The sequence below is a fragment of the Ipomoea nil genome, unplaced genomic scaffold (assembly GCF_001879475.1).
Source record: "Ipomoea nil cultivar Tokyo-kokei standard unplaced genomic scaffold, Asagao_1.1 scaffold1558, whole genome shotgun sequence".
Classification (NCBI taxonomy): domain Eukaryota; kingdom Viridiplantae; phylum Streptophyta; class Magnoliopsida; order Solanales; family Convolvulaceae; genus Ipomoea; species Ipomoea nil.
This window is the reverse complement of record NW_017617986.1, coordinates 901139-972590: the sequence shown is the minus strand read 5'-3', so window position 1 is coordinate 972590 and position 71452 is coordinate 901139. Positions and strand designations below refer to the sequence as shown.

Below are 71452 nucleotides of genomic sequence, written 5' to 3'. Positions count from 1 at the left end.
GACTTGGTAGTTTGGGCATAGGTCCTCCTGAACATGGGATTGTTCGATGCCATTTGATGCGCAGGTAGAGATATAGTAGTAGAGAGATGAGAGGCAGAGACGTCCCACTGGGCGTGCCAAAATATGTAAACGCGAAAAACTTGAATTGTATATATTCAAAATTCAAAGTATCGGTTACAATGAAGTATGTATCAATCAAGAAGGGGTACAATCTCTGAATATGAGAAGTCCTCTGATTCTCTACTAGAAGTATGCCTATTAGAACTGTGCTGAATCCGGAATATGTCGAATTGGAAGTGTGCCGAGTTCAGAGTATGCCAAACTTGAAGTATGCCGAGTTCGGGGGTATAGCCGAACTGGAAGTATGTCGAGTTCCTTGTTGGAAGTGTGCTGAGTTCAGAGTATGCTAAACTGGAAGTATGCCAAGTTCGGGAGTATGCCGAACTGGAAGTAGTTCCTTGCTGAAGGGCCTCCGGAGTTATGTAGCTTGTTCTTCAATGAAGGGCTAATATGCAGCTTGATCTTCAAAGAAGGGCTTCCGGTGTTCAAGTGGCGTGTTCCTCAGCGCGGTATACGCAGTACAACTGCGGGCGTGTTCCAGACGATATCCTGGAGAGATTTCGGCAGAGCTTCAATATGTAGATTTCCAGAGCTTCATTCTTTGAAAATGAACCCAATATTTATAGTGGTGAGGGTGAGGGAAAATCTCCAACCAACTCTCAATTCCTTATTTAATTTAATTATTTTAATTAAATTAAGGAACGTATCGGGACACCATTGCGTCCAGGTTCATCATTTCATTAAATTTCAAATAATATCAAATAATCCAATTTCCTCAAAATTATGTAATCCACATATAATTTTGATGGGCCAAGACCAAGTCAAACCCGCTAATTAGGCAACCCAATTCATCCAAGCAGTCTGGTTCGACTCAATTAAATATTTCACCAACTTGGGCCCAATAATCCAACATCCAATTACATTTAATTAAGTAATTAAACTAATTAATTATTCAATGGGCCATTTAATTAACCCAATTAAATAAATATTAGTCCAATTAGCTCAATTAAAGTAATTAATTTAGCAATCAATTACCCACCACGGTCCAAGAATATTATTTAAATTTTTCAATGCCTACAATGTGAACCATAAATAAAATTTATATTTTTAATATACTAAAGGTACATTATTTATGTAAACATAAAATACATTTTTGAATTCCACACAAATGTACAATATATTGAAAGTACATTTTTCAATACAAAAATAATGTACCTTCAGTACAATAATAATGTACCCTTAATATATTAAAAATGTACATAATATTCATGGTCCACACAATTGTGTGGACCATGGTCCATGCAATAATTTGCCAAGTGCAATAAAAGGCCTTATATCATATTTAGAAATTAACAAATTTTTATAACCAAATTTTAAATTCAATATATGAGTACAAAAATATTAATGTCAACTAAATTGAAATATATTTTAACATTTTTCAACAATTTATAAATACAAAACTAATCATTAAAGAAAGCTTATGTGCTTTCCTAGATGCAAATCAAAATCATCAATGACTTCTTACGTGGCTCTAGTAACTGCTCAATTTGTTTTTTTTTTCTTTATTTTTTTTCACTTCCTAATAAATGTTTTTTTAGACAACATTATATACAAAATTATTATAAAATTGATTTAAAAAGAATAAAAGAACAAAAGCACTTGTGAAGTACTTGCACAATCGCACTAAAGTATCGATCAAAGATCCGTACTCCGCCTAGCTAATAGGTAATCAGGAGCCTTAAATCCCTTTGTAAATAAACAATAAATACATATACATAAATTAAAAAATAAAATCAATTTTTATTAAAAGGAAGGGAATACCCTACATATACACACTATTTGCCTCAAATGAGGTTCGAACCTTACTCCGCTTGAACCTTAAAATCAATCTTCTTCATATAATAAACCTAATAAACTAATTATTAAACATTCTCTCTCTAGGGTTTGCTAGAGCTTTTTCTCTTTCCTTCTAGGGTTTTGCCTAGTATCTACGTATCTACATACGGTTTCCGGCACCAATCAGCATCAACGAGTCTTGAGGGAAGCAGTTTGGTAGTAGATGGATCGACGACAGACTACGGATGCTGAGGATGAGCTTGTTGAGGGTTACGCGGGGAATCTCGCTACATGACGAGGATGATCTGCTGGTTCCGGTTGGCGACACTATTGCGGCAGGGCCAGAAGGTCAACGGAAAACTTGGGTCTTGGTTGGGCGGTTTTTAACACGCCGGATGGTGAAGATTGAATTCATGCAGCAGGTTATGGCCGAGGTGTGGTAGCCGGTGAGCGGTGTGCAGGTTTCGGAACTACAACCTAATCTTTTTATGTTTGTGTTTTACCATCAGACAGATTTGCAGTGTGTAACTGATGAAAGGCCATGGTCATTTGACAACCATACGCTGGTTTGCCGGCCGGTGGCGAAAGGGGTGTTGCCGGTGGATGTGGTACTTGATAGTGTTGACATGTAGGTTCAGGTTCACGGCCACCCAATGGGTTATACGTCAGTGGTGATTCATGAACAGGTGGGAAACTTTCTGGGCAAGTTTGTGAAGGCGGATGAGAGGTTTGATGATCGGCCGTGGAAGGCTTTCTATCGGATCCGTGTTAGTATTCCGATAGCCAAGCCGTTGCGACGGCGGATGAGGTTTGCGAAGCGAGATAACACGTGGTGTTGGGTAAGTTTTGAGTACGAGAGGCTACACACTTTCTGTTTCTTTTGTGGCTTATTGGGTCACTCGTACAAATTTTGCCTGCAAGCAAGAAACTCAACACTTACAGTGGATCAATATCCGTACGGGGCTGAGATGAAGGCGGGAATGCGGCGTAGGCCGAGGCCGGTTGGCCATTCTTGGCTTATTCCGGTTGGGGGGAAGAGGGAGGAGGGGGTGGTTGGTGGTAGTACAGGTGCTGTACCGTAGGGCCGCCGGTGGTGGAGGAGGGGTTGACGGTGGGGCCCAAGTGGCGGAGGGAGGAGGGGCGGGAAGGTGAGGGTGGTGGGGTGAGTGGGGGTGATGATTTGACAATGACAGACATTTCAAAAAACTTGTTGATAGCGGGTTCTGGTTCCCAGACCCGCCCATCATTATTAGTACGTTGAGCAGGAACTATCGTGGCTTGGGTTATCCACGAACAGTTTGGGAACTGCAGGTTCTGGTATCCAAGAAGAAACCCGATTTTATTTTTTTAATGGAAACGAAGGTTGGTAGAAAGCATGCTGAGCGATTGTGTGTGAGTCTGGGGTTTGATGGCTTGTTCTATGTGGACATGAGGGGTTTGAGTGGAGGTTTGGCCCTGCCTTGGAGAACGAACAAGACAGTTAATCTTTTAAGTTACTCCAGGAATCACGTGGATGTTGTGGTACGGATGGATGGTTTCGCGCCTTGGAGGATGACGGGCTTCTATGGTTTCCCGGATTGTGGTAGTAGGGAGGCGTAGTGGAATCTGTTAAGGGACTTAAGGCCTCGTTCTATGTTGCCTTGGGTAGTCTTGCGGGATTTCACCGATTTGCTGTTTCAGTATGAGAAACGGGGCCGGCATAGACACCCGGAACCTCTATTGCGGGGTTTTGGGGAAGCCTTGGAGGATTGTGGTTTGATGCAGATCCCATTGATTGGCTATCAGTTTACTTGGGAGAAGTGGAAGGGAACGAAGGATTGGGTTGAGGAGAAGCTGGACAGGGTTGTGGCGAATGAGGATTGGCGTGCTGTGGTAGAGGGGGCAAGGGTCTATAATATACAAACGAGGAGGTCGGACCATTCGGCCCTTTTTCTGGATGTTCGACCAGGTATGGGGACTCGGGTTGGTCATAGGAGCTTCCGTTTTGAGATGGCCTGGTTGTTGGATGGGGGATGTAGGGAGGTGGTGAAAGATGCGTGGGGTCGTGGTGTTGAGGAGTTGCAGGCCCGCTTGCAGAGGTGTGGTATGAAGCTTCAACGATGCGGCGGTGATCGTTTCCATATGTTTGGGGAACGGATCGCTGGTCTCAAGAAGCAACAGATGAATTGTAGGGGGCGCATGGATCTACAGGCTTTAGCTGAGTTCCGCCGTCTTGAAACTGAGCTAGTAAGGCTTGAGAAGAAAGATGATGTTTTTTGGAAGCAGAGAGCCAAGTAGCACTGGCCTTGGAGGGCGGATGCGAATACACGCTTCTTCCACAGGTATGCTTCTGCTCGTAAACGTAAGAATACTATTTTATGCCTGAAAGATGACTTGGGTAGGTGGGTAGATGGTGATGCTATGAAACCTGATGTGATGAGTTATTTTAATGATATTTTTACTGCTAATCCGGCTGTCAGTGATGTGGCGGATTTCTTTACCTCTATCCCTACCCGGGTAACCCAGTCTCATAATGAATGGTTGGATCGGCCCTATGATCCGAGGGAGGTAAGGGATGCTTTCTTTGCTATGTTTTCGGATAAGGCCCCGGGGCCCGATGGAATGAACCTAGGTTTTTATCAGCAGTTTTGGGATATTGTTGGGGCGGATGTCACTGATTTTGTTCTGGAATGTTTAAATTCGGGATCTTTGCCTGCTGGTCTCAATGAGTCAAATGTAGTTTTAATCCCTAAGAAACAGTCCCCTGAGATGGTAACTGACCTGCGCCCGATTGCATTAAGTACTGTGGTGTATAAGATAATTGCCAAGGTTATTGCTAATCGTCTGAAGCCTTTGTTGGGTGATATTATTTATGTATCGCAAAGTGCTTTTATCCTAGGCAGATTGATAACGGACAATATTTTGGTGGCTGCTGAGGTGGGACACTTTTTGAACAGGAAGCAGTTGGGCAGAGTTGGGAGGGGGGCCCTGAAATTGGATATGGTTAAGGCTTATGATAGGAGGGAATGGACTTTTCTGAGAAAAATGCTAATAGCCTTGGGGTTTCAGGATAGGTGGGTCAACTTGATTATGGAATGTGTTACAACGGTATCCTACAATATTATGATTAATGGTGTGTCTGGGGGGTTAGATAACCCCCTCACGCGGCTTCCGCCAGGGGGATCCCTTGTCCCCATATTTGTTCATTATTTGTGCGGAGGGGTTGTCATTGTTGTTGCAGCAGGCCAAGGATAGGGGTGTTGTTCACGGATTTAGTGTGGCGAGGGGGGCGCTTGCGCTCTCACACCTTTTTTTCGCGGATGATAGCCTTCTGTTCTTTAAAGCTAATATTCTGGTCAAACCATTAACTATCATAAATCTAATGTTTGCTTTAGTAGGAACACTCAGCTTATGGAGAGGAACTCGGTGGCTGTGGTGTTTGGGGTGCAGCAAGCGGTGAATTTTGGAAAGTATCTGGGTTTGCCGGCTTTTGTAGGAAGAAATAAACGTTCTGTTTTGCATATGTGGAGGATAAGGTCAGGCAAAGGATTGGAAGCTGGAAAAAGAAACTACTGTCACGTGCTGGGAAGGAAATTTTGCTGAAATCTATGGCACAGGCCATGCCTACATTTACTATGAGGTGTTCTTACTACCTAACTCGTTGTGTACGAGTCTTGAGCGTATTATGAACAGGTTTTGGTGGCGCAATGGGAAGGATGGAGGTGGGATTCATTGGCTGGCGTGGGACAAGCTGTGTAAGCCGAAGAAGTTTGGAGGGTTGGGTTTCAAGGACTTAAGGGCTTTCAATGTGGCAATATTGGGCAAGCAGGGGTGGAGGTTCCTCACAAATCCCCAGTCTCTGGTTGCCAGGGTTTACAAGGCCAGGTATTACCCAAATTCTGATTTTTTGGGTGCCACCGTTGGAAATAATCCAAGTTTTTTGTTGGAGGAGTATTATGGCCGCTCAGGACCTGATTTGTCGCAATATAAGGCGTTGAATTGGGAACGATGTTTCTACTTTAGTGTGGGGTGATCCGTGGTTGATGGGGGATTCTACTCCAAGGATTTTATCACATAAGCCGCAACATTTGGGTGAGGTGAGAGTTTTTGGATTAATAGACCCAACATCCTCATCATGGGATGTCCCTTTGCTAAATGAGCTTTTCTCGCCCGGTGAAGTTGAGTGTATAACTAAGATACCGATTACCCCAGCCTATGATGATTTGTGGTATTGGCATGGGGACCCAAAGGGGGTTTACCTAGTCAAGGGCGCTTACCGTGATTTGATGGGAACCATAACTATACCCCCAAATGGCTTCTCATCCTGGAACAGAATATGGAGTCTAAAGGCACCCCCGAAGTAGAAAACTTTTTTGTGGAGAGCGGTGAGGGAAGTGCTTCCCACCACCACGAACTTATATAGTAGGAGGGTAGATGTACCTTTAACATGTCCTTTGTGTGGTCTACATCCTGAAAATATTTTACATTCTTTGGTTCAATGTGATTATTCTAAATGTTTGTGGAATATTTCGGGCTTAATGGTGCAGTGTACGATGGGAGATGGTTTTGGTGCATGGTTTGAGTCGCTTTTACGCAGTGTTGATGAGAATCATTTTACTGCTATGGTGGCTATCATGTACCATATTTGGTTGCAACGTAATTCAGCGGTATGGGATTATAAGGTGGGACTCCCCTGGCATGTGCATGCGACAGCCGTGGCATCGTTCGATGCGTGGCGTAAGGCAGTGGGAACAGAACCTCGGCAGCATGAGGCGTCCGCGCCAACAGTGGCAGTTGGTCAGTCCACAGGCCAGCTGTTCTGCTACTTTGACGCTGCCTATGTTGCGCCGGATGGTGAGGGTGCGTATGGCCTTGTTCTCCAACATGCGGGTGGCGAGTTTTTTGCGGCAAAGAATGGACTACTACCACCATGTCACGGACCTTTTATGGCGGAGTCTTATGCGTGCAAGGAATCCCTATCTTGGCTACGGGAACGTGGAGTTATGGAGGTTGTGCTTCGGACGGATTGTTTGAACCTACGTCACACCCTTTCTTCTTCAGCAGCGGAGTTTCACTCTTATGATGGTGTAGCTGTTTCAGCATGTCGGGATTTAATGAGTCTTTTACATTCTTGTTCTATTATTTGCATTCCTCGTTCGTCTAATGTTTTAGCACATTCGTTAGCTCAGGCAGCCTTATCTCAGGCAAACTCCATGGCGTGGGAGGATGTTCCTCCTGCGTTTATTTCGACTTTGGTTGATTAATTATAACATCATTTACCTTTCAAAAAAAAAACCTAATAAACTTACAATTTCATTGTAAATAGGAATATTAAATAGAATAAAAACACAATTAAAAATCCTAATTCATAACTCTTAAACAACAATATAGTTAACATTTAAATAGAATTAAAATTACAGTTTAGCCTGATTAATGGAATTAAAATATATAAAACCCTAATTTTCTCATTGTTCATAAGTCTCTTCTCATCCATCATTGACTCAAGAATTAGGGTTCAAGGGTAATCAAGTTTAGGTGGTTGATTTTGAAATTCAGGTAAGATTTATGTCTACTCAAAATTATTTTAACCTCATAAGAAATAAAAAAAAAAATTATATGTGCCTATATGAAAATCTTTTTCCTCAAATAAAAATCTAGCTATTTCGTTATTTTTGAGTAATTGTTATGTGATCCATGATCTTCGTGAATATTGTGTATTATGTGAAAATTGTTTGATGAAGATTGTTGATTATCATGTGAGTTTGATCCGTGTATTTATCAATATATATAATTTAAGACCATAATGCTTATATACATTTTCGTAATATGTATGTAAAGGTGTATGTGCATAATCTGCGTATTTATAGAATTGGCAATTGGAAGTTGGTTTTGTGTCATGTGTTATATATCAGCATATGATGATTAACGTGTTACATATGTATACTTAGTATGTTCTGGACAATCCCGTATAACACCTCTTGTATTTATAGTACAAGAATTAAGTATAAAATATTTGTTTATGGAAATTTGTGAAATATTTCGTATGTGCTAAATTTTAGTATTTAATATTTATGCAAATACTTGATTATGTGATTACCCATTATTGTAAAATTATATTTGTGGTGTGCAATATGAAGATTTTGATTCTATTGTCTTCCCAAAATTTATTCACCACATAAGAAGCAACAACCTTTTTCCTAATTGCTTACGTGAAAATCTTTTCCTTAAAAATAGATTTTTGTTATTTTGAGTAATTGTTATATGATTTATGATCTTCCTGAATACATATGACAATTGTTGGTTATGCCGCGATGTTGAGTACGTGAATTTATTTGTTGAATATGCACTAGTTTAACATGTTGAACAATACGCATATGTGATTCCATATGACTAGTTATTATTTAAGACTTGAAATATGTTCACGTGTCTTAATGCTCTAGGCCTATAGACTTAAAGAGTTGTATATTTAGCATAAGTTCGGCAGTATATATATATATATATATATATATATATATATATATATATATATATATATATATATATATATATATATATATATATATATATATATATATATATATAGGTGTGCCAATTTGCAGGTTTCACATATAACATGATAGTTAATTATGAAATATTATCATATATGATAGGCTTGTTATTATGTAATTGTGAGTATTTGGTGTATTATGTCTTAGTACAATGATTAGGTATAAATCTTGTATATATGGTATTTGGCTCATGACATGCAAAATTTTACATTAAATGTTTATATCCAATCGTGAATATGGTTCACCTGTGTTGATATATGTGTATATATGTTTTATAATGATTGTATGGATATTCGAATTTGCACACGCGTGGTATTAATCTCTTATTTAGGTATATAAATAATTATATTTAATTGCATGTTCGGTGCAACTTATGATCCTATATGTTTAAATCATTATAAATTATTTAAATAATGAATATGCCGTGAGTAAGATGTCTATGCTGTGTTTATATTCATATAATGTGAATTGCATGTTGTAGCCTTATCATTCGGTATATTTTGTTAGTACAATAGTTAGGTATAAACCCGATATCTATGGTATTTGGTGATATATTCCCTTTGGGCATGATAATTAGTACAAAGGTTATAGACATATGGGTGTAAGGATTTTTAAGTTTGAATGTGCAACGAGCCGAATTCCCTTCCTTTCTTTGTCAAATCGAATACCGTTTCGTTGAGAAATTCTTTCTACCACTTCAAACTTCGTTCTTGATCCCTCATTCCAAACAATTCCGGGCCAGATGGCAACCTTACTTCCTAAGTTACAACTTTGATGACTTTGATCATATCCATATTTAACGTTGCCCTCAAGTTTGAAACCCAAAACTTCCAATCCTCTTTCCCCTTTTTGGAACCTAATATTTCCCAAAACCTAGTATATATATATATATATATATATATATATATATATATATATATATATATATATATATATATATTCGCGTAAAATATTTTCCCTATATATTATCGTACTAATTCTGACTCTTTATCCCTAAAATTATTTCTAAGCTTCAAGGACGAAGCTTCTTGTAAGGGGGGTAGAGTGTAACACCCCATATTTTCTTAAATATTTATATTAAATATAAATATTTTCCAAATAGAACTAGTTACTTATAATTAAATATTTTGCTATATATATATATATATATATATATATATATATATATATGTGTGTGTGTGTGTGTGTGTGTGTGTCACTACGGGCTTTGGTTAAATTATTTTATAAAATATGATTTTAAATGCCCAAATCTTGTGCCTAATATATATATATATATATATATATATATATATATATATATATATATATATATATATATATATATATATGTATGTATGTATGTATATATATATTCTCTATGCCCAATAAATATTACTTAGCCCAAACTATTTGACCCAAATCCCTTTATTTATTGATAGGGTCCATTATGGACCATGAACCCTTGTCTAAAATAAAGCCCGTTAGCCTTTTAAATAAAATAAGGAGGGCCCTCTTCGTATTAAGAATCCTAAACCTCTTACCTTTTCAGATGCGTATTAGGAATCCGATACCTCTTACCTTTTCAGATTCTAATTGGGAATCCTAAACCTATTTAAATGGAATTAGAAAGCATTGAGAGCCTTCTTCACCCATCCCTATTCCCTCACTCGAAAATCTCTCCCCAAAACATAGTCAAAGAATTCTCATCACCAAGCTTAGGAAATATCGATTGGAAAAAGGATCTTGAGGGAGGATCTTAGGAGTCGTGAGGAGTTTAATTAAGTTAAAATGTAACTCATGTCTTACAAAACCTATTTTCTTTGATATATATTGTGATTTCTTGATTATTGATGTTCTTGATAATCTTGTGTGGTTGTTTGCATATTTTTGTGTTTATGCGTATTTAAAGCTTGTGTTTAGGGTTTATATTGTGAATCTTGTTGTTCTTGATATTCATGGATGGGTATATGCATGTTCTTGTGTTATTCAAGGTTTAGAGCTTGTATTTAGGGTCCAATATGTTATTCTTCGGGTTATTCTTTATGTTCGGGTCCCTATTATTGTTGATGTGATTTGGGTGTGATTGGACTCGGGATTGGGTGTAGTTGGTGAATTCCCGAGGTAGGAAAATTGCCAAGGGTGGGTATTCCAGCGGGTTGTCGGTGGGGAACGAACCCCCACCTGACCACCCACTGGAACGACGGCATTGTTCCAGCGGGCGGCTGGCGGGTGGTTGTCCACCCGCCGTACCGCCCATTGGTACGGACAGTGAGATGGTCCGTCGGCCTCCTTTTGGTCTAACCCCGTAGCCCGAGGTGTGTTCTTTGATGTTTGTGGGTCTAGAATGATGTCCTAAGTGCCGTGTTGAGGTTTGTGAGTCATGATTTATGCATGTGGTCTAAACTTGTGTTCTGTGGTTCAAAGTATGTTCTATAATGTTCCCCCCATGAGTCTTATGGTTGTCTTGGTGTCACTTGTCGTTGATAGTCGGTACGTATGATGTTCCCTTTCCCTGATTATCCATTGATGGAGTTGTTGAGTCTTGAATGTTTGTGTTGAAGTCCATGGGTGATGAAAAGATATGAGATTGGCGGTATAAAATCAATTGGTGGAATAAAGCGATGCGGTGCATTTATCTTGTGTTATGGTGCTGCGGTACCTTTGGCACTGAGTGTGCTTTGGATCGACGGAACAGATTGGCAGATGGATAGGCGGGGAGCATTGCTCCGGAGGGATAAGGCTGATGGTGTACAGGGTGGCGTGGAGGTACAAGTTGGAACTGATATAAGGATGGAGAGAAGTAAAGGTTGGAACTTGGTATAAGGTTGGAACATGGACATGTCTTGTGGTCTTATTGTTGTCTGTTATTGTTGTCGTGTCTTGTGGTCGTGGTTTGCTATTGTGTCTCTTATTGTTGTCTTGTCTTGTGGTCATGGTTTGCATGCTTGTACTGTAATGTTGTCGTGTCGTGTCAATGTTAATGGTATGTCGTGAGTCTTTATCCTGATTTGAAAGCTAGAGTTGTTTAGGACTATAATTATGTATTCTCAAGTCTCAAAATGGTTTTCTTATATCTATATAATGTACTCAACGCATGGGAGTGAGTTACTTAGCATTATTCGTTAACGGTTGCTACACCGCATGTTTTTTCAGGTACAGATTAGTTGGCTCATGAGCGAGCTAGACGGAGCTGCGGTTCCTAGCTTAGTTAGTAGCTAGCTTTAGTTTGACGGCCTGTGAGCCATTTTGTATTCGAATGACATTTATGGATTGTGATTAGTTAGTCGGTAGCCTGTGCATCTAGGTTCTCTAGCTTAGATGTGGCATAATACCCTAAACTATTATGCTTAGCTTCCGCTTATTTGGGTATTAATGATATACTTATTCCTATTTCGTAAGCTTTAATTGTTTTAAAATATGCTGAAAATCAGGGGTGTCACATAAACTGATACCAAATGATAACTGATAGAGTTGTTTCACATTCGGTACATACAAATGTACATATGAGAGAGAGAGAGGGAGAGAGAGAGAGAGAGAGAGAGAGAGAGAGAGTCTCAAAGAGACTGGAATAGAAAATCATAGTCTAACTCAAATACACAGAGTCCTAATAATTTTAAACATAATAAAACATTTACATATATTAAAGAGGTAATACTTAAACGTCTTACCATTAAATATAAGTCACGATTTGACATATATGCGAAAACGGATGAATTACACATGATTATTATTGGTTGTTTTATCGAGACCGTACCGGATTCACCATACACTAGGTATAAATGTACATAATGTGGGTAGGAAAATAGTAGTTTAATTGCTCAGGACACAAGGCCCAAAGAGTATATATACAAAGCTCGAGATATTAACCCAAAAAGACGGCCTAAATAATAAATAAATAATACAATGTATAGCCCAAATAGTGGACTAGAAATAATAAAGTTGCTGCTATGAATTGATCCTAGGTGAATAGGTTGATATTACAGACAAGAGACCACTAGACCAGAAAGCTTGTAATGCTCACACCAGGATGTCCCAAAGGAGGCAAGACACCCTCGTTTTATAGTGTTCAAGAAACCCCATGTCTTGCCAAGTGTATGGACCTGCTTCATCCTTCGTGCCTAACGTCCACGTAACCCCATGTCCCGTGTCATGGACCCACGTGTCTTGCCAAGGCAAGACACCCCCGTTTTATAGATTTTTTTTTAATTGATTACTTTTCGCAACCATCTCTTACATAAAGGACCACAGAACTCGATGCATTTTTTTTTTAAGAAAACGCATCGCTTTTGTTTAAAATGAGTAACAGTTTCTTATTAATTTTGTTTACAATTTTTTCACCGTACATTTATTTAACCAAACACCACCTTTATTTAAAAAGGGTGGTGAAAAGTTCATTTATATGCTTTTTTGTAGATTTCAATGATTTGCTCTTCCAGTATGAGAAGAGGGGCCGTTTTCGACATCCAGAACCTTTATTAAGGGGTTTTGGGGAAGCACCGGAGGATTGTGGTTTGGTGTAGATCCCTATGATTGGCTATCAGTTTACCTGGGAGAAGGGGAAGGGCACAGAGGGCTTGGGTGGAGGAGAAATTAGACAGGGTTGTGGCAAGTGATGAGTGGCGGGTTGTGGTGGAGGGTGCAAGGGTCTATAATATTCTGACGAGAAGGTCGGACCATTCGGCTCTATTCCTAGACATACGGGCAGGGGTGGGGCACCGAGTTGGGCCTCGGCGTTTTCGGTTTGAGATGGCCTGGTTGCTGGATGGGGGATGTAGGGACGTGGTTGAGGAGGCGTGGGGACGTGGAGTGGAGGTTTGCAGTCCCGTTTGTAGAGGTGTGGTATGAAGTTACAGAGTTGGGGTGGTGATCGTTTCCATAAATTTGGGGAACGGATCGCTAGTCTCAAGAAACAACAGTTGAATTATCGGGGTCGCATGGATCCACAGGCGTTAGCTGACTTCCGCCGTCTGAAAGCTGAATTGGTAAAGTTGGAGAAACAGGAGGATGTTTTTTGGAGGCAGAGAGCCAAGCAGCACTGGCTCCGTGGGGCGGATGCAAATACACGATTTTATCACAGGTATGCTTCTGCCCGTAAACGTAAGAATACTATTTTACGCCTTAAAGATGATTTGGGTAGGTGGGTAGATGGTGATGCTATGAAGCCAGTTGTGATGAGTTATTTTAATGAAATTTTCACTGCTAACCCGGGTGTGAATGATGGGGCGGAGTTCTTTGCCTCTGTTCCCACTCGTGTAACTCAAACTCATAATGATTGGTTGAATCGGCCTTATGATCCGGGGGAGGTAAGAGATGCGTTGTTTGCCATGTTTCCAAATAAGGCCCTGGGGCCAGATGGAATGAATCCGGGCTTTTATTAGAAATTCTGGGATATTGTTGGGGCAGATGTCACTGATTTTGTGCTGGAGTGTTTGAATACGGGGTCCTTGCCAGTTGGCCTTAATGAGTCTAATGTTGTGCTTATTCCAAAAACGCAGTCCCCTGAGGTGGTAACTGATTTGCGCCCGATTGCCCTGAGTAATGTTGTGTATAAGGTAATTGCAAATGTTATTGCTAATCGCATGAAGCCTTTGTTGGGAGATGTTATTTTTGTTTCGCAGAGCGCTTTTATTCCTGGCAGGTTGATAACAGATAATATATTGGTTGCTGCTGAGGTGGGCCATTTTTTGAACAGAAAACAGTTAGGTAGGGTGGGTTGGGGGGGCCTTGAAGCTAGATATATCGAAGGCTTATGATAGGATGGAGTGACCGTTTTTGAGAAAAAATGATGTTGGCTTTGGGTTTTCAGGTGAGGTGGGTGAACCCGATTATGGAATGTGGTACTACTGTATCGTATAATATTATGATTAATGGTGTGTCTGGAGGGCAGATAATCCCGTCACGTGGACTCCGTCAGGGGATCCTTTATCCCCATATTTGTTTATTATTTGTGCAGAGGGTTATCATTGTTGTTACAGCAGGCTCAGGATAGGGGTGTTGTTCATGGATTAAGGGTGGCGAGAGGGGCTCCTGCATTCTCACATCTCTTTTTTGCAGATGATAGCCTCCTATTTTTTAATGCAAATGTTAATGAGGCGCAGGCGATCAAACGGTGTCTTACTTTTTATGAAGATCTCTCTGGTCAGACCATTAACTATCATAAATCTAATATTTGCTTTAGCAGGAACACTCAGCTAACAGATAGAGATTTGGTGGCTGCGGTTTTTGGGGTCCAGCAAGCAGTGAATTTTGGAAAGTACCTAGGCTTGCCGGCCTATGTAGAGAGGAATAAACATGCGGTGTTTGCGTATGTGGAGGATAAGGTCAGGCAAAGGATTGGCTCCTGGAATAAGAAACTTTTGTCACGGGCAGGAAAAGAGATTTTACTGAAATCTGTGGCTCAGGCAATGCCAACTTTTACTATGAGTGTGTTCCTGTTACCTGATTCATTATGTAAGAACCTGGAACGCGTTATGAATAGGTTCTGGTGGCGCAATGGGAAGGATGGGGGAGGAATTCATTGGCTTGCTTGGGATAAGTTGAGTATACCCGAAGAAATATGGTGGGATGGGTTTCAAGGATTTGAGGGCGTTCAATGTGGGAATGCTAGGCAAGCAGGGGTGGAGGCTTCTGACTAGTCCCCAATCTTTGGTTGCAAGGGTATATAAAGCCAGGTATTACCCTAATTCTGATTTTTTGAGTGCCTCTGTTGGAAATAATCCTAGTTTTTGTTGGAGTATTATGGCTGCTCAGGGCCTAATCACTCGCAACATAAGGCGTAGGATTGGGAATGGAGAATCCATGTTGGTATGGGTTGATCCGTGGTTAATGGGGGATTCAAATCCTAGAGTTGTGTCAGATAAGCCCCCTCGTTGGGGAAAGTTAAAGTTTCTGGATAAATAGATCCAACATCCTCTACCTGGGACGTCCCTTTGCTTAATGAGTTATTTTCATCTGGGGATGTGGAACGGATTACTACAATACACATTCGTCCTGCCTATGATGACATGTGGTATTGGCATGGAGACCGGAAGGGAGTTTATACAGTTAAAGGTGCTTATCGTGATATAATGGGGACCGTTGTTGCGCCCCCCAATGGCTTCATATCTTGGAATAAAATTTGGAATCTAAAGGCCCCCCCAAAGTGGAAGGTTTTCTTGTGGAGAGCTGTGAGGGAAGTGTTTCCCACCACTACAAATTTATATAATAAGAAGGTAGAAGTTCCCTTAACATGCCCTTTGTGTGGCCTATGTCCTGAAAATATTTTACATTCGTTGGTACAATGTGATTATTCTAAATGTGTATGGAATGTTTTGGGTTTAATGGTGCAGTGTACGATGGGAGATGGTTTTGGTGCATGGCTTGAGGAATTGTTGCGAAGAGTTGATGAGAATCATTTTACTACTATGGTGGCCATTATGTACCATATTTGGTTGCAACGGAACTCGGCGGTATGGGAGTATAAGGCGGGAAGGCCCCGGCAAGTGCATGTGATGGCTATTGCTACCTTCGACGCATGGCGTGCGGCCGTGGTTACTCCGACTCGGCAGCAGTCCTCGGAGGCGACAAATTCCGCTGCTGGGCAGACCGCAAGTGTGCTGCTGCGATGCTCCTTTGATGCAGCCTACACGGCTACGTCCAGGAGTGGGGCTTATGGCTTGTTTTTACAAGATGCAGGTGGCGGTTTCATTGCAGCCACGAACGGCCCTCTACCGTTATGTCAGGGACCCTTTATGGCAGAGGCTTATGCGTGTAAGGAGGCCCTATCCTGGCTTAGGGATCTTGGGGCTACGGAAGTCGTGCTTCGGTCAGACTGTTCGAACCTGTGTCACGCTCTTGATAGTTCAGCGACAGAGATTCACTCTTATGATGGTGCAGCTGTTTCAGCATGTCGAGACTTGATGAGTTTATGTGTTTCTTGTTATGTTATTTACATTCCCCGTACTTTAAATGTTATAGCTCATTCGTCAGCTCAGGCAGCCTCTGCGCAGGCAAACTCTATGGTATGGGAGGATGTTCCTCCTGCTTTTGTTTCGACCTTGGTTGATTAATATATGCAGCAGTTTACTTTCAAAAATATGCTTTTTTTGTAGTTGTGTGTTTAGATTAACAGTTTGTATTAGTGATTTATAGAAAGTATTTAATAAAATTAAAAATAGGTATTTATGTTAACATTTAACATGTACAAAATTTAAAATAATAATAATAATAATAATAATAATAATAACAATAATAACAATAATAACAACAATAATAATAATAATAATAATAATAACAATAACAATAACAATAACAATAACAATAACAATAACAATAACAATAACAATAACAATAATAATAATAATAATAATAATAATAATAATAATAATAATAATAATAATAATAATAATAATAATAATAATAATAATAATAATAATAATAATAAGAAGAAGAAGAAGGAATAAGGTTCAAATTGGCCACTGAACGTAACCTGAAAATGTAATTAGGCCACTGAACGAACAAAAAGTGCAATTAGGCCATTGAACTCTCCAAACGTATGCAATTTCACCGGATAGCAGGTTACCATCAATTTTAGCAGGTTATCTGCTTACGTGGCAGCTGAGTTGGCATTTTTAATAATTTTTAAATAATTTTTAATAATTAATTTTAATAATAAATTTTATAAAAAATTTGAAAAAATTAAATAAAAAATAAAATAAAGTCGTTTTTATTTTTTTAAAATTTTTTTAAATAAAAATTTATGATTAAAATTTATTAAAAATAATTTAAAATTTATTAAAAATGCCAACTCAGCTGCCACGTAAGCAGATAACCTGCTAAAATTGAGGGTAACCTGCTCTCAGGTGAAATTGCACATTTTTGGAGTGTTCAGTGGCCTAATTGCACTTTTTTTTTTCGTTCAGTGGCCTAATTGCATTTTCAGGTTACGTTCAGTGGCCAATTTGAACCTTATTCCTAATAATAATAAATAAATAATTTTTATTTATTTATAAACATGATATATGAGGAGTCTTGATAGCCGCATTCTGGCAAATTGCTCTGTGAGCACGTGCTCACTATGCCCATGGTGCATACGAATCTATATCCATAATTTCTATACTGTATATTCATAATTTCTATACTATAGATCCATAAATTTCTAAGACTCTCGGTGAGCTAAAATTATGAATCTAAAGTATAAATTTTAGCTCACCGAGAGTCTCGAAATTATGGATATACAATATATAAATTATGAATATAGACTCATGGTTAGAAATTATGAATCTAAAGTATAAAGTATAAATTTTAGCTCACCGAGAGTATAGAAATTATGAATATACAATATAGAAATTATGAATCTACAGTATATAAATTATGAATATAGATTTGTACGCACAATACAAGGTGAGCACGTGCTCACAGCATAACGATTGCCACATTCCACATTATTGGATGGGAAAGCAATACGAGTCTTTAAGTGTTAAAACTCCTCAGTATTCAAAAATAAATAAATAAAGAATTAAATAATTAAATAATTAAAACTCCACTTTCAAAAAAAAAAAATAATTAAAACTCCTCTATAAAAGGACGTTTTTGGAGATGATTTTATTTTATTTTTTCGAAATCGTCCACCTAAAACACTCGAATACTCCGTATAATTTTAGCATTTGGAGGTCCCGTTAACCAAACAATGCAATTGCAGGTTTTCATTTTTGTTCCATTTATGCTATATTATATTGTCATCACAATTGCAGTGGGTGTGACCACACTCAATTCCACAGCACGAGATAATAAAACAAATCATAAAGCCAAGTGGCCATAACGTCTGTACAAGTGTATTAGCACATGCAAATGCGACGTAATGATCAATCAACTGCAGAACTCAATGAACTAAAATAAGTAGTGACCACATTCCAAATTTCAATGTAAAGAGGACTGATGAGAAACTTATAGGATGCTTTGAACTGGTTTCCAATATACAATCACATTGCATCGTAAGTAGTGGACTACGTTCCACATTTCAATGTAAGACAGCATAGAGGAGTGATGAGAAACTTGGAATGGGTTGAGCGGAGGCCGGTAAATGTCAAATTTACATTCGGTGGCTAGGAGATTGTTGGGTGAATACCAGTTTAGCATCCAACGATTCGAAAATGTATGACGGTATAAAGAAATAAAATTGTGCCTTCGCAAGCTATAACTCTTGATGTAAATAGTAAGCGCTTGATCCCAACAGAATGCAATCCCGAAGGGGCAATGTGGAGCATTTGATCATGTTTGTTAAGTCATTGAGTTACCAAGCTATTTTTACATCATTTCACATACTATATAGGGCTCCGGTTTTGGAGGCCTTTGGGGTTGTGGATTCAACCTTTTAGGAGGTGAGAAACTTGGAATGATTTGAACTGGTTTCCATATATACAATCACATTACATCCATCTGACCATCTCGATCTATCTTTTAAGTGTTACAGTGGAATTGAAGCCACCATGAATTTGAACCATGAAAATGGAGGGACATATGATAGGAAAAGTGAGCTGAAAGCCTTCGATAAAACCAAAGCTGGTGTTAAGGGTCTTGTGGATGCAGGCATAACCAAAGTCCCAGGAATATTCATTCATCCAAAAACAACCCAAAACTACTCATCAATTTCCACTGCCAACAAACCCAAGATCCCAATCATAGACCTTCAAGGCATTCATGGGAACGAGATGAAGCGCAGACAGGTTGTTGAGGCAGTCGGAGAAGCATCTGAAACATGGGGATTCTTCCAAGTGGTGAATCATGGGATCCCAGGTAATGTTTTGGAGGAAATCCAGAGAGGGATACGAGGATTCCACGAACAAGATACAGAGGTGAAGAAGGAATGGTATACACGAGGTCTAACAAGGATGGTATCGTACAACAGCAACTTTGACCTGTATACTGCACCATCCGCAAATTGGAGGGACACTCTCTTCTGTGTCATGGCTCCTAATCCCCCTCACCCTCAACAACTTCCTCCTGTTTGCAGGTTTAATTTCTCTGTGTTTGCTATATACATTATTAATAGCATTTATATAATTTAATACTTACGGATCGGATCGGAGTAACATTTAATTTGTTGCATGCAGTGATATTCTTATCAAATACTCAAAAGAAGTGGAAAAACTGGGTGGTTTTTTGTTTGAACTATTATCAGAGGCTTTAGGCCTCCATCCAAACTATCTCAAAGACATCGAGTGCAATCAGGGGCGAGCTATTTTGGGGCATTACTACCCAGCCTGTCCAGAACCAGACCTGACTTTTGGCACCAGCAAGCATGCGGATAACAATTTTCTCACAATTTTGCTTCAAGATGATGATATAGGTGGCCTTCAAGTTCTTCACCAGAACCAGTGGTTTGATGTTCACGCTTACCCAGGAGCTCTAGTTGTCAACATCGGAGATCTTCTCCAGGCAAGCATTACAAGTTATATTTAATTAGTATTGTTTCAACTTGACTTGTTTATTTAAATCTGTGTGTTCAAGATTAAATTTTGAAATACACAAGTTAATTAATTACTCTCTCTCTCTATCTATGTATACATATTTGGGAGCAGCTTGTATCAAATGATAGGTTCAAGAGCTCGGAACACAGAGTGTTGGCTAACCAAGATGGTCCGAGAGTATCAGTGGCTTGTTTCTTTAATACATACGCAGTGCCATCGTCGCGGGTTTATGGGCCAATTAAGGAACTATTGTCAGAGGAAAATCCACCAAAGTATAGGGAAACAACTCTTAAGGAATATGAAGATCATTTTCATGCAAAGGGTCTTGATGGAACCTCTGCCTTGTTGCATTTCAGGCTCTGAATTAGTTTCTTCTGTAGCAATCCATGGATCAGGGTTCACGGTGATCCTTATATCACGGACCAGACTTCAAAGTGTACTTTTTTTTTTTTTTTGAATGTTACTGGCCCTATTACATTGTAGTATCTGTTCATATACTTTCTCAACCTACTGAAACACAAAGAACCAATAACGCTTCCACTGAGGCTTGAACTCACAACCTTCCAAATGGAAGTGTACTTAGACCTGGTGCATGTGTATGTGTCTTATGTTATGAAATAATGTATTTTAAGAATATTAATTCTATATTTAAAACAAAATTAGTAATTGTGTCTTATGTTATAAATTTTTGTGTTTTGTGTTGTGAAAAGATAAATGAATATAAATTAGGGACAATTGCATCTTAGTCCCTAAGTTCCGACTCAGTCCCTGAGTTATGACCGTATCCATTTTTAGTCTCTCACTTATTAACGAAGTGCTGCATTTGGTTCCCAACCGTTAAAATTGACGAAAAAATTAAAAAACATTTAAAATTTTAGGGGTAAAGTAAGAAATTCACATTTTATTCTTCTTCTTATATCAAAACCACTTACACAACATTATTTTTCACTTCTTAGCCTCTTATTTCAATATTGTTCAATTCTAAATGCATTTCAATAAATTTAGTATGACTTGTTCGGATCTGGCTCTCGTATAACAAACATAAGACTTGGCATTAACAAAGAAACACTTGATCATTGTTTTCAGACGTGTGAAACACATTATCCTATCAATTTTTAGTTTTCTTAACTAAGCATCAAAGGTAATCAAACCAAAACTTTTGAGATATACAAAATGATGTAAAATTTTTCAGGTTGCTTTTATGAGAAATTCACCAACGGAAAAATTTGAGATATTTAGTATGTAAAATTTTTTCATATGTTGTAGTTTAGTCAATAATCGTTTTTAGAAGTTACGACGTACAACAAAGGAGGTGATGAATATATATATATATATATATATATATATATATATATATATATATATATATATATATAATATAATTTTCATATATTGTCAAGATATACGATTCTTGATTAAGTTAGTGTAGAGCTTACGAATGAATTTTACGTACTAAAAATCACAAGTTACTCCCTTGGTGAATTTGTCATAAAAATAACTTGAGAAATTTGATATCTTCTTGTATTTCAAAATTTATGGTTTGATTACCATTATGTTTAGTAACGAAATCAAAAACTTTTAAGATGGTGAGTTATACATGCTTGCATGAGGACAATGATCAAGTGTTCTCTTATTTGTACTGAGTCATAGGTTCTTTATACGAGATTCAAGTTACTAACAAGTCATACGAAAATTATTGAATTACTTTTGGAATTAAAGAACCTTGAAATAGAATGTTAGGAAGTTGAAAATAATGTTACAAAGATGTTTCAATATAAGAAACTGAATAAAATGTGAGTTGATGTTCCTCCTTACCTAGGAGCTCTAGTTGTCAACATCGGAGATCTTCTCCAGGCAAACCTTACAAGTTATATTTCATTTAATATTGTTTCAACTTGATTTGTTTATTTAAATCTGCAGTGTGCTCAAGATTAAATTTTGAAATACGTACACAAGTTAATTACTCTCTCTCTATCTATGTATATATATTTGGGAGCAGCTTGTATCAAATGATAGGTTCAAGAGCTTGGAACACAGTGTTGACTAACCAAGTTGGTCGTAGAGTATCAGTGGCTTGTTTCTGTAATACATACGCAGTGCCATCGTCGCTGGTTTTTGGGCCAATTAAGGAACTATTGTCGGAGGAAAATCCACCAAAGTATAGGGAAACAACTCTTAAGGAATATGAAGCCAATTTTCAGGGAAAGGGCAAATTATTGTGTCGATCATGGTCCACACAGTGTTATATGGACCATAACAAAAAGTACATTTTTAATATATTAAATGTACATTATTTTTATACTGAATTTACATTATACAATATAATGTACACTCAGTACAAAAATAATGTACAATCCCTGAATACAATGCACATTATTTTTGAACTGAATGTACATTATTTTTGTATTGAATATACATTATTTTACAGTATACAAAATATGGTCCACACAACTTGTATGGACCATGGTCCACATAATAATGATTGCATGGAAAGTGTCTTGATGGAACTTCTGCCTTGTTGCATTTCAGGCTCTGAATTAGCATCTTCTTGTAGCAATAAGCCATTGTATATGGTATAATATGTTCAATATTTATATACTAAATGGTTGAATATATTAATTTAGATACTTTCATTTATACATTAGTTTTGAATTTTTGTCTTGTGACAATGTCGACCAGGTTTACTATATAAATGGGAAGAAAATGTTAGCAACATGGGTCTTGTAAACGAACCTGAGGTTCAGAAAAAAGAAAATACTTGATCACAGGCTTCAGGCGTGTGAAACCACACCGTCATAAAAGATTTTAATTTCTCTTAATAAGCAACAAGGGTGAACAAATCAGAACTTTTGAGATACATGAAGAATGTCAAACTTATCAGATTATTTTTTTGAGAAATTTACCAATGTAGTAACTTCTAAAATCATTATTCTCTCGTAAATACTGTACTTATTTAGTCAAACTAAGAATTGTATACTCTCTATATGTTGGCAACTGATGGAATTCTATTTTTATATCCATCATCAAACATCCTCTCTTTAATCCTCTTAAAGTCGAGAGTAGTAAGAATGTTACATGAAGATTTTGTAACTTCCAGAATCATTATGTTGGGAACATTTAAGAAGCATTTAATGCAATGCTTAAGTTTGTCTCTTAGTCCCACATTGCTTGGCTACCTCACTATTTCTCACCTTTTAAACTACAACCTTTCTTAAAAGGCTTGAAGTGTTATGAAGAGGAAACAAGGGGAGATCCCGTGTGCGCCGCCGCCGCCCGCCCGGCTCGCATGCGCGACGTGGTGTGGTCAACATTTTGCTTCTGCCCATTAATTTTAACCCTATTTTTAAGGGACTTTTGACCTCCTTGTCCGCACACTCATCACAATCTGTGAACGTGTTGTTGTTCTCCTTTCTGCTCTCCCTCTTTGTAGCAATTCTTCATGGATGGTAATGAAAGAGCTGTTACTACTTCCAGTATATAACATACTCCTTTCATTTCATCAGATAGGCTGAACCTTCATCACTGCCTGAGTTATATGAACACTATTGTTCTTGTTCATCTGTGTTTTCCTGTCAGGAGCATGCGATACCCTGGTCGCAAATGCTTTTAAGGGAGTGTTAATATACACGCCACAGATATAGCCTTTTCTACCATATTTTCCAGTTCTTTTTTCGTCCAGGTTTCAACAAAAGCTGCTGCCTTTTTCGACATTGCTGATACACGCACACCGGGAACAACAGTTAAAAGCATTTGCCGCTTCAACAATGTCGAATCCAAATTCTATATTACTCCAGTTGAAACGCTCACAGGGGGGCTTGAACTACAAGAGATGGGCTGGCAAAGTGATGATGATTAGGGAATCCAAAGATGTAGACTATGTCATCTTTGAGGATTCTGAGAAGTATACTAAGGCTGCTCAAACTGATGAAACTGCTCCAACAGACAAGCATGCCTCCTCTGCGGATTCAACAGCTCCGAAGTCGACTCAAGTGCAGGCTTCCACGAATCTTCAGACTACTCGTACGAAATTCGAGAAAGTTAATAAAACGCACGCGCAGAAATTCTCCAACGAGTGAGTAATCCCATGTTCGATATATATTCGCCGCACCGGTCTGCCAAACTGATATGGGAGCTAATGAAAGCAAAATTTGGCGTTGATGATGTTGGAAGGCGAAAATATGCTGTGAATCGCTGGCTGCACTTCGTGATGACGGATGCAAAACCAATTACTGAACAGGTACACAACTTTGAGAACCTGGTAGCTGATATGAAATCGGAAGGAGCTGTGGTAAACGATGCTTTTCTGACTGACGCATTGGTTGATAAGCTGTCTGATTCGTGGCTAGACTTTAAAAACAAGACGAAGCACGAACTGAAGAATCACACTCTGCAGCAGCTAATCAACACTATCCATATAGAAGAAGAGAACCGCTTAGTTCAAAAATCTGGTAATTTTTATGATAGTATTAAAGCTAATGTGGTTGAAACGGGTGGGAGTTTTGACAGGTCAAAGTCTGGGGAAGGTGCCAGAAACCAAAAGAAAAATTCAAAACCAAACAATAATAACCGTGTAAAAAATGGAAAAGTTCAGAAAAAAGGGAAAAACAACAAAGAATGTTATGTTTGCGGAAAATGTGGCCACAAAGCTGCACAATGTTATCACCGGAAGGGCTCAACAAACCAGACGTGTCAAAAGCCAAGTGGTGAAGGGCAAAAGAATCAAGCAAACTTGGTGGAAAATTCAGAAGATACCGAACTGGTAGCAGCGTGATAACTGAGGCAAACATGGTAGGAGATCCAGATGAGTGGGTTGTGGACACGGGAGCATCTCGTCATTTCTGCAACAACAAGGACCTGTTCAAGGTGCTCGAGCTCAACACCGGAGAAGAACAAGTCTTTATGGGGAACTCCAGCATCTCTAAGGTAAGTGGTAGAGGAAAAATAGAGTTAATACTTTATTCCGGGAAGTTTGTGTTATTGCAAAATGTGCTTTATGTTCCTTCCCTGCGTAGAAACCTAATTTCCGGAGGCCTATTGAATAAGGCTGGAATAAAAATTGTTTTTGAGTCTGACCGCTTTGACTCACTGTGGGAAATACCTGGGAAAGGGATATTTTCGTGCTTGCCTTTTTGTGTTAGATGCTTCTGTAGCTAGAAATCAGGTTGCTATAGTAGGCTCAACTACTTGTGATTTCATTTCAAACAATGTTGCTAATAATAAAGCTTCTTCTTCTGCTTATATAGTTGTTTCATTAAATCTTTGGCATGATAGATTAGGACATGTTGGCACTAAATGCCTAAATAGACTAAAAAGCATGAATTTGTTGCCAAAATTGTCGAATGATGCATGTACACAATGTGAAATTTGCATTGAAGCTAAATTTGCTAAAAGTTCGTTTTCAACAGTATGTAACCGAAAATCATCTATTTTAGAACTAATTCACACGGACTTAGCTGATTTCAAAACCACTGAAAGTAGAGGTGGAAAACGTTACTACATTACGTTTATTGATGATTTTTCGCGTTTCACAAAACTTTATCTATTGAGATCAAAAGACGAAGCTTTATCTATTGAGATCAAAAGACGAAGCTGAACATAAATTTGTGGTTTTTAAAAATGAAGTCTAAAACCAATTAGACAAAAAGATTTTAAAAAAAAAAAAAAAAAAAAAAAAGGCTTCGATTCGATAGAGGGGGAGAATACGAATCAAATTCTCTTAAAACTCTGTGTGAAAATTCTGGCATTATTCATGAAGTTACAGCACCGTACACTCCCCAACAAAATGGCATTGCTGAGAGAAGAAAATAGAACTCTCAAAGAGATGATTAATGCAATGTTAATTAGTTCAGGTGCTCCGAACTCTTTATGGGGGGAAGCTGCTATAGCATACACAGCGGAAGTCTTAACTCTATAAAAACTGGAAAACTAAGAGTGTTATGCAACGTCCACGCTAAGGTGAACGCACAGACGAAAACAACATCCACATCATCAGTCTAAAGGGGCAAAGGTCAAACCATACACAAGTCTAAAATCCAACATAGAAGGCACACAGGCCCAAAACAAACTACAAAGTCTGAGGGATCTATACTATCCATTACTAGATCGCGCTCGCCACTACTCGGAACCTGAAAAGCACATAGATAAATGGGACAACGCCCGGTCAGCGAATAATGCTGGTAACCCACCAATACATGTCAATAGCATATATAGATAGATAGTTTATTGCAAAATCATTTCGAAACGGAATACTGTATATATAAGTTCAAAGCCAAGGATAGAAGTCAACCACAAGACTCTATACCACTCTCAATAAGAATAAGGGAACACATCCCAAGACAACAAGAAGTAAACAACGACAACACAAGTAAGGCTCAAGGTGTATTCTACCATCACTCAGCAGAATATCACCCGACATGCACAACACAAGAGGATAAGATACACACATTGGCAACACATGCCTTCGCGACATCACTCGTCACGAATAGAGAATTACACAACGGCAACACTTTCCCTCGTGACATCACCAATCACGAATTGATATTCCTTCCTTATGCCCGGTTCCAACCTTATGGCTACCCCCAACCTTATATCTAGTTATAGCCTTTACCTCCAGGACCCCTGTACTTCTGAGTCCAATCTTTTCCTTCCTGGGACCGTCGTCCCCCACCAACGATCACCAACAATTCCACCAATTCATAGTACACGAGGGTACCGATCACACACTTTGGCAACACATGCCTCCCAAGAAAATGTGAACCCATCACTCAGGTCACAAACTCCATAATCGCGTCATGGCCACCACGAGGACCACTGCCGTACCTTGGTGACTAATGTCTCATACCATTAATCGTGCAATCCAGGTACAGCCACACACACAACACCATCATAGGAATCAATCAACGAATCACAACGAAGATATGAAACCATACTCAACAAGAGAAGGATCACAATCCGACCACAACGATGATTAACACAAGTCATCATCCACAATAGGAAAGAACAAACCACACACGCTAGCAATTAAACACCAAACTAGCATGCTTACCAAACGGGTAAACCGAACATAGTTCCGAAGAACACACAAGACTCATCATGGTTCAACGAATCACAAGGTTGAACACTTAGCACGATTCAAGACACCAAAACCTACATGGAATCCTACCATATAGTTCTAGACATACGAAACATCAAGAAGACACTCAAATAGTTCCACAAAGAACATCGGGAAGTCAAAACACCAAATACCGAGTCAAAAGAATCACGGGGAACAAATCCCCGCACAAGCCAACATTGTACGCTGCGGGTGGGGCCACGGGTGGACCCCCACCCGTGGTTCCGCCCGCGGGAACCAACATTCCACGCCCTTGTACCCCGCAGGTGGGGCGGCGGGTAGAAGACTACCTGCCGTTCCGCCCGCGGGTACCAAACCTTGTACAAAAATATCCCTTCGGGGATTTTCAACACCAAGCTCAAATTCAAGTCCAAAACATCCAAAATCTCACCAAATACAACAAAGTGACTTGAATCAAAGGAATAGCCAAGCAATGGCATACATGAACCCTAATAACAAGCTCTAGATATGCATTTTCACAAGACAGTGCATCAACACTCACATTTCATAGCAAAATCACATGTAGAATCCAATAAATCACCATATAGGTAAGCAAAATAGATTTTGTAGAGCATGTGTTACCTCTTGTAGACTCAACTTTCACTTAAAACACTTCTCAAGGCCCTTAACAAGGTTCACCTTCAACACCCACTTCAAGAACACACCAAAAGATCATAAAGATTTCATCTTTAGGAAAAGATACCTTAGAAAACACTAAAAACACAAAAGGAACATAGATCTTACCCTCCTAGATGCTCAAGAGTAGGAAAGGTGGAATCTTGGAAACAAACTTTGAAGATCTTGGAAAGCCTAAACTTAGCTTGGAGAGAAAGCTAGCTAGGTTTTTAGAGAGAAGGAAGAGCTTTTGATTTCAAAGTGTTAGGAGAGAAATGAAAGATGTCTTCTAGGTTAGCTTGGAATACAATCATAAGGGGAAATGTCTTCTTTACCCGTACTAAGATGAAAAAGTGTAAGGGAACAAGGGAACTATTCACAAAGCTTTAGGTACAACATCTTGACTTGGGTTGACTAGTCAATTGCTAGTTCCCGACTATTAAATTTTCAGGAATTTACAACACGTCTGGTTCACAGAATAAATTTTGAGGTAATAGGAATGCTATTCCATAAGAAATGGAATAGGAAAGGAATAGAATAGGAATTGTATTCTATTGTTTGGTTCGCGGAAGGAATAGACTTTAGGAATTATATTACAGTGTTTGGTTGATTTAAGGAATAGAAATGAAATATGTTTCAAAAGACATAAATACCCTTATAAAAATATGTGATGGTGACGGTGGTGGTGGTGGTGGCGATGGTGGTGGCGGTGGTGGTGATGGTGGTGGTGGCAGTGGTGGTGGTGGTGCTGGGGTGGTAGTGGTGGTGGTGGCGGTGGCAGTGGTGGGGGCGACGGTGGTGGTGGTGACGGTGACGATTGTGGCAGTGGTGGTGGGGGTGGTGACGGTTGTGGCGGTGGTGGTGGCGGTGGTGCTGCTGGGTGGTGGTTCTGGTGGTGGTGGCAGTAGTGGTGGCGGCGGCGGCGATGGTGGTAGCGGTAGTGGTGGTGGTGGTGGTGTTAGGGTGGTAGTGGTGGTGGGGGCGGCGGTGGTGGTGGGGGCGGCGACGGTTGTGGCGATGGTGGTGGTGGTAGGCGGCGGCGGTGATGGTGGTGGTGGCGGCGGCGGTGATGGTGGTGGCGGCGACGACGGTGATGGTGGTGGCGGCGACGACGGTGGTGAAATAGGATAAATTTATATATAGGATAAATTTATATATAGGATAAAAAAAAAATTATGTTAAAGAAAGGGGTAAAAAAGAAAATAGATTCTAAAATCTATTCCTGAGCGTTCAGTAATAGAGTAATACCAGAGGGGGGGCCCTAGTAATAGCTATTACCTTATTTGAGGTAATAGGCTATTACCAGGAATATTATTCCTAGTAATAGAAATGGTTACCAAACAAAGGAATAGGCCTATTACTGGGAATGCTATGTCATTCCCGGCCTATTTCGTGAACCAAACGGGCCATTAAAGAATTAAATTACCAATTAGATTAGGATTAATTACTTAATTAATCCCTAAATAGAATTCGGATTTACGGGGTGTCACAAAATGAGTCATTTTCTAGATATCATTTTCCAAGTTTTTCAAACCGATCCTAAGAAAACTAATTATTGATAAATAGAATAAGAAAACAAATAATATTGAAAGAGACAAAGGAATATTGTGTTTCACTCTTGAATGCTTGAGTATTACAATGAAAAGTGTTAGGAGAAGACAAATGAATTAATTTCACTTTTGGTCCCACGAATTTTGAAGTCTTATCATTTTTGGTGCACAATTTTAAATTTATTGGTGTATAACTTTGTTAATTTTATTAATTTTGGTTCTTCCGGCCAAATTGACGACGAAATGTTGCGGGATTTTATATTTTAGGAAAAAATCATCTTCCCAATGAACGATCCTCAATGTCTAAACAAAAGAAAAAATCATATTAAGAGAAAAAGAAGAGTTTTACAATTGCCGACGCTATAAATCCCATAGATATGTGTCTAGTTTATGCTCGTCTTTCAAATTATTCTCATCGATCAAACACCTATGATATGATTTTACAATGATTTTCTTAAGATATTGAAGATGTTTTCTTGGGATGACGATTTTACCCTTAAAAATATAAAATCCGGAACATTTCACTGTTATTTTGATCGAAAAGGACAAAAATTGATAAAAATAACAAAGTTAAGCATCAAAATTAAAAACTTTTAAAGTTGTGCACCAAAAGTGATAGAACCTCAAAACTCGTGGACCTAAAATGAAATTAATTCCAAGACAAAATATGTCCCAAACTAGACAATGAATTTAAATCGGGGTAGATTTAAGGAATGCGTACTTTTCATAATGATTAGATGGTGTTAATGATACCAGGACCATGTGGTCTAATGGTACCTGGTTTGGACTTTCATTTGGAAGGTTGTGAGTTTGAGCCTCAGTGGAGGTGTTATGGTGTTATTAGCAGAAATCTTAATAAAGATGATGAGGTAGTGGAAAAAGATGAGAGACAAGATAAATACGGAAAAATAAAGAATGTGTAAAATCTACAGGAAGTTATTTTCCGGAATTCAAGAACCAGCCCTTAATGGTTAATTAATTGGAATCCCCGGAATAATTTTCTCCATCAATATTTATTAAAGAAAATGTAGCAGTAGAATATAGATAGGAGGCAACTTGTGAGAATTAGGAGAATCGGCAGCCATATATAATACATACTAATAAAAGATTCCCTCCAGCTGTTTGCTGGTGCAATATACAGATCAAAGTTGCTATGACAGATTAATTATTGTACTGAACTCTAGTCCTCACATACTGAAGACAACATAATCCTGCCCTACACTGCCCTGGGTTAAGTTGTTCATATTTTTAGAAGTAGAAACAAGCTGACAATATAAATTACCAACAGTAAAAATAATTTTTCATGTTATAGTAGTTTCCCTTTATTTTCTTCCAGTAACAACTCCATAAAGCCCTGAAGAATGCCACTGCTTATTACAGAGAAAATTCCCAAATAACACTACCTACTTAAAACAAAGGAAATGCCAATTCAGATCAGAGCTTGAAATGCAACAAGGCTGAAGTTCCATCAAGACCCTTTGCATGAAAATGTGCTACATACTCCTTGACTGTGGTTTCCCTATACTTGGGTGGATTCTCATCTGACAATACTTCCTTAATTGGTCCATAAATCCATGGCAATGGCAACAAGAATGTGCTAAAGAAACATGCCACTGATATCCTCGGACCACATTGGCTAGCCAGCACTCGGTGTTCTGAGCTCTTGAACCTATCATTCGTCACAAGCTGCTTCCAGAAAAGAAATACAGTAAATTTGCTTTTTATCAAAAAATGGGTCAAACAAGTTCAAATCAAAATGCCAGCTTTAGCACAAATTTAAATAAACACTACATCTGAGTGATAATTTATTAAATGAGATAATGAAAGCTAAGGTAAGGCTTGCCTGGAGAAGATCTCCGATGTTGACAACTAGAGCTCCTGGAGAAGGGGGGACATCAATCCACTGGTTCTGGTAGAGAACTTGAAGGCCACCTGTATGATCTTGAAGCAAAATTGTGAGAAAATCGTTATCTGCATGCTTGCTGGTGCCAAAAGTCAAGTCTGGTTCTGGACAGGCTGGGTAGTAATGCCCCAAAAGAGCTAGCCCCTTGTTGCACTCAATGTCTTTGAGATAGTTTGGATGGAGTCCTAAAGCCTCTGATAATAGTTCAAAACAAACACCCCCTAGTTTCTCCACTTCTTTTGAGTATTTTATAAGAATATCACTGCATCAATGGTTAATCTAATTACACATGAGGATGGATCTTGTAGTTCAATGGCATATATAGACTTAAAACTCTACAGGCCGGATTAGTTTAGAAGGAAATGATTAAAAGATCAGGAGGCTAAACATAGAAACAGAATCAATATAGAAAACACAAATTAAGAAACCTGCAAATACGAGGAAGTTCTTGAGGGTGAGGGGGATTAGGAGCCATGTTGCAGTGCAAAGTATCCCTCCAATTAGCTGCTGGTGCAGTGTACAGATCAAAGTTGCAGTTGTACACTACCCTCCTTGATCGATCTCGTGTATACCATTCCTTCTTCTCCTCTGTATCTTGCTCATGGAATCCTCGTACCCCTCTCATCATTTCCTCCAAAACATTACCTGGGATCCCATGATTCACCACCTGGAAGAATCCCCATGTTGCAGATGCTTCTCCAACTGCCTTAACAACCTCCCTGCGCTTCATCTCATTCCCATGAATGCCTTGAAGGTCTATGATTGGGATGTTGTGTTTGTTGGCAGTTGAAATTGATGAGTAGTTTTGGGTTGTTTTTGGATGAATGAATATTCCTGGGACTTTGGTTATGCCTGCATCCACAAGACCCTTAACACCAGCTTTAGTCTCATCGAAGGCTTTCAACTCACTTTGCCTATCATATGTCTCTCCATTCTCATGGTGAAATTGGTTCAAGTTTTTTGCTTCCATTTTAACACTATTTTAGATGTAGCCTTGCTCACAACCTCAATCATATATACTGAGGAACTTTGTACTGGCTTTTTAAAAGTAGGGAAAACGTGCTGGGAGTTTTTTTGCTTTGTAGTAGGGAAAAATTTTGGAAAATGGATCGTAAGCTCAAACTATTGTGTGGACCAGTGTAGGGGACAATGCTATGTGGATCATAACAAAAACTGCATATTTAATATATTTTATATATTATTTGTGTATTGTATGTATATTATATAAACTAATGTGTTTTTAATACACAAATAATGTACTTTTTTCTGAATACAATGATATACCAAAAGTACATTATATTATTAATGTACTGAATGTACATTATTTTATAATAGGTACAAGTGTCAAATAGACTCATCTATTACTGCGAAGTGCTCAATTCTCACCACGAACTAAATTAAGTGTCAAATAGGCCTATCTATCAGCTAAATTTGTTCAATTGACATTTTTTACAGGTTGCCTATTTAATTATTATAAATAAATAAATAAATAAATAAATAAATAGAATAAAAAATTTAAAAATTTAAAAAAAAAAAAAAAAAAAAAAAGATTATCAGCCACGTGCTGTCTGGCGCAGCTGTCTGCGAAAGGGCAGCCACCAGCTGTCCGACTGATATTCTTTTTTTTTTTAAATTTTTTATTCTATTTATTTATTTATTTTTAATAATTAGATAGGCAACCTGCTAGCAACCTGTAAAAAATGCTAATCGAACAAATTTAGCTGGTAGATGAGCCTATTTGACACTTAATTTAGTTCGTGGTGAGAATTGAGCACTTCGCAGTAATAGATGGGTCGAGTTTTTTGCACTTTTAGTCCCACGACTATAGTGGCACTGGCAGAATTGATCCACGACTTTTGAACCTTGCAATTTTAGTCCACGACTATTGATTTTTTTGCAAAAATGGTCCTTCCGGCCACTTTTCCGTCAAAATTTCATCGGAAAAAAAAAATTCTCTATTTTTAGTCGGGTTAAAATTGACATTTTACTTATCTCAAAAAATTAAAAGAAAAAAATTGATATTTGACTACATACAATATTACTGGGCTACATACTACTACCCCAAGCGGCGGAGTTCCTGGAGCAGTCCAATGCTGCTGCCGGATAACCTAACTAGCCCGGGAAACGCCACGACCGCTCCGCCGCTTACTGACAGCCCTGCCTGCTCCAGGAACTCCGCCGCATGGGGCAGTAGTATGTAGCCCAGTAATATTGTATGTAGTCAAATATCAATTTTTTTCTTTTAATTTTTTGAGATAAGTAAAATGTCAATTTTAACCCGACTAAAAATGGAGAATTTTTTTTTCCGGTAAAATTTTGACGGAAAAGTGGCCGGAAGGACCATTTTTGTAAAAAAATCAATAGTCGTGGACTAAAATTGCAAGGTTCAAAAGTCGTGGATCAATTCTGCCAATGCCAATATAGTCGTGGGACTAAAAGTGCACAAAACTCTAGATGGGTCTATTTGATACTTGTGCCTTTATAATATGATCCACACAGCTGTGTGAACTATATAATTGCAATTGTGTAGGGTATAAGGAATTCTTGAAAATTAAATAGATAAATATAAATTAAGTAAATAAATTGCTAATATTTTATATCTTAAGACTTTTAGTCTTTAATCCCCATCTAGGATTTTTTTTAGGCACAAATGCCAAATAGACACATCTACTAATTCGAAATGCTCAATTTCCCCATCAACTAAAACATAATCTAATTGGACACACTTACCTCTAAAAATTTGTCATTTAGCCTTTTTTTGCAGGTTAACTCCAAGTTGCCCCTCCACACGGCTAACATGTAATCTATACTATATATAAAAACAAAATCCTAAAATTTTAACTTCCCGCCCAATTCCTAAAAAATCTCTCTTCCCAATAAAATATATTGATTTCTACTTTCCCATTCGTACAATAATTCGGTTAAAGTTGTGAAGTGTCAAAAGTTCGGCAATGCATAACTTTTGACTCGGTTGTCTGTTTTGGACAGATGTTTTTTTGAAATTGTGTATTTTTTCGAGATATATCCACCGCAAACTGCCGCAAGCGGTTTGGCCCACCAATTTCTTAAAAAAATGCTTTATTAAATAGTTTATAAGAAAAAAAACTATGAGAACCTTATGTTTTATTAATTAATTTTTAAATTTTTTAATTAAAAAATTGTCCCGTGCATTTTTTTAATAATCTCTCTTTATAATTGGTCAAATTATTTAATTATGCTAAATTAGAGATAATTATTAATGATGGTAATAGAAATCCTATAAGCAACCTCTGGTGAAATTAACTCTTAAATAATTATATATCAATTTAAATATTCTTAGTATATTACAACAATTCCATTCCGTGCATCGCACCGGTAAAAATACTAGTTTTATTTAAATAAAAATGATAATGATGTGGAATTTAGTTCCTAATCTCCCGCTAGAACTGCCGATCCTGCTGCTACGCGGGAGAGAGAGACAGGCGCCGGAGAGGAGATGTATGCTGTTTATGAAAGGCAGAAGACAGAAACAAGTTAACATCAGTATGTATTTCAGTGCTTAAGTTGTTTGGTTCTGAGGGTGGAATTTGTTGTGGAAATATAAATGATGAATTCAAATTTTGGAGAATCTCATCTGTTGAGAACGAAAGGCTCCAAATATGATTTCTAGAATTCAAAAGTACTTTACCACCATCCAGTGGCGGACCCAGAAAAATAGTTGAGTGGGGGCGAAATTCAAATAATAAAAATCGTTTATAAGTTTATAACAAAATTAGGACTGTGCAAAACCCGTCCGACCCGCCCCACTGCTTGGCTATCGGAGTGGATACCCGTACCCGACTCTCCTTACCTGATCCGCCATTCAATACGGCGTCGGTTTAAAAGGTTCGGATGGGGTGTACATTTTTGCCAACCGACCCGTCCGACCACCCGAACTATCCTAGGGTTCCCTAAGGCCTTGTATAATACGGCGTCGTTCCATCAATGTATATATACATGCCTTCCACCACTTGGTCTTCATTTTCTCATCCGCGCAGCTGACCTAGGGTTTGAGATCTGAGATCGCATCTCTCATTCTCTCGACTCTCAACTCTCTGTCTCTCTCACTCTCTCAGTCTCTCACTCTCTCAGAGTCTCAGACTCTCACTCAGTCACTCTCTTAGACTCTCAACTCTCTCAGACTCTCAGTCTCTCAGAGTCTCAGTTCTCTCAAGAGTCAAGAACTCAAGACTCAGCACGCATCAGTCATCTCTGATTTTGTAAATCCGTAAGGTAAATCTCTACTCTCTTAATCTCTATTTCTCTAAGCTCTAATCTCTTACAGTCTTACTCTGTAATCTGTAATCTCTAAATCTCTAATCTCTTAATCTCTATTGTCTAATCTCAGGGTTCTCAGAATCGAAGCGTTGCAATCTCTAATCTCTAATCTCTTACTCTCTGTCTCTGAGAGTCTAAGTGGTAGAAGCCGTGGTGATTACTGGTGAACTGGTGATTAGAAGCCCTTGTTCTCCCGGGATTATTTGGGAGAAATCAAGTAAATCGTAAACCCTAGTTTTATAATTTATATATCTTCATTTGCAATGAGTCTGTGATGAATATTTGGTGATATATTCATATATTATGCTATTTGTTGGTGGAAGCCTTTTACAAACTGATTTCTAAGTGTTGATTTTGTGAAATCTGGATTTTATGCCATGCAAATTTGTAATCTAACAATCCGAGTTAAAGGCTAAAATGTGAAATCTCCAGTGTGGGAATTTCCATTTATTGGTGGAAGCCCTTAACTCAAATCCAGATAATGATGATCTGGACTGAGTTCCTGAATCTGGATTTGTTTGTATAATTGTATATGTTATTATGTCTATCAGTTTATGGATGTATGAACCTTAATTGGTAATTGTTAAATCTGGAAAAATGATGACACAAACTACTATGTCCATGTGTCTGATTCTGGATATCTTTGTATGTTTAATTGTTTATTATGTAATTTATGTGGTCTCAGTTCTCTCAGTTCTCTGTGACTATCTGAATATCTGATTTTGTTCAATATGTGGAAGTGTAATATGTAATACTTCTATGTATGATTGTATGGTGGAAGCTTTAATATGATTGTATGATTTGTAATCTCCCTAAAATGTGGATACTGATGCCCATCTTTATAGATGGAAAGCATCAGTGCAACTGGACACCCTCCAACCTCAACTGATGAGGAGCATGGAGTAGAAGCTCAAGGTACTGAGAGAAATCCTCAGACAAATCCTATGCCTTCTCCTCCTGTTGTTCCTACAAAGAAGAGGAAAGAGGTGGAGTCTAGATCTATAGTATGGGATCATTTTGAAAAGATCCGTGCTCCACCTGCTGAAGGTGAAACTGAGGGACCAGTAGTTGAGGGCAAATGCCTTTATTGTGCCAAAATTTATCAATGTGAAAGTAAAAAGCATGGCACTTCCTCTTTGAAAAACCATATGAAGGCCTGCCTAAAAAATCCTCATTGTAAGGACACAGGGCAGTCTCTTCTCACCTTTAATGCCTCTGGAACAGAAGCTTCTGAGGGGGTTTTGGGGACTTGGGTTTTCAACCAAGAGGCTATTAGGAGGGCATTGTGTGAGATGATCATTGTTGATGAACTTCCCTTTAGGATTGTTGAGGGAAATGGCTTTAGGAAATTCATTTTAGTTGCTTGTCCTTGGTTTCAAATCCCTTCTAGGTGGACCATTTCTAGAGACATTTATCAGATTTACCTAGATGAGAGAATAACCCTAAAAAAGTTGTTTAAGGTGAGCACCCAAAGGGTCAGCTTGACCACTGATACATGGACCTCTGTCCAAAGGATCAATTACATGTGCATTACTGCACATTTCATTGATGATCAGTGGAAGCTAAACAAAAAGATCATTTCCTTTGTCTCAATTTCTTCTCATAAGGGAGAGTACATAGCCAAAGCCCTTGAGAGTTGTCTTCTTGATTGGGGGATTAAAAATGTCATGTCTTCACTGTTACTGTTGATAATGCCTCTTCAAATGACACAGCTTTGGGGTTTTTCAAGAACAAACTTCTGTCTTGGGGTGGGTCTTCTGTTAGGGTTCAATATATGCACATGAGGTGCATAGCCCATGTGTTGAACTTAGTGGTCCAGGATGGGTTGAGATATGCAGGTCCTTCTGTTAAGAAAGTTAGAGATGTTGTGAGATGGGTGAGGAGTTCTCCTGCCAGACTTAAGAAGTTTAGAGAGATTGCTGTGCTTAATGGGGTGGAAGCCAAATGTGCATTACAACTTGATGTTCCAACAAGATGGAACAGCACATACATGATGCTTAACACTGCCCTTCAATACCAGAGGGCCTTTGAAGCTTATGAGAATGATGCCTCATTGAATGCTGACTTATCTGATTCTATTCCAAATTTTATAGATTGGCTTTCTGTGCAAAGCTTAGTCCATTTCCTGAAAGGCTTCTATGAGATGACTGTGAGAATATCTGGTTCTCTCTATGTCACTTCAAATACTTTCTTTTCTGAGATTTCTGACTTAGGTTGCATGCTGGATGACATGGTTAACTCTGTTTCAACCTCTGAAAAGGTAAACACTAAACTGTTAACATTTTTCTGAATGTGTTTGTATGCATCTGTTAAATTTTTCTGTGTTATGTCTGTTTTATAGGAAATGGGGTCCCATATGAAACAAAAATTTGAAAAATATTGGGGAGATCCTGAAAAAATGAACTTCTTGATATTCTATGCCAATATTTTGGATCCTAGGGATAAGATTGAGTACATGCCTGCCCAATTTGCCCAGTTGTATGGTGATGAAAAAGGAAAATCATGCTTTGAAAAGGTTCAATCTTCTATGGTTCTGTTGTTTAATGATTATACAGCCACCTACCATGTGCAATCTGCATCCCCTACTGTGCAACCTACCCAATCTGAACCTGTCCATTCTCAAACTTCAGTTGGAAAACCTCAGGCTAGAATGAAAAGCGAGCTTAAAAAATAGAGAATGGAGACTGGTGGAAGCAGTAAAGAAACTGAACTCCAGATTTATCTAAGTGAAAAATTAGTGGAAGATGAAGAAAATGTGGACTTTGATGTCCTAAGATGGTGGAAGGTTAACAGTGATAGATTTCCTATACTCTCTAGAATGGCAAGGGATGTGCTGGCTGTTCCCATTTCAACTGTTGCCTCTGAGAGTGCATTCAGTACTAGTGGTAGGGTATTAGATCCCTTTAGGAGTTCCTTAACTCCTAAAATTGTTGAAGCCCTAGTATGTGCACAAGATTGGTTGAGGGCACCCAATCATCCAATCTCTGTTGAGGAAAACTTGGATGATGTTGAAAGACTAGAGAAGGGTACCTTTTCTAACTTTTTAGGTTTCAACTTTAGAAATTGTTAATTGTTACCTTTATTCTAAACTATTTTTTTGTTTATCCTTTTTGTGCAGAATTGTCCACTGGAGCTGCTGGTTCTTTACCAAGTGCTGTTGGAACACTCCCAACAATTGCTGTAATACTTTTATATAACATTGCTTTCTGACTTTCTGTTTAGTTTGATTGATAAATGTGTGGACTCTTTGAGGCAACTCAGGTAAGATTCCAGAACTGCTAATTGCTAAGTGGCTTGGTAACTTTTTTTATAAATGTTGCTGCCCTTAGGCCTTAGCCCCTTACTCAGTTACATCTCTGGAATTCTGGTATATCACTTCCCTTCCTCTCATATTCTCCTTTCTGTTTAGTTATTATGGCTATGATGATGCTTCCACCATTTGTCTGAATTAAAAGGACTTTGGGTGTTTGGTATGTTGCTCTGAGACAAAACTCATGAAGCAATTTCCCCCCAACTCTAAAATGATACGAAAAAAAAGCAATCTGAGCCTATCTTATTAATTATTATTAGTTCTCTACTTCTCTTTGTCTTTATTGGCTTTAAAGTTTAAATCGTTTAATGGTTTTATAATTGAGCAGGAAGATGAGGAATGGATGAATGTTGATTGCTAAAGGCTGATTGGTGAATGCTGAATGCTGACTGCTGAGTACTTTAGTAATTAGTATTTAGTACTTAGTAGTTTAGTGTTGTTGATTTTCTCATTTTGTGAACTTCATTTTTGCTTTTTGAACTGCAATATGTAATTATGTAATTATGTATGTAAATGCCTACATAACTTTGGTAATTTAGTTTAGGGTTATTACAATATTACTTATTAAGTTTCAACATTTTTAAAGTTTTTTTTTTATTTTTATTTTGGTATGTTTTATAATCCGACTACAAACCGAAATTCGAACCCCAACCCAACCGTATCCGAACAGGTGAAATCCGAGAGGATTTCCCTCTTAATTCGAACGGATTGGGGTAGTTTTCCCCAATCTGAAATCCGATCGGATGGACGGATTGGCCATCCGATCCGTCCGAACCCGACCGATGCTCAGGCCTAAACAAAATGTCAAGCATCAAGATCTTCTAAATCAGGGACAGATTCATAAATTTTTTTCAGTGGGGTGGCGAAACATTAAAACAAAAGAGATGGCTTAAAAAAAATGAAACACTTAAGAAGTTAACCATAAATATTGTTAAATATGAGCGAAAAATAAAACACATCAAAACTTTATAAAATATTTATAACAAAATAGGAAACATAATTAATTTGATAAAATAATTCTAATACAAAACACATTATAAATTACACATTTCATTATTAATATAAAAATAAAAGTATATATAACTAGTATTTTGTTTTTTGAAAGCCTCACCAAGTCACCATTATTATTCAAATAGCCACAAAAATTGCATTCACGTCAATATGCCATAACACAGATTTGAATCCAGGAACAAATACACGTGCTCAACCATCTGAGCTAACCTATTTCTTGTTAACATTTGATGTTTTCTTTTACTTATACTAAACCTTGAACTATATATACATACAAGGTTATATATGGGGTGGGGGTGGGGGTGAGTGGGGGCAGCTGCCCCCACTGTAGGTCCGCCACTGCCACCATCTGGTGATGTACATAACATATCTTCATTGTGATGCTTTATGATGTAATAACAACCAATTTTCATTGCCTCCACTTTAGGTGAAGGTAACTAGGTTAGAAGTTATGAGTTTGTAAAAATTAAAATAACCTGTTTAAATGTAAAATAACTTAATATTTCTCAGCTAGAGCTATTAAGCAGACAGTACATACAAGATCAGAAAATTACCAGACCTCGTAAATGGAAAAAGCTTCAAAGCTGAACTCCAGTAATGCCTTTCTGTTATAATAATATTATTATTATAATTGTTAAACCAAGAGTTAAATAGTTTGTTAATTAAATTAAGTAGTGGGTGGTGTGTATGCAGTATGTGGCTTAGTGAATGTGGAGTACATGGAGCATACATTCCTAATTTTTAGCTTTATTATTATTTCTCCTTTACTATAAAAAGGCTGTGTATCAATCTTTTTCAAATATCAATCAAGTTAATTCAATTCTCCTTCTCTCTCTCTTCTCAAATATATATTATATATATATTATAGATATATTATATTATATTTAATATATATTATATTAAATATATTATATTTAATATATCTAACATTTGGTATCAGAGCCAGGTTAACCTTTCAACCCCGAGATATTTCCCGTAGTGAAATATGGCTACAAATTTCAATATTGTATGGACGGGTCCCAAATTGGACGGGAAACTCGATTACAATTATTGGCAAATTATGATGTCCACACATTTGCAAGCTCAAAATCTTTGGAGCTTTGTTGATCCCGGTCTACCCGAAGGAGCTGATGCAGCCGCTATACGGCGTGATAAATTGGCCTTGGGTCAGATTCACCAAGGTGTTCATTATTCCATTTTTGGGCAATTAGCTCGTGCTCAAACAGCAAAACAAGCTTGGGACATCTTAAAGGTGTCACACAAAGGGGTCGATCGGGCACAGAAGTCTAAGTTGCAGTCGTTGAGAAGGTTGTACGATAATTGTGAGATGACCTCTACAGAAACAGTAGATGCGTATTTCACTCGTCTTATTGATATGGTGAATAAGATGAGGCTATATGGAGATACGATTGAAGATGGTGCAGTGGTTGAAAAAGTTCTTCGAACTATGCCGATGAAGTATGACCATGTGGTGGCTTCAATAACAGAGTCACACAAAACCGAGCTCTTATCAATTGCAGAGCTGAAAGGCATGGTAGAAAGTCATATTGACAGGATTGCGTCAAAATCGGAACCACTAGCAGAAGAAGCTTTGAAGAGCCAAGTCACCCTTAATGTGACTGGCACTAATCAAAGAGGTGGAGGATCTGGTAGAGGTCGTGGAAGAGGAAGAGGAGGTTCTAGTGGAAGAGGTCGTGGTAACTTCAACCAAGGAGGAGGACGTGGTAACTCCAACCAAGGAAGAGGTGGAGGTAATACCAAACAAGGTAAATTTCCATTTCATTGCTACAATTGTGGCAAGTATGGACACAAGATTGCAGATTGTTGGTATAATGAGGGACGTGGTAACTCCAACCAAGGAAGAGGTGGAGGTAATACCAAACAAGGTAAATTTCCATTTCATTGCTACAATTGTGGCAAGTATGGACACAAGATTGCAGATTGTTGGTATAATGAGGACAACAATCGTGGAAATCAAGCAAACATTGCTGAAAATACTGCTGAAAAGTCTGGTGAGAATTCTGAAACCTTACTTTTGGCCAGTGATAGTTTTTCTGCAGATAAAAACATATGGTTCTTGGATACTGGGTGTAGTAACCATATGTGTGGTAAGAAAGAATTGTTTTCTGAACTGGATGAATCAATCCGGTCTGAAGTGACATTTGGCAATAAGTCAAAGGTGCCAATTTTGGGAAAAGGTAAAATCTCTATTCAGTTGAAGGATGGTACTCAAAATTTTATATCCGATGTGTTCTATGTTCCTGAACTAGACCAAAATTTGTTGAGTATGGGTCAGTTGTCAGAAAAAGGATATAAGATACATATTGCTCAGGGGTGTTGTACCATTGAAGATGCTAAAGGATTTTTGATTGCAAAGGTAAATATGTCCCAAAATCGACTATTTCCTTTGAAAATTAAGCATACTCTCCTTGATTGCTTTAATTCTGAAGTTTGTGATGATAATTGGTTATGGCATATGCGGTTTGGGCAATTTCATTTCTCTGGGTTAAACTATCTTGCGAGAAAGGAACTTATTTCTGATTTACCTGTTGTGAATGTCCCTGATCGTATATGTGAGATTTGTGTGATTGGGAAGAAGCATAGAGATCCCTTTCCCGTGGGCAAGTCAAGGAGAGCTACAAAACAGTTGGAGATTGTTCACTCAGACCTGTGTTCGTTGGAGGTTCCCTCACATGGAGGTTGTAAGTACTTTATTACTTTCATTGATGATTTCAGTAGAAAAACATGGGTTTACTTTCTGAAGCAAAAGTCTGAAGCATGTGATGTCTTCAAACAATTTAAGGCTTTTGTTGAAAAGCAAAGTGGTTATGAAATTAAAATCTTGAGAACTGATAGAGGTACAGAATATATTGCCTGTGATGATTTTCTGAAGAAGAAGGGTATTCAACATCAGATGACAGCTAGATACACTCCACAACAAAATGGAGTGGCTGAGAGGAAGAATAGGTCAATCATGGATATGGTGAGGTGCATGTTGAAATCCAAGGATCTGCCTAAACCTTTTTGGGCAGAAGCTGTTGCTTGTGCTGTCTATGTGTTGAATAGGTGTCCAACTAAGAGTGTCCATGATAAGACGCCCGAAGAAGCTTGGAGTGGGAGAAAACCCTCTATCAAATATCTCAAGGTTTTTGGATGTTTGGCATATGCCCACGTGCCGGATCCATTGAGAAAGAAGTTGGATGATAAAGGTGAGAAATGCATATTCATTGGTTATAGTGACGCTTCAAAGGCTTATAAACTATACAATCCTGAAACTAAAAAGGTTGTTATAAGTCGTGATGTCACTTTTGATGAATATGGTGCTTGGGATTGGTTAGCTAAAGATGAAAGTTCAGTTGTTATTCCTGTTGTTGAAAATATTGTTGATGAGCAACCGATTCCAGATAATGTCCAGTCTCCTTCACAGCCAGAGTCGTCAGTTCGACGATCTCAGCGCGAGCGCCACTTACCAGCTCGCTTGCAAGATTATGTTTTGGGTCATGATAATGACTTGTCGGATGAAGAGATTATTCAATTTGCTCTTTTTGCAGATTGTGACCCTTTATCCGTTGAGGAGGCTGCTACAGAAATTCATTGGCTTAAGGCGATGGATGAGGAGATACGTGGCATTGAAAAGAATGGTACCTGGGAGTTAACAGATTTACCTCCTGGGAAGAAGCCAATTGGAGTAAAGTGGGTTTACAGAACGAAATACAAGTCAGTATATCCAACTTGAAGACGAAGACATTTCTTAAATTGAAGAAGGAAATTGGGATGACCAATATATCCAACTTGGTTTAAAGGAGGCAATGTTATAATAATATTATTATTATAATTGTTAAACCAATAGTTAATTAGTTTGTTAATTAAATTAAGTAGTGGGTGGTGTGTATGCAGTATGTGGCTTAGTGTATGTGGAGTACATGGAGCATACATTCCTAATTTTTAGCTTTATTATTATTTCTCCTTTACTATAAAAAGGCTGTGTATCAATCTTTTTCAAATATCAATCAAATTAATTCAATTCTCCTTCTCTCTCTCTTCTCAAATATATATTATATATATATTATAGATATATTATATTATATTTAATATATATTATATTAAATATATTATATTTAATATATCTAACACTTTCTCTCTCATTTCATGTTTAGAAAAGCCACACTTCACACCAACATTATTGCATTGCAGCCTGCCAATGCAATGGGAATTGACTCTTCTACCAGTAACAAGACAGGGAACTTCCGACAGGCAACTAAAATTTCAATATTCCCCTGCTAAAAAAATGCAAAAATGTTCATCATAAGCACCAAGTACCAGCTATACAATAATTAAATTCCACTTTTACAGTCAGGGGCAGCAGCTCACTTGATGGATGGCCAATTTTCCCCTTTTTACAAGGAGGTAAACCTCTGGTTAGGCATTCCATGGAATCCTTCTGTAGGTCAGAAAAAGGTGCAGAAAGTGCATCTCCGTTATTCTCAGCAATATGCAGATCCCAAGGCAGAACTAGAGCCTCAGCAAACACACTTGAGTTACTTGAAATGCTTTGATGATGTTGATACTGAGAAATAGAAACATGGGATAAACAAAGAAGTCAAAAACAATATATCTCACAACAAAGTCTGAGGCTGGTATGCGGTGCTTGCAACAAATACATACCTTTTGCAGGATGGGAAATTTATGCTTTATCCAAAGCATGTGAAACATTCCACTTTCAACCTCCTGAAAGATCTCTTTCATATTGATGATTTGATGCAATCAGAAACTGGATGATCTATGGATATTTTGTCTGCCACATTATAGGAAAGGTGGAGAGACATTAATCTCTCTAATGAATGGGCCACTTGTGAAAATGCGTCGACACTTAAAAGGTTCATTTTGGAATAAATTTATATGATCCATCTTTTCAGCTATGCCTTCCATAATGAGAGTGAATTTATTTACCTGAAATGTAGAAACTTGCAGAAGTTTACTATAAGACATTATTATTCCTCTCATAACAGCATCCATGGTGGAAGCTTGGTAGCAGCTACGACAGCGGCGGAACGGCAGAGCTGTTCGGCGGTGGTGTTCCCCTTCTCGGTTGTCAGTGGCTGTGAGCAATAAGGTGAAGCTTGGTAGCATCGGCAGTCTCTCGACAAGCAGGTGGGGCGGCAGGGCAGATCGACAACCGGCGACCTCCTCTGCTTCTCCGGGCGGTGCAGTGCACCATCTCCGGCAAAGCTTATCAGCGGCAGAGCCTAGCTCCTCTCCGGCGCCTGTCTCTCTCTCAGGCGTAGCAGCAGGATCGACAGTTCTTGCTGGAGATTAGGAAGTAAATTCCACATCATCACTATTTTTTTTAAATAAAATTACATGTTAGTAGTGTGGGGTGACAACCTGCAAAAAAAAAAAATTTAGAGGTAGGTGTGTCTAATTAGATTATGTTTTAGTTGATGGGGGAATTGAACACTTTAAAGTAGTAGATGAGCCTATTTGACCCTTGTGCCTTTTTTTTTTTTTATGAGTAACTCCTTGTAAGACCGTCTCACGGATTCTTATCCGTTGATAAGTCGGTCAATGTTCAAATGTAATACTTATACTGAAAAGTATAATTCTAATCAGGAATAAAGTTGATAGATACCCTATAATCGGGCACTCAGCCAGGTACAAGGCAAACAGTCGGGCATGGTTGCCTAGGACACTTAACAGTACATTTCAAAGGACGAGGCCTCTATTGCTCTGATGATTGCACAGTGCTCCGACGGTCTTCTAGTTGGCTCGGTGGGGCGACTAGGCTCACTAGTCGACGTGTTCCCGACTGGGTATCCTGTCGGCTTGGTCGGGTGACCAGGCTAGGCAGTCTATGTGTCCCCAACCGAGTACACACCCCAGAGGCGGTTAAGGGCAGATTTCGCGGAGATTCTTTCCTTATGCGCCAAATAACTTCCTTTTCTCGCATTAGGAAGATATTCCAACAGTTTTGGAAGCTTTCTTTTTGAAAACCAAATAATTGTAGATTTATAAAAGAGATGAAAGGAAATTAGGGGGGGCAGAGTCCCAGTATAGATTGTTAGCCTGACTATAGGCTGCCAAAATCTATAGAACAAGCAATAAAAGAACGCATAAGGTTCGTCGGGAGATTTCAGATTGTGACACGGGATTGAACCGTCCAAAAATAAGCGAATCTTGTCTCTCCCCGATCCTTGAGCCATGTGAGAGCCTCCTTACAAGCCATAGTTTCCGCCATTAGTGGAGAAGAGCAATGTAACAAAGGGCCATTTGTTGCAGCAATAAAACCACGTGTTGGTGAGAGGAGAATAACCTCGTAAGTGGCCTTGTCGGACTAGGAGTCGTAGCCTGCATCAACAAAACAACTAGGCTATGTTGATGTTCCTAAGTCTATTTTAGTTAATTTCTCCTTTCTTGCCTTCTTCGAGGCCCTATTCGTTGTATAAATACCTCATGGGGGTCTCACTGTAACGGGGCCGATTTTCAAGACAGATAACGTTAATCTTCTTCATTTTTGCCTCACATATCTTTTCTCTTTTATTTAGTATTCTATTTATTATTTTACGGTAGTGTTGGCCTACTGACCGACTACCCTTTAGCCGTAAAACTAACAAAAATATTTGTTATTTATAAGGAAAATTATAATAGTTTTGATGAAAAATGTAATACTTTAAAATCAAAACATAAAAGTATTATATTTTTTTTCTCAAAAATATTACAGTACTTTCTCTTATAGGTAATAAACATTTTACTCTTGATGAATATTAAAATTTTCAGTATAAGCATTACATTTTTATCTTGACCCAACCCATCTTATTGACAAAGATCCATGAGACGGTCTCACCTAAGTGTTTCCCTTCTTTTATTTGTGGAGTAAACTCTTCATAATAATAATCATCATCTATTTCTTTAGTAGTTTCTTCATAATATTTAAGTTCTACTAGTAAGTCTTTATTAAATTTTATTCCTGTTTAAGTTCTTTAATAATTTTTCCAAATTCAAATTTATTGCAATTGGCCATCCAATAGATATTCTAAATTTTTAAATGTTTTTTTTTAAAAATTTTTCTGTTATATTTAATACTAATTCTAGATTTTTTTTTCTACTATTTGAATTGATTTTCAAATTTTTCTATGAGTTAATTATCGAAATGGTTCCTTAACTATAGCGAAATTATCAATTTGATTTTCGACTATTTTTTTTACTTAATTAAGTCCTAACTTTGAAAATATTTACCAATTTTGTCCTCCGTTAACATTACCATGAACTGTCTGTGTATTTTGAGGGTAATGATATGATGTAATTGAAAATTTTTCTTACGTAAAATGGTCCTCTGATATCCCGGGAGAAGACGATTTCATCCATTATTGAAGTTTTGCAGAAAGGGGCAATCAAGGGCGGCATTACAAAGCTCTTCAACATCCTCAACCAAGCCAACAAGACCAGGGCAATCAAGGGCGGCATCATAGAACCTCTGATCTCCTCAAGTTCCCGATGGACAAGAAACTGGACATCGTCGACGAAATCCTCTCCATCCTGCTCATCTTCGCTCCGCAACCGGCGGGGAGACAGGAAATGGGACAACTCAAGTTCGGGGAAATGCTGGTCAACCTCGTACAAGATGGGACTCCGAAGAACAAGGAATGCGCGGCGGCGGTTCCTCTCGAGCTGGGATAGCACAACTCTAATCTCATGTTGGTGCGCTGCAGTTCAGGGTGTATAATTCTCTGGTGGAAGTGGCCCAGAGTGGCACTGACAGAGCTCAGAGGAAGGCCAAATCTATACTGCAGCTCATGAGCAAGGCTGAACAGATTCCTTGATTAACAGCTGAAAACATAAAACACATGAATTTTAAGAATGTTTGTAAATCTGACTTCTCTTTAATTCATTAACTCCATTACTATTTGTATTCTAGTGATCTGATGATGATAACCGGCCATTTTTTTAATAAATAAGTTCTGTTTTTTCATTTATGTTATTTGATTCCAAACAAGGCATTTATATATAGTGTTCTTGCTACTGTTGTTTGGATTTTCTAGTATTTTTCCAATCAAAATTCCTTATTAGGCTTTGATGTTATGATGCATATTTTTTTGTGTAACTTCAACGTTGGAATTAAATGGGCAGAGGCATAAATAAGATAAATGAAATTACCTTTTTTATTCTTAAATTTCATAGCTTATGGATGAAAATTTAACGGATGACCAAATTGGTTAACATTTTCAAAGTTGAGGACTTAATTGTACAAAAATAATAGTCGATGATCAAATTGATAATTTCGCTATAATTAATGGACCATTTCAATAATTAACTCTTTTTCTATTTTTTATCTAATCTATTTAAGTTAATTATTTGAGTTAATTCTAGTGAATGTCCCTTGTCCCGACAATGTAGAATAGTCCACATTCTTCCATTTTAATTAACATATATAACAACAGTGGAGAGGCAAGAAATCTAAGCTTGTCCCAAAGAAAAGTTTTTAGCTATAATTTGGGGAGACTTTTAGCTTCCAAATAACAGTCCACTCTAAAGCTTCTTCTATAGGAAAATCATGAACCAGGGTTTTATAGCAGCTTTTCACAGAAAAAAACCCCTTCTCTTCCTTTGCCCATTTCAATACATCACTCATTTCTTTCTTTTCTTGTCTTCTTTCCGTCCCTCGCTATGTCTTCTTCCCAGCTTCCGTCTTCCTCCGTCGCCGGTGACTGCCAAGGTCAAACCTCTAACCCTCCGGGCACCACTTCTACATCGGCGGCGACCCAAGGTACGTCGTCAGTAGCCCCTATAGATCCTCCAATTTACCAGGAATCAAGCTACTTCGACGATCTGGTCTGGCCGGTGGCCCGCCGGCTGGTGACCGATCCCCCTAAAGGCGGGTACGTGGGGATCCATTATCAGTCGATCCGGTGCGATTTTCGGGTGCCTATCTCTCCCTTCCTTTCTCTTCTGCTCCAATACTACAGCATCATGCTCGGCCAGCTGGTACCCAACTCTTACTACCTCTTCATGGCCTTCCTCACCTACTGCCACCGTCTTGAGGTGGAGGTCACCATTCCTCTGTTCCACCAACTCTTCCGCCTGACCGTGGTTGGCGCGGTCGCCCCGGGGCACGTGCAAATAAGTTTTTGGGACGGTCGCAAATTTTTGGACAAGCTGGTCTCCTCCCACAAAGGTTGGAAGGAGGAGTTCCTCTTCGTCTGCCTGGCTAACCACCTCCCAGCCTTTGATTTCCCGACTGCTTGGCAGTCATCATATTATTGTCTTGACGGGAGCTCGGCTTCCCCCGACGACTTAGTTGATCTAGTCCAACGGATCAACAAGGGCGAGCTCATTTCGGCCCGGCGCTGGTCGCGACTAGCGGCCATAATGAAGGCTGGTCTATTGTCGAACGGAGCCCTTCGGACAGGTTTGCCTTTTTCTTCTTGACTGACTGCCTGCCTACTCGGGCTTTTGGACTTAGGTTTTCTCTTTTGTTGCAAGGAATAACGACATCAAGGATTCGTCCGAGGGGGACGAGCATGGGGAAGAGGAAGCACCGGCTGCCGCATCTTCCCCCGTTGATGCACCCCCTAAAGATCTCTCTAACGCGTCGATGGCTGACCGCCGCTCCATCCTCCGCGCATCCTGTCGGGCTTGTCTGACCACCAACGACAAGGGTAAGGGCGCGGCCACTTCTGCCAAATCCACCCAATTGCAAGCTGTATGCAGCCCAGGTCCTCTGGTCATCGGAGGATCGTCGGCCGCTGCAACCCGGTCTATCGCTGACACCAGGTGGAGGAGATCGGCTACTCCCACAGTTCCAAATGCTACTCTCTCTCCTCGCTAGGCTGGTGTCAAATGGCCCGGGGAGACCCACACCGAGGCCCCGGCTGCAAAAATAATACTGGTCGGCCACGAGGCCAATGAGACGGAGGGCATTCATAAGGGCCACTATCCGGTAGGCGAGTGGCTCGATAAGGTTATCTTCCCCAAGGACCTTGAGTCCATTGAAGGGGGGATCCCGACTTGCTGCTGGATGGGATTGCCTTCCGCACCTACCAAGTAACCTCCCATTTTCCTTTTCCCAACCGCTTTCTTCTTGTACTTAATCACTTAGCTGTTTTTCTGATATCTTACATTGTTCTCAGGCTCTAATGTGCCAACTCGCCCTTCGCCTCCGCCAGAAGGTCATGATGTAACACCCCAGATTTTTAAGACATTTAAAACTTATATAATAAAGGTGACATCTCAATAAATCCCAAAGCGTAACATAAGAGTATGGGGTGCTATGCCACACCTGGGCTAGAGAACCCAAGTGCACAGGCAGTCTAGCTACTGTCCTCCGAAATGTAATGCATAACATGGCACGCAGGCTGAAAGGGAAACTATACTACTACTACGCTCCAGCTCTAGCGCGCTCCAGTGCTCTAACCATCAGTGCCTGAAAACCAAATATATCTGTTCAGCGAGAGATGCTGGTAACCCACTCCAACGCGTTGAAATACAATACATATAGCAATATATATAGATATATAAAAACCATTTTGAGCATGAAGCTATATCCTACGAACTCTAGCTTTAAAACCGGGAATGACTCGATAGATAATGCCAGACACAAGCAACAGTTACGATAGTCATAAGCAGTTCACAATAAATAAGGTGAATAAGGCAAGGCATAAACAGTAATCATAACTCAACATAAACAGTCCCCAACATGAATCTCGCAGTCACTCCGTCAAGATACTCATAACCACAACTCTTCCATATCTCAACACATAGCACATTTTGTTGGCGTCACAGGACCAATCGCATGCCCATACATGAGGGTCAGCGCGTATAGCTCTGACACGGCCCCGCAGCACCCTGCCCCGTATCGCAACACGGAGGGGTCGATCGCAACCGACCGATGAACCGCAGCTCATAAGAATGTGTAATCTGACTGTAGCCAGGAATTCCCATCTGACTACAGCCAGCCTCCGAACCGCAGCTCGGGAAAATGTCATCTGATTGCAGCCAGGAATTCCCATCTGACTACAACCAGCTTCTGGACCGCAGCCCAGGATACCGTCATCCGACTGCAGCCAGGAATTCCCATCTGACTGTAGCCGGCTTCTGAACCGCAGCTCAGGAATAACCAATCCGATCGCAACCGAATTAGGGCAACACGCACACATAACACATAGCAAGCACATACAACCCACATTACACGTTGGGGAGGGGAATAAACGTATAAATAGACCTATGCGTGAACCATCACCAACTAAGAATAGTCCTAAGGGGTTCATACTTCTTCCACCTAGGTCAACGGGATACCAATTCAACTAGCATGCAATATAATCGACTCATAAACCTACGAACGGTACCCGAAATACCAAACTAGACATAGGCACGACAAACGGGGTCCGTTGGGACACCACGGGGATCGGGGAAACATCAAACGGGGAAGCCGGGGTCCCGAGGGGGGGAAGATTCCAGTGGGTAGCCGGTGGGTGGGGGTCACCCGCCGGCTGCCCGCTGCTGGAACAGTGTTCTCGGCCGTGGGTAGGTGGCGGGTCCCCTACCCCCCACTGACTCTTTTCATCAACTTTTCGCCCCGGGAACCGTTGTGGAACCCGAAACCATGCTTAGACACTTTACAACGTAATTCACGGCAACACGTAGACAATTAACGAATCAAATACGAGAAACGAGCGACACTTATCCTATCATGCTTTTCTAAACATAATCAACTCCCAAACATGCGATTTCCCACCCGATAATCCAAGAATAATATCATACGATACAACCTATGGTTCTAATCACTTTTTTGTTAACAAGAATACGATTCGTCTTCTAATTGCAAGATTCGGTAAGAACAACACATAATCATCAAGGATACCAATTAATCATCAAGAACATCATAATTATCAAGAAATTCCCAATATCAAGATTATCAAGATTCCTCATGGAATCATCACATCAACATCAATGATAAACACAACAACTCGCCATTCACAATAATGTGGGGGGGAAACCCTAGGGGGAAATTATAGCTATGAAAATAGGTTTTGTTGAGACATGGGTTACCTCTTAGCCTTAATTAATTCCTTGGCTATGAAGGATCTTTCTTTTAAGCTTTCTTGACTTCTTGATTTCTCCTAGGGGAGTTCTTGGAGCTCTTTGGGTGGTGAGAGAGATTATTGTGGTGGGGATTCTAAATGCCTTCTAAGTTCCCTATTTATATACCATGGGGGTTTAATCCTCCTAGGATTAGGTAATGGGCTTTAGGGGTGGGGGTCCACGGACTATGGTGGGCCTTTTTCCCAACTTGATCATAATAAATTATTCTTTCTTATGGGTCATAGATTAATTAATTACTTGGTCTTAGGGGCCGTAACACGGGGTGTTACACTCTCCCCCGCTTACAAGGGGCTTCGTCCCCGAAGCCCGGTGTCATAGTCCACCCTTTCACCCCTAGACATCTCGTAGCTCGGCCTCCTGGGTAGGAATGTGGCCCTACGTTTGTCTTGGTTCGGGGTAGGTTGTACTTTTGGTGGCGTTGTGATAGAGAAGTTCTGTGTGTACCTCGGTTTCCTGCGCTGGAACTGGATGCCCCACGAGTGCCCAAGGCGGCCTCGATTGCTGCCACCCTCTGATCGAGTGCGCATGTGGTGCGAATCAAGGATGAGAACCCTTCTTCCATGATTTGGTTTTGCCGATGGAGCTGTGCGAGAATGCGCTCATTGACTGAGCCCTCGTTTTGACCCCTCGGGTCCCTTCCTGATCGTGGTTGCTCTGACGGGTTAGGCCTGTCATCCTCCTCTTGTTCCTCGTTTCCCTCCGAACCCCCGCAATCCTGCATGGCTCGCTTGAGTTTCTTGTTGGAGATGTCCAACCGGTCAACCAATTCTCTTCGTTCTTCCTCGGGTTTTTGGCAAATCTCTTCGAGGGTGAGGTAATGTCCTCCCTCGGTGTAGTAGATGTCGTTGCGGCGAAGGTTTTGGGCATTGAAAACCATGCCATTGGGGGTTTTGACCTCGGTGTGGCTTAGATCCACCCCCTTTTTCTCCATGATCCAACTTAGGATCATCCCGTAGGGTAGGCTAAGTCGGTTGTTCGTTTTACAGAATTCCTATGTGCTTTAGCATGAGGGCCGGCAGGTTGAACTTGATCTTATGTTTTAGGAGATACGCAAAGGTGCACTCCAAACTCCCTACGTCTTTGCTCTTGTTATTGGTGGGCAAGAGGCTATCGGTTACGATCATAACCAATATCTTTTGCTCCGCCGATAACCATTTTCGGTTTGGTCGAGTGGCCGAGGTGAACCCGTCCTCTTTCCCGAGCAAGTATCCGAGGTAGTCCTTGTACCCCGTAGTTTGGGTGTCAATCCACCCTTTTCGGTCATAGCTGGACACACCCGTGGTGGTCAATTTCAAGAGTTTGGCCAACCGGCCTTCGGAAAGCACAATTTCCTTGCCACGAACCTTGGTGGCTACTTCTACCTTGTCACCCCGTTTGGTGGCCACAAGGTGTTGATAGAATTCCTTCACCAATTCGGGGTATGTGTCCCCTTTGATAGCGAGGTAGGCATCTAGAAGGCCTTGGTGTTTAAGCATATCAACCAATTCCGGAGAAAATTGGTCGGGTTCAAGTGTTTTACCTCCGATTACGGTGTAATCGGCGTTGTTCCACTCCGGGGTGCGGATTCCGAGGGGTTTCTTTGGCATGCTTGATGGTGGTGATTTTCCGGCGATTTTCCGGTGATTTTCCGACAGCCTTCCGGTGGACCTCCGGTGAGTTTTCCGGCGAGACGGCGGAGCTCCGGCGTGATTTTCCTCGTGGTCGAGCGTGCGGCTGTTCGTGGCGTTCCGGTGGTGGCTCGGCGACGGCTTGGCGAGGAGGAGAGGCGTCCTCGAGGTGGTGCAGCGCGAGGCAGCGGGCGGTGGCCGGGCGATCTCCGGGCGAAGGCGGCTGGGCGCTACTACGGCGTGAGGGACCGACGGGGATGGTCGGCCGGCGGTGGCGTTGGGCGGTGGCGTCGTCGAGTGGCTGGGGCTGTCACGGCGGGGTACGGCTGAGTGAGGTAGAGAGGGTGTGAGAGAGAGGGGAGAGGGGTTTGGGTGATTTGGGGAAGAAGGAGAAGGGTTTATGATTTGGGGATTTTGTGGGTTTTGGGGTTTTGGAGGAGTTTATCAAGGGAGTGTTCCCTTATGGTTTCAAGAAACACACATGGGCTAGTGGTTAAGGCTTTAACTTATAGATGAGAGGTCTAAGGTTCTATTCCCAATGGTAACATTAGGCATTCCTTAATGAGGTGATTTTTGTCCTTTTCCTTGTTTCGTCTTTTAGTGGGGAAGGGTTGGGTGGATGACGTAGCTTGTGTTTTACTCGCGTAGCGGGATTGGAATTTGAACAAAAATGAATCTTTATTCATAACACTTTCTAAGTAGCTAAGTTAAGTAGGCATAATGCTCCCGAAGTAATTAAACTAAATAAGTGGTCGATGCGATACAGGGAACGGCTACAAGGGGGTGATGTCTTATCCTAGGCAGAATTCGCTTTCGGGATTTTCTTCGGCGGGGTCTGTATGGTCCTTGTCTTCGGGGTTTGGGTCTTCCCCTTCGAGGTCTTCTTCGTTTCCGAGGTCGGCTTGCGTTTGGCTCATGACGAATATTTTTCCGGGAGCGCCGTAGCCCCCTTGGTGACCCGTGGTGGTGGGACGTGGCCTTTGGGGTTGAGTGCAATGGAAGGCCTTGTGTCCTTCCTCCCCGCAGTTGAAGCACCTCCAGGGGTTGCCTGCGCAGTCCTTGCCGCGGTGGCTTTTGTTGCATCTCGGGCAAGGAAAGTTCCTTGGGTTCGCTTCGTTGTTTCCCAGGGGCGGCCTCGGGTTGGTCGGGTTGTTTGTCCTCGTGCCGACGTCGTTCCTTGTTCTTTTCACTGGCGGTGCCCCACTTCCGGGATTCCTTCTTCGCATTTGTTCTTGAACCCCGCGTTGAAGTAGTTGGATTCGGTAGAGATTTGCGGCACTGCCGTGAGCCTCGTTGAGGGTCCGGGGCCTACTCACCACCAGTGCCTTCCGGGCTTCGAAGTTGAGGCCCGATACGAATCTTTCTACCTTGGTTGCCTCGGTGGGGACGAGTTCGGGCGCGAAGCGTGCCAGTTCGAGGAACCGTTTATGGTACTCTACGACGGTGGTCGTTCCTTGCTTTAGATGGAGGAACTCTTCATACATGGATGCTCTTACGTGAGTTGGGTAGAACCGTTCGCGCAGCCGTGCCTTGAGGCTTTCCCAGTTGAACCCCGGCTCTTGTCGGTGGGTGGGTCCCTCGTGGATCCACCAGAGATCGGCCTCGTGTCCGAAGTAGAACGAGGTTATTTCCACGCGGCGTTCCTCCGGACATTCTACTACCCCTAGAATCTTATCGAGAGTCCGGATCCACTCCTCTAGGACAGCGGGGTCTTCTTCTCCGGAGAACGTAGGAGGCCGGTGGTTTGAGACTTGTCGGGCGATGTCTGAGCTTGCGTTCTTCGGAGGTGGTGGGGGCTTGACGTTGCGAAGGGCCGCATCACTTAGTGCCTGCGCGACTTGTGTTAGTTGCTGTAGAGTTTGGGTCAAGGGGTCGTCAGTGGTGGGTTCCGGGGTCCCTGATTGTCTTCTGTTTGGTGCCATGTTATCGCCTTTCTGGTCAGGGTTTATAGGAGTGTTAGATTAAAGTCCGTTGTACTTCTTATAAAGTGATAAGTGGGGAAGAGTAACGTGTGGGGGAGTTTTATGTGTAGGTTTCACAATCTCACCGCGCGTCCTAAGATTCCTAAGCCCTACGTCTCTAAATACCTAGAGTTCAAGCCTAATGTCCTAAAGTCCAGTCTTAAGAGTCTTTCCTAGGGTCAAACTTAGGCTCTGATACCAACTGTAACACCCCAGATTTTTAAGACATTTAAAACTTATATAATAAAGGTGACATCTCAATAAATCCCAAAGCGTAACATAAGAGTATGGGGTGCTATGCCACACCTGGGCTAGAGAACCCAAGTGCACAGGCAGTCTAGCTACTGTCCTCCGAAATGTAATGCATAACATGGCACGCAGGCCGAAAGGGAAACTATACTACTACTACGCTCCAGCTCTAGCGCGCTCTAGTGCTCTAACCATCAGTGCCTGAAAACCAAATATATCTGTTCAGCGAGAGATGCTGGTAACCCACTCCAACGCGTTGAAATACAATACATATAGCAATATATATAGATATATAAAAACCATTTTGAGCATGAAGCTATATCCTACGAACTCTAGCTTTAAAACCGGGAATGACTCGATAGATAATGCCAGACACAAGCAACAGTTACGATAGTCATAAGCAGTTCACAATAAATAAGGTGAATAAGGCAAGGCATAAACAGTAATCATAACTCAACATAAACAGTCCCCAACATGAATCTCGCAGTCACTCCGTCAAGATACTCATAACCACAACTCTTCCATATCTCAACACATAGCACATTTTGTTGGCGTCACAGGACCAATCGCATGCCCATACATGAGGGTCAGCGCGTATAGCTCTGACACGGCCCCGCAGCACCCTGCCCCGTATCGCAACACGGAGGGGTCGATCGCAACCGACCGATGAACCGCAGCTCATAAGAATGTGTAATCTGACTGTAGCCAGGAATTCCCATCTGACTACAGCCAGCCTCCGAACCGCAGCTCGGGAAAATGTCATCTGATTGCAGCCAGGAATTCCCATCTGACTACAACCAGCTTCTGGACCGCAGCCCAGGATACCGTCATCCGACTGCAGCCAGGAATTCCCATCTGACTGTAGCCGGCTTCTGAACCGCAGCTCAGGAATAACCAATCCGATCGCAACCGAATTGGGGCAACACGCACACATAACACATAGCAAGCACATACAACCCACATTACACGTTGGGGAGGGGAATAAACGTATAAATAGACCTATGCGTGAACCATCACCAACTAAGAATAGTCCTAAGGGGTTCATACTTCTTCCACCTAGGTCAACGGGATACCAATTCAACTAGCATGCAATATAATCGACTCATAAACCTACGAACGGTACCCGAAATACCAAACTAGACATAGGCACGACAAACGGGGTCCGTTGGGACACCACGGGGATCGGGGAAACATCAAACGGGGAAGCCGGGGTCCCGAGGGGGGAAGATTCCAGCGGGTAGCCGGTGGGTGGGGGTCACCCGCCGGCTGCCCGCCGGACGATACTGTTCCGGGCAGCGGGTCGCCGGCGGGCAGCTGCCCGCCCGCCGGCTGCCCGCTGCCGGAACAGTGTTCTCGGCCGTGGGTAGGTGGCGGGTCCCCTACCCCCCACTGACTCTTTTCATCAACTTTTCGCCCCGGGAACCGTTGTGGAACCCGAAACCATGCTTAGACACTTTACAACGTAATTCACGGCAACACGTAGACAATTAACGGATCAAATACGAGAAACGAGCGACACTTATCCTATCATGCTTTTCTAAACATAATCAACTCCCAAACATGCGATTTCCCACCCGATAATCCAAGAATAATATCATATGATACAACCTATGGTTCTAATCACTTTTATGTTAACAAGAATACGATTCGTCTTCTAATTGCAAGATTCGGTAAGAACAACACATAATCATCAAGGATACCAATTAATCATCAAGAACATCATAATTATCAAGAAATTCCCAATATCAAGATTATCAAGATTCCTCATGGAATCATCACATCAACATCAATGATAAACACAACAACTCGCCATTCACAATAATGTGGGGGGGAAACCCTAGGGGGAAATTATAGCTATGAAAATAGGTTTTGTTGAGACATGGGTTACCTCTTAGCCTTAATTAATTCCTTGGCTATGAAGGATCTTTCTTTTAAGCTTTCTTGACTTCTTGATTTCTCCTAGGGGAATTCTTGGAGCTCTTTGGGTGGTGAGAGAGATTATTGTGGTGGGGATTCTAAATGCCTTCTAAGTTCCCTATTTATATACCATGGGGGTTTAATCCTCCTAGGATTAGGTAATGGGCTTTTGGGGTGGGGGTCCACGGACTATGGTGGGCCTTTTTCCCAACTTGATCATAATAAATTATTCTTTCTTATGGGTCATAGATTAATTAATTACTTGGTCTTAGGGGCCGTAACACGGGGTGTTACACATGATTACCGAGCTGAAGGACCTGCACGCCATACGGGACAACCACGCCACCCAGGTGGACAACCTCAACTTGAAGCTTGGCCAGGCCGCCTCCGCTCTGGAGGCCGAGAAGAGAAGGAATGACCAGCTGGCGGTCGAGCTATAGAATGCCTGGGAGGTTGCTTTGATTGCCTTTAGGCAGTCCGGGGACTTCTAGAGGGAGCTGGCGGAGCACGCACGGGTTGATAAACATTATTTTTATTATTATTTTAAATAATCTTTAATAGTTAAGTTGCAATAATTTATTTATTTTATATCAATTTTATTTATTAATTTTATATTTTTTTAGCTTTACTAATATTGTTTAATTTTGGGTTGTTTTTGTTATTAAGTTTGTTTTATTATTATAATTGTCAGTTTAATAGTTTATTGCCTGTAGATTATTATTATTATTATTATTATTATTATTATTATTATTATTATTATTATTAGTATTTAATAGATAGATTATATTAGCTAGTCAATTCCTACGAGAGAAAGGCGCAGAGCTCCTAGAAGACCAGAACCATATTTTGCAAATCAATTCTTCCGGCGATCCGAATGAATAGCGGAAGATTGGAAGAAATCGTTGAGTCCAAACAATATAAATAGAAGCAATTCCGAAGAAGCCAGGGGAGCACCGACCTACACAAAATTCATTCGTCATCATCACCATTCTTCATCACCAATCTGATCCCCAAAACTCTTCACCCAACGGCCGTTCGGAGATTTCGGGATTTCTAGTGGTTCGCCGCAATTCTGGTCGGCGAACTCTGGTTTGCAGCGAAAGGAGTTTAGTTTGAGCGCATTCAATTCCATATACTGGTTCTTTCTTTATTTTCCTTCTTTCTTTATTTCTTTTTCCTTAATCTGGGCGTATTGGTTTCGTAATTGTTAGCAACAAAGTTAGCCTTTATTTTCATTTGTTAACTACAGACTATTTAAGTGATAGTGCAAATTACCATGTGCTAATTACCATGCTTAATGCTAAGTAAGAGTTAAAGTATTGATTTCATCTGCTCCCATTCTTTTCCTTAATCTGCTCTTTATTTGTGATTGGAAATCTCTTAATTCAAAACTTTGAATGTAGAGCTTAATTGCATATTTAATAACAAGTCTTGATCACAGTGCTTAATGCTAAGTATTTTGTTAATTATAATGCTGAAGGTTTAAGTACGGTTGTTAATTGAGATTACCATTGATAATGAAGCTGGTAGTGTTAACTGTTAGTTTTTTATGCCAAATTTCTAAGCTTTAATTACCACTTTCTGCACTCGTAATTAGTACTTTACATTTTAACTAAACTTTGTTTAATTGTCAGTAGCAATTTCTTGTTCATTCTGATTAGCTTTTCAATTACTCAATTTTTAGCTTTTGAAGCATTGATTTTAATTGTTTTGCAATTGAGTTGATTCTTATATTTGATATTCGTTTCTAGCACGTTAAAATTATCAAGTTAATTAATTTTAAGATTATAAATTGCATATTATCAATTCCTCTTGGGTTCGACCCTTGCTATTGCACCCTATTACTACAGTGACTCGTGCACTTGCGAGGACATTTAATTAAAAATTGTCCAACAATTTTTGGCGCCGTTGCCGGGGAAGTTGTTTATTTTGCAATTTATTTTCTTGTTCTTCCTCGTTTTTTTTATTGTGCAATTTGTTTATTTGGTTTATTTTCCTTTGCTCAATACTACTTATAACATTTATTTTTAATTTGCTTTTTGCTTTACCTATCTTGATTATCTTGATTCTTTATTTGCTGGCTTATTTTATTTAGTCAAAATATTAATTTATTTACTTGTTTTTGCTATTTTATTCGTTCATTCATTTATCTATTTATTTTATGCATGGTCGCCGTTCTTTAAACCCTGAACTATTGCCTTTAGACGATCGCATCAATAGAAAAAAGAAAAATAGTTTACCTTTAGAACCACAAGTAACAACCATGGCTGAACTTCCTCCACCCAACCCCAACCCTAGGCCCGTTCCTAGGTTGATGAAAGACTTTGGTAGGCCCCAAGTAGGAACTTCACCTTCTTGTATAGTGCTTACCAATGCAGCCAAGAATTATGAGCTGAAAACGATCCATTACAATCAGTTGCCATCTTTTCATGGTTTAGCAACCGAGGATGCCCTTACCTTTGTCCGGGATTTTTACGGGGTAGTCCAAAACTTTCCATTGAATGACCTGCCAGAAGATGAACTAAGGAAGAGGTGTTTCCCGTACACTTTAAAAGATGCAGCAAAACAATGGTTCATGTCTCTAACACCTGGATCCCTTCGGACATGGCCGGAGGTTTACAATAAGTTCATAGGTAAGTTTTATTCTCATGCTAAAACTTCTGAATTACGGAGAAAAATTGCGAATTTCTCGCAAGCTGAAGGCGAACCGTTCCATGAGGCATGGGAAAGGTTCAAAATGTTGCTCATTCAATGCCCCCACCATGGCTACCCATTGGAGCTGCAAAATCAAACCTTTTATGATGGTTTGACCCAAACCAGCCAATCAATTGTTGATAATGCGGCTGGAGGTGCCATGGGAGAAAAAACTGCGGAGGAGACCTTAGCATTGTATGAAATGCTAGGAGCGAACTCCCAACAAAAGAGCGTAAGGGGACAGACATCAGGTATGTATGAAGTTAATTCAATTACTGATTTGAAGATTCAAATGTCTGCGATGGATGAAAAAATGAATAACTTGTGTTCTATGCTGGCTACGAAACAAAGTACTGCATATATGATTGGAGAAAATGATTGTTTCGAACAGGCTAATGCGATGAACAATTTTAATCAAAGGCCTAGAAACGACCCGTATTCTAACTCTTATAATCCGGGGTGGAGAAATCACCCTAACTTTTCTTGGGGTAATAATCAAAATAATTTTCAACCAATTGCTCCACCTCAACCAAAAAAACCATCTTTGGAGGATACATTGCAAAATTATATACAGGTTTGCAATAAACGGTCGGAGGCAGATGAGAAACGGTTCCAACAAAATGAGGCTTCACTTGCAAGAAATGAGGTTTCCCTAAGAAAATTGGAAGTTCAAGTGGGGCAACTCGCAGAAGCTATGCAAGGCCATGTGCCAGGTAAGTTACCTAGTCAACCTGAAGAAGCTAAAGTTTTGACTGTTTTAAGAAGTGGTAAAGTTATTGAAAAAAGTGTGAAAGCAAATACCACTTCTGAACCAGCTGAAATAGTTGAAAAGTTGCATGTTGATGATAATAATAATAAGCATGAACCCCAACTGCATAAATCTGATAATCCTTATGTGCCCCCTAAGTCTTATGTTCCCCTAGTTCCATTTCCTGGTAGATTGCAAAATTCAAAATTTGATAAATCATTTGCTGAAATTTATGATTTGTTGTCAAAAGTGAACGTGAATTTGCCTTTGTTAGACATGATTAAAAATATGCCTGCTTATGCTAAGTTTTTGAAAGAACTAAACACCAGAAAGCGTAGGTATGCACATAATGAAAAAGTTTTCATGTCTAAAACTGTGAGTGCTGTTTTACAAACTGACTTGCCCCCAAAATTAGAAGATCCCGGTAGTTTCATAATAACTATTACTGTGGGGAATTCTAAAAAAGAAAAGGCAATGCTTGATTTAGGGGCCAGCATTAACTTGATGCTATATTCTGTCTACTTGCAATTAGGTCTAGATAAATTGAAATCTACTACAATGTCCCTCGAGCTTGCTGATCGCTCTGTTAGATATCCTAGGGGCATTGTAGAAGATGTTTTGGTCCAAGTTGATAAATTAATAATTCCTGCTGATTTTGTTGTTTTAGACATAAATAAAAAGTGTAATCACGAGCAGGACATGCCTATCTTGCTTGGCCGACCATTCATGGCCACAGCAAAAACGATGATTGATGTCCAAAATGGAAAATTAACTATGACTGTTCTTGATGAAACTGTTGAATTTTCAATTCTGAAATCAATGAAATTGCCTGAAAACGATAATAGTCATTGCTTTGCTGTAGATGTTTTAGATTCAATAATTTCTGCTGAGTTACTAGATGAATATCTGTTGAAGGTCGAAGAGATTGAGGCTGATGAAGTGGAATCCAGCCAAAGCACAATAAAAGAGGGGAGTGGTGAAGGAGGTTCAGTTACAGGCTGTTTGGAGCAAATTAAGGAAAAACTCCATCCTTCAATTGAAGCTGAAGTTCCACCCAAGCTTGAACTGAAACCCCTTCCTAATTCTTTAAAATATGCTTTCTTAGGTCCAAATAATACTTTTCCTGTAATAATTGCTTCTAACCTTTCACATGAGCAAGAAACAAGCCTACTAGTGGTATTAAAAAAATATAAAAGTGCAATTGGTTGGACAGTAGACGATATTAAAGGAATAAGTCCGACGGTTTGTATGCACCGGATCCTTCTTGAAGAAGGGGCAACTCCTGTCCGCCAACCTCAACGCAGGTTGAATCCAAATATGAAGGAGGTTGTACGTGCAGAAGTCCTAAAGTTGCTTGACTCAGGTATTATTTACCCAATTTCAGATAGTAAGTGGGTAAGTCCAGTTCATGTAGTGCCAAAAAAATCTGGGATTACTGTGGTTACTAATGACAAAAATGAATTAATCCCAACTAGAACAGTGACGGGGTGGCGAATGTGCATAGATTATAGAAAATTAAATGCCGCCACTAAAAAAGATCATTTCCCTTTGCCCTTTATTGACCAAATGTTAGAAAGATTAGCTGGACATGCTTATTATTGTTTCCTTGATGGCTTTCAAGGTTATTTTCAGATTCCTATTGCACCTGAAGATCAAGAAAAAACGACATTTACATGCCCTTTTGGCACGTTTGCTTACCGCAGAATGTCATTTGGGTTGTGTAATGCACCTGCGACTTTTCAAAGGTGTATGATGTCAATATTTTCTGATATGATTGAACGATATGTTGAGGTGTTTATGGATGATTTTTCTCTGTTCGGTGATTCTTTTGATGATTGTCTTGCTCATTTATCTTCTGTGCTTGAAAGATGTGTTAAAATGAACTTAACCTTGAGTTGGGAAAAAAGTAATTTCATGGTTAAAGAGGGCATTGTTTTGGGGCATATAATTTCTGACAGGGGAGTAGAGGTAGATAAGGCTAAAATTGAAGTTATTTCTAAATTACCTCCCCCTACATCTGTGAAAGAAGTGCGAAGTTTTCTTGGTCATGCAGGTTTCTACAGGCGCTTCATAAAAGATTTCTCTAAAATTTGCAGGCCTTTATGCAACTTGCTGGGAAAAGATGTTGTTTTCAAATTTGATGATGATTGCCTTTCTGCTTTTAAGTTTTTGAAAGAAAAATTAACTGCTGCTCCCATTCTTGCGGCACCTAATTGGGAGTTTCCTTTTGAAATAATGTGTGATGCATCTGATTATGCCGTAGGTGCTGTGTTAGGACAAAGAATTAATAAAATGCCTTATGTGATTCATTATGCAAGTAGAACTTTGGATAGTGCTCAGGCTAACTATACAACTACTGAAAAGGAGTTGTTGGCTATAGTCTTTGCATTAGAAAAATTTCGTTCTTACTTAATTGGTTCTAAGGTGATTGTTTATTCTGATCATTCTGCTCTGAAATTTTTGTTGGCTAAAAAAGATGCAAAACCTAGACTAATAAGATGGATTTTGTTGTTACAAGAATTTGATTTAACAATCAAGGATAAAAAAGGGTGCGAGAATGTGGTAGCTGACCATTTGTCTCGTTTACCCGAAGTAGCTAATAATTGTCATGATGTTAATATTCCTATCAATGACAGGTTTCCGGGTGAACAGTTGCTCTCCTTACATAATAAAGAGCCTTGGTATGCAGATATTGTGAATTATTTAGTCTCGGGTCAATTTCACCCAGGCTTAAATTCACAAAGAAAACAACATTTTCTCTCCAAAGCAAAACATTTCTTTTGGGATGAACCTTACTTGTTTAAAATTTGTCCTGATCAAATAATTAGAAGATGTATCCCTGAGTTTGAACAGCAAAATATTTTGAATCACAGTCACACTTTAAATTGCGGAGGACATTTTAGTGGAAAAAAAACTGCATTAAAAGTTTTGCAATCTGGTTTTTATTGGCCTACTTTGTTCAAGGATGCATTTGAATTTTGTGCTAAGTGTGACAGGTGCCAGAGGACTGGTAATATAAGTAAGCGTCATGAAATGCCCCTTTCGAATATTTTGGTTGTTGATCTCTTTGATGTTTGGGGAATTGATTTCATGGGGCCTTTTCCTACATCCTTTGGTTTTAATTACATTCTTGTGGCTGTTGATTATGTGTCAAAATGGGTTGAAGCTGTAGCCACTAGGACAAATGACAGTAAGGTTGTTTTGAAATTCTTAAAAGATATTTTTGCCAAGTTTGGGACACCCAGAGCTATTATTAGCGATGAAGGTACCCACTTCTGTAATAAACTTTTTGCAGGTCTTCTAAAAAAATATGGCATTACTCATAAAGTGGCTACTCCGTACCATCCACAAACCTCTGGCCAAGTCGAGGTGAGTAACAGACAAATCAAGGGAATTTTGGAAAAAACAGTGAATCCTTCTCGGAAGGATTGGGCCATTAAGCTGAATGATGCCTTGTGGGCTTATAGGACAGCCTACAAAACCCCAATTGGTATGAGCCCGTACAGGTTAGTATTTGGCAAGGCTTGTCATTTGCCAGTAGAGTTAGAACACAAAGCCTATTGGGCTATTAAATTCCTAAATTTTGATTTGCAGAGGGCTGGTGGAATAAGAAAATTGAATTTGAATGAATTAGATGAAATAAGGAATGAAGCCTATGAAAACTCAAAAATCTATAAAGAGAGGACTAAAGTTTATCATGATAAGTTTATTTTGAGAAAAAATTTTGAACCTGGGATGAAAGTTTTGCTATTTAATTCTCGTTTGAGATTGTTTCCAGGTAAGTTAAAATCTAGATGGACAGGGCCTTTTGTGGTACGTGAGGTGTTTTCTCATGGTGCATGTGAGATTGAAAATCCAGAAACAGGTGAAAAATTTAAGGTAAATGGGCAAAGACTAAAGCAGTACCTTGAGGGTGAACCCTCCGCCCTGATTGTTGAACGGGTAGAATTGCAGGACTCTGAATGCCCATGTCTAGCTACTGACAATAACTAAAGCGCTATTGGTAGGCAACCCAATTCTCTTTCCCTATCTCCTTGATTTTCATGTTGTTTGTGTTCCTCTTATAAGTGTTGTTCTCCACATTGCGGACAATGTTTGAACTAAGTGTGGGGAGGGAATTTCTATTTCATTCTATTTATCATTCTGTTAAAAAAAAAAAGATTATTTTACTTTTAAAAATAAATTAGTATGAACTTAAACTTTTACCCAATGAGCCTTTTGAATAGCCTATGATGAAAATAATGCATGTATTTGTCAACTCTTAGTGTGTATATTGTTTTTGACTAGTTGTTAATTTCTTTAATTTTATATCTTTGTCAAATCAAAACAAAAAAAAAATAATAAAAAAACAAAAAAAAAAAAACAAAAAAAAAAAATAAATAGAATATGAAAATCACAAATACACTTATATGTTCTATACAATTTCTTTAATAATCTATATGTTGATTTCAATTTGTATTACCTTTTTCAAATTCTTAAATAATTTTTGAGTGCTGTAAATTGTGGTGTAGTGTTGGTTCAAGGATCATCTGTATGGCATAAGTGAGGTGAAAAGAAAAGATTATAAAAAGAACATTTTTTAAAAAATATAAATGAGTGTTTTATTTATTCTATTTTCAACAATTTAAGAGATTCTACTCCGCTGAATCAGACACCTATACACATGTATAATAAATAAATCAATAAGTGTTGTGGTCTGGTTTATGAGTACACACAAAATTGAAAACCCAAACAAGTCTGGCGTAAAATGGCGAGGTTTTTGGGAAATTCTCTTTGGAAAAAGTCAAAATCGAAAAATAATGAGTGAACTTTGGAAGAGACGAGCAATTGCGTTTTAATTTTTAATAAATGCATTGATCCTTGTTTCCTTCACGTTTTGCACCTGCACTATGATAGAATATTGCTGAATTTGGCTTGGGTTGTATTTTGTGAAGTTTTCATATTTTTCTATTGAGTTTTTGTATAGCTCATATAAGGGTATTAGCACACGAGCAAAAATTTATATCTATTTTAGCTGCTAAAGGTTTTAATTTTTAGTCAATTGTTTTATGCATTTTTTGAGTTGACATTTATTTTGCATTGATGAGGCAAATAAATTTGAAAGTCTATTTGGATAAAGTTCGTTCTAATACTTGATTTTATTTTTATTTTTATTTTTATTTTATTTTTATTTTCTTTATATTTTCTTTTAATAATATCTTTGCTTGAGGACAAGCAAATAAATAAGTGTGGGGAGATTTGATAAACATTATTTTTATTATTATTTTAAATAATCTTTAATAGTTAAGTTGCAATAATTTATTTATTTTATATCAATTTTATTTATTAATTTTATATTTTTTTAGCTTTACTAATATTGTTTAATTTTGGGTTGTTTTTGTTATTAAGTTTGTTTTATTATTATAATTGTCAGTTTAATAGTTTATTGCCTGTAGATTATTATTATTATTATTATTATTATTATTATTATTATTATTATTATTATTATTATTATTATTATTATTATTAGTATTTAATAGATAGATTATATTAGCTAGTCAATTCCTACGAGAGAAAGGCGCAGAGCTCCTAGAAGACCAGAACCATATTTTGCAAATCAATTCTTCCGGCGATCCGAATGAATAGCGGAAGATTGGAAGAAATCGTTGAGTCCAAACAATATAAATAGAAGCAATTCCGAAGAAGCCAGGGGAGCACCGACCTACACAAAATTCATTCGTCATCATCACCATTCTTCATCACCAATCTGATCCCCAAAACTCTTCACCCAACGGCCGTTCGGAGATTTCGGGATTTCTAGTGGTTCGCCGCAATTCTGGTCGGCGAACTCTGGTTTGCAGCGAAAGGAGTTTAGTTTGAGCGCATTCAATTCCATATACTGGTTCTTTCTTTATTTTCCTTCTTTCTTTATTTCTTTTTCCTTAATCTGGGCGTATTGGTTTCGTAATTGTTAGCAACAAAGTTAGCCTTTATTTTCATTTGTTAACTACAGACTATTTAAGTGATAGTGCAAATTACCATGTGCTAATTACCATGCTTAATGCTAAGTAAGAGTTAAAGTATTGATTTCATCTGCTCCCATTCTTTTCCTTAATCTGCTCTTTATTTGTGATTGGAAATCTCTTAATTCAAAACTTTGAATGTAGAGCTTAATTGCATATTTAATAACAAGTCTTGATCACAGTGCTTAATGCTAAGTATTTTGTTAATTATAATGCTGAAGGTTTAAGTACGGTTGTTAATTGAGATTACCATTGATAATGAAGCTGGTAGTGTTAACTGTTAGTTTTTTATGCCAAATTTCTAAGCTTTAATTACCACTTTCTGCACTCGTAATTAGTACTTTACATTTTAACTAAACTTTGTTTAATTGTCAGTAGCAATTTCTTGTTCATTCTGATTAGCTTTTCAATTACTCAATTTTTAGCTTTTGAAGCATTGATTTTAATTGTTTTGCAATTGAGTTGATTCTTATATTTGATATTCGTTTCTAGCACGTTAAAATTATCAAGTTAATTAATTTTAAGATTATAAATTGCATATTATCAATTCCTCTTGGGTTCGACCCTTGCTATTGCACCCTATTACTACAGTGACTCGTGCACTTGCGAGGACATTTAATTAAAAATTGTCCAACACGGGCCAACGCCAAGAGCATTGCTATGGAGTAGCTGGCTTCCGAGGCTGGCCAGGCTTATATGGCCGATGTTGTGACGAAGGACTACCAGCTCGGGATGGCGGACATTCAGATGGAGATCTACGCTGTCCTGAGGAGGATGTATAGTGACTTCAGCCCGCATCGATATGGACTCATGACTGCCTTGGTGGACGATAACATGAACCCTGCTACCCGGCCCCGTATGTAACCAGGGGGGCGCCCGACCTGGACCATCAGGTGGCCAAACAGGTTGGCGGCCAAGTTGGCTTAGCCGATGATCATAATGTTTTGGCAGGTGCTCAGGAACCGGCGTTGCTAGATCAAGATGGGGAGGATGAGGCCGAGTTTGCCAAGCAACTGCAAAGATGCCGACGTGACCAAGCTGCTGCAACTCCCGGGAACGCTCCCCCTAGACCAACGGAGGGGGCCAACTACAAAAGTCCGGGACTACATTAGGTCACCAAAGTCATTTAGAACGAAATTGAGAAAAATCATTATTGTTGATGATCATTTTGGATATTAACTCAATTTAATTCTCTAATGTTTGGCTGAAAGTCAGAAAATTATTTTATATTTGGCTCAAAGTTAAAAAATTATATTTTTTCCGTTTGGTTCATTTTCATTAAAATGAACATATTATTTGTTATAATAATAATAATAATAATAATAATAATAATAATAATAATAATAATAATAATAATAATAATAAGTGGTGCAGTAGTGGTGGTGTGGTGTGGTAGTGGTTGTGGTTGTGGTAGTGGCGTGTTCTAATAATAATACGGAAAGAAAAAAATTGAGTGAGAAGATAAATATGCAGGGAAAATAAAGAATTAAAAAAATATTTTTCAACTAAAAATAGGATGACATTTTCCACCAAATTGGACTTTTTCCCATGACATTCCTAGGGATGGCAATGTGCCCCGTCCCCGTTGGGGATCCCCGTCCCCGTTGAGGACGGGGACGGGGACGGGGAAAAGTTTCGGGGAACGGGGACGGGGATGGGGAGTTTGTGAAATTCCCCAGTGGGGACGGGGATACCCCTCCCCGCCCCGTCCCGTCCCCGAATAATATATATATAGTTTTAGGAATTAGAAATTAGATATAGATTATTAGAATTTCTTTTTGCGTGTGGCTAATACAGTGTACTGTTGATTTAAACATAATTAGTTAATTACATAAAACATAGTTGTATACTGTGTATATTGAATATTACATAGAGTATAATGTATGTAATTAAACATAATTGTATAAAGCATTGTGTACTGTGTATATATATTGAATAGTATAGAATATATGTATTTAAATTCTAAACATAATTACATAAGCATTGCTATACTAATACTGTGTATATATTCAAATATATTATATATTATTGAATATTGAATGTTGAATTTTTCTTTTATAGATTTCGATTTTTTAAAAAAATTGTACAATGGGTTGATCGGGGACGGGGAATCCCCGTCCCCGCCAAATTCCCCGTGGGGACGGGCACGGGGAATTGTTTCAAATTCCCGCTGAAGATGGGGACGGGGACGGGGACGGGTTGGCGGGGACGGGGACGGGGAGTATACTCCCCGCCCCCGCCCCGCCCCGTTGCCATCCCTAGACATTCCTTTGGGTTTATTTTTCTTAATTTCCAAACACGAAAAAATTCAAAAAAAATTGACTTTAGTAAGTCATCTTTTGTGTTTTTCAACCGAACATTAATGGTTAATTAATTTGAATCCTGGAATAATTTTCTTCATCAATATTTTTTAAAGAAAATGTACCGGGCTACCAGCAAAATAATGCAGATAGGAGGCAACTTGTGAGGATTAGGAGAATCGGCCGCCATAATACATACAATAAAAGTATCCCTCCAGCTGGCTGCTGCTGCAATATACAGATCAATGTTGCTATGACAAAAGAATAATTGTACTGATTTCTTGTCCTCACCTACTGATCACAACATAATCCTTTCCTACACGGCTACACTGCCCTGGGTTAAGTTGTTCATATTTTTAGAAGTAGAAATAAGCTAACAACATAAATTACTAACAGTAAAAATAATTTATCATGTTATGGTAGTTTTCCCTTTATTTTCTTCCAATAACAACTCCATAAAGCCTTGAAGCATGCCACTGCTTATTAAAGAGCAAATTCCCAAATAACACTACCTACTTAAAACAAAGAAAACTGCCAATTCAGAGCCTGAAATGCAACAAGGCAGAAGTACCATCAAGGCCCTTTGCTTGAAAATGTGCTACAAACTCCTTAACTGTGGTTTCCCTATACTTGGGTGGATTTTCCTCTGACAATAGTTCCTTAATTGGTCCATAAACCCGCGAGAATGGTAACAGGATGTACTAAAGAAACATGCCACTGATATCCTCGGACCACATTGGTTTGCCAACACTCTGTGTTCTGAGCTCTTGAACCTCATTCGTCACAAGCTGCTTCCAGAAAAGAAATAAAAACAGTAAATTGTTTTTTTTCAAAAATGGGTCAAACAAGTTAAAATCAAAATGTCAGCTTTAGCACAAATTTAAATAAACACTACATCTGAGTGATAATTTATTAACTGAGATGAAAGCTAAGGTAAGGCTTGCCTGGAGAAGATCTCCAAGGCCACCTGTATGATCATTATCAGCATGCTTGGTGGTTCCAAGCAAAAGTCAGGTCTGGTTCTGGACAGGCTGGGTAGTAATGCCCCAAAACAGCTAGCCCTTTGTTGCACTCAATGTCTTTGAGATAGTTTGGGTGAAGACCTAAAGTTTCTGATAATAGTTCAAGCACAACAGCCCCAGTTTCCCCACTTCTTTTGAGTATTTGATAAGAATATCACTGCATCAAACATTCCAGTTAGAGGGTAATTGGTTTGCAAATTAAAAGATCGAGAGAGCTAATAACTAGAGAAATAGATCAATCTTTTGGGACTGCGGCCTGGATGGCCGAATTCAGCATCATCGAACTGTGGCATTGTGGCTTACCATGGAGGAAAGTAGTTATCACCAATTTATCACCAATTGATTTTAAGAAAGATATGATAACCAAATAACTAAAGAACTCCATGGTTATGCATGCTCGAGTTTGACCAACTGAAAAGTAAGCATAGTGCAATGCTAAGATCCAACACAATCCATGGTAATACTATGACCCTATTTGGTAACATAGTTAGCTTATCAGTCAATTTTGGATTACTTGATCACTATTAGCTGTTTGATGTGGTTAAACAATCAATATGAGTGTTTTATTAATGAGATTTTTGTAACAACTTATTACTCCAAAATGTTAAAATTAAAAAAGTCGCCCAAAATAGCTTTTTCGATAAACTTTTTGAATGTAATCAGTTATCAGCTAACAACTAATTTACCAAACACTTTCCTACAATCAACTAATGATATCAACTAGTCAAATCACTAACCCAATTCACTAATAACTATTTATCAAACACCCCTATACCTGCAAACTAAAGGCAATTCTTGAGGGTGAGAGGGGGTTAGGAGACATGACACAGAGAAAAGTGTCCCTATCTCCAATTAGCTGCAGGTCTATGTATATTGTATGAGTTTTGGGTTGTTTTTGTTGGAAAAATTAGCTTAAAATGGCATAAAATGATATATTAAGTGGCTATTTTGTGGTACAATTATCAGTGGGGTCCACTTCTGATTTGAATCGGGTCAAAGTGGATTCGGGTTCTTCGTAGTGAGACGAAGAGATTGATATATTGTACGCTCAAAACGGATAATGGGTGAATGAGATATTGATTCTCAAAGTAGACCCATTTGAGTTGGGAAATGAAGGGAAATAGTGGACTTTGTCCCACGTTCGGTTGGAAAGAAGATTTGCCCCCCTTATATACAAGAGCTCTTTTGAAGCTTGTAGAATTGTATAGCAT

General features: G+C 39.3%; 6 protein-coding genes and 1 pseudogene across 6 annotated transcripts; 5 read left to right on the top strand and 2 right to left on the bottom strand.

Annotated features, from left to right (window-relative positions):
- The first annotated feature begins 3528 nt into the window (after window positions 1–3528).
- Window positions 3529–5908, top strand: LOC109189548. The gene is made up of 4 exons (XM_019340157.1): window positions 3529–4169; window positions 4278–4949; window positions 5274–5331; window positions 5417–5908. The coding sequence occupies exons 1-4, from the start codon at window positions 3529–3531 to the stop codon at window positions 5906–5908; spliced, it is 1863 nt and encodes a 620-aa protein (XP_019195702.1).
- Window positions 5909–6428: 520 nt separating this feature from the next.
- Window positions 6429–7139, top strand: LOC109189547. The gene has a single exon (XM_019340156.1). It carries the CDS (start codon window positions 6429–6431, stop codon window positions 7137–7139), a length of 711 nt encoding a protein of 236 aa, XP_019195701.1.
- Window positions 7140–13148: 6009 nt separating this feature from the next.
- Window positions 13149–15037, top strand: LOC109189546. Its single transcript, XM_019340155.1, has 5 exons — window positions 13149–13241; window positions 13349–13705; window positions 13781–14074; window positions 14209–14213; window positions 14356–15037. The coding sequence occupies exons 1-5, from the start codon at window positions 13149–13151 to the stop codon at window positions 15035–15037; spliced, it is 1431 nt and encodes a 476-aa protein (XP_019195700.1).
- A 3787-nt stretch (window positions 15038–18824) lies between these two features.
- On the top strand, window positions 18825–20352 carry LOC109189567 (1-aminocyclopropane-1-carboxylate oxidase homolog 1-like). Its single transcript, XM_019340179.1, has 3 exons — window positions 18825–19392; window positions 19493–19817; window positions 19961–20352. Exons 1-3 carry the CDS (start codon window positions 18869–18871, stop codon window positions 20210–20212), a joined length of 1101 nt encoding a protein of 366 aa, XP_019195724.1. The 5' UTR covers window positions 18825–18868; the 3' UTR covers window positions 20213–20352.
- Window positions 20353–30391: 10039 nt separating this feature from the next.
- Window positions 30392–32045, bottom strand: LOC109189566 (1-aminocyclopropane-1-carboxylate oxidase homolog 1-like). Its single transcript, XM_019340177.1, has 3 exons — window positions 31457–32045; window positions 30969–31290; window positions 30392–30811 (listed from the first exon to the last, which is right to left on the bottom strand). The coding sequence occupies exons 1-3, from the start codon at window positions 31996–31998 to the stop codon at window positions 30560–30562; spliced, it is 1116 nt and encodes a 371-aa protein (XP_019195722.1). The 5' UTR covers window positions 31999–32045; the 3' UTR covers window positions 30392–30559.
- A 27693-nt stretch (window positions 32046–59738) lies between these two features.
- On the top strand, window positions 59739–64910 carry LOC109189544. Its single transcript, XM_019340154.1, has one exon. It carries the CDS (start codon window positions 59739–59741, stop codon window positions 64908–64910), a length of 5172 nt encoding a protein of 1723 aa, XP_019195699.1.
- Window positions 64911–69605: 4695 nt separating this feature from the next.
- On the bottom strand, window positions 69606–71109 carry LOC109189543 (annotated as a pseudogene).
- Between the last annotated feature and the right edge of the window lie 343 nt (window positions 71110–71452).

Excerpts from the sequence above, each read along its gene's own strand:
- LOC109189548 (XM_019340157.1), top strand. The coding sequence starts at position 3,529 with ATGTTGCCTTGGGTAGTCTTGCGGGATTTCACCGATTTGCTGTTTCAG. Across the intron at positions 4,170-4,277 it reads TTTTGGAAGCAGAGAGCCAA|GTGGGTAGATGGTGATGCTA; the intron begins GTAGCACTGGCC and ends TGACTTGGGTAG. Across the intron at positions 5,332-5,416 it reads TGTTTGGGGTGCAGCAAGCG|GCAAAGGATTGGAAGCTGGA; the intron begins GTGAATTTTGGA and ends GGATAAGGTCAG.
- LOC109189547 (XM_019340156.1), top strand. The coding sequence starts at position 6,429 with ATGGGAGATGGTTTTGGTGCATGGTTTGAGTCGCTTTTACGCAGTGTT.
- LOC109189546 (XM_019340155.1), top strand. The coding sequence starts at position 13,149 with ATGGCCTGGTTGCTGGATGGGGGATGTAGGGACGTGGTTGAGGAGGCG. Across the intron at positions 13,242-13,348 it reads GTCCCGTTTGTAGAGGTGTG|GCGTTAGCTGACTTCCGCCG; the intron begins GTATGAAGTTAC and ends ATGGATCCACAG. Across the intron at positions 13,706-13,780 it reads GGCCTTATGATCCGGGGGAG|AAATTCTGGGATATTGTTGG; the intron begins GTAAGAGATGCG and ends GGCTTTTATTAG.
- LOC109189567 (XM_019340179.1), top strand. The coding sequence starts at position 18,869 with ATGAATTTGAACCATGAAAATGGAGGGACATATGATAGGAAAAGTGAG. Across the intron at positions 19,393-19,492 it reads CAACTTCCTCCTGTTTGCAG|TGATATTCTTATCAAATACT; the intron begins GTTTAATTTCTC and ends TGTTGCATGCAG. Across the intron at positions 19,818-19,960 it reads ACATCGGAGATCTTCTCCAG|CTTGTATCAAATGATAGGTT; the intron begins GCAAGCATTACA and ends ATTTGGGAGCAG.
- LOC109189566 (XM_019340177.1), bottom strand. The coding sequence starts at position 31,998 with ATGGAAGCAAAAAACTTGAACCAATTTCACCATGAGAATGGAGAGACA. Across the intron at positions 31,291-31,456 it reads GAACTTCCTCGTATTTGCAG|TGATATTCTTATAAAATACT; the intron begins GTTTCTTAATTT and ends CCATTGATGCAG. Across the intron at positions 30,812-30,968 it reads ACATCGGAGATCTTCTCCAG|CTTGTGACGAATGATAGGTT; the intron begins GCAAGCCTTACC and ends TTCTGGAAGCAG.
- LOC109189544 (XM_019340154.1), top strand. The coding sequence starts at position 59,739 with ATGGCTGAACTTCCTCCACCCAACCCCAACCCTAGGCCCGTTCCTAGG.